The sequence below is a fragment of the Jaculus jaculus genome, chromosome 5 (assembly GCF_020740685.1).
Source record: "Jaculus jaculus isolate mJacJac1 chromosome 5, mJacJac1.mat.Y.cur, whole genome shotgun sequence".
Classification (NCBI taxonomy): Eukaryota; Metazoa; Chordata; class Mammalia; order Rodentia; family Dipodidae; genus Jaculus; species Jaculus jaculus.
Window position 1 is genome coordinate 56,164,227 of NC_059106.1, and position 71,107 is coordinate 56,235,333.

A 71,107-nucleotide genomic window follows, 5' to 3' on the forward strand; every position below is an offset into this window, starting at 1 on the left:
GTTTTACATAAGTACTGGGGAATCAAACCTGAGCCGGCATGTATTGCAAGGAAATGCCTTTAAGCACTAAACCATCTGCTCAGCCCCTGCTGGTTAACCTTGGTCTTCAACCTGACCAGATTTAGAATCATGTAATAGACAGATCTCTGGGTGTGTCTGTGAGGACATTCATTTCCAGAGAGGTTTAACTGACTAGAGAAGACCCACCCTGAATGTGGGTGGCACCACTCAATAGCCTGGTAAGTCCCAGGCTGAACAAACAGGAGAAAGTTAACTGAGCAACCACATTTGTCTCTCTCTGCTGCCTGACTATGGATGCAAAGAGACCAGCTGCCTCATGCTCCTAACATCGGCATGCCCTCCCGTCATGACAGACTGTACCCTCAAACTGTGAGCCAGAATAAGCCCTTCCGGGAGTTACTGTTGCTAGGTATTTTGTCACATCAATAGAAATAACTAATGCACTGGGCCAAATCACTCTGGGCAGGGTTGCCCTCCCTCTGGCTTGGTGTGGTGGCTCCTGCCTGTAGTCCCAGCAGTTGACAGCCTGCGATAGGACGGGTGTGAATTTGACATCAGCCTGGGTTACAGAGTGAGTCAGTTTCTGGGGAGATGACTCATTGTGTAAAATGCTAGCTGAGCAGCCATGAGTATGTGGATTCAGAACCCATGTTAAAAAGGGAGGGGGGAGTTGGGAAGGGAAAACAGCAAAACAAAACAGGACAGTGGCAGGCATTTGTCGTGCCAGCCCTCCCCCATGGCAAGAAGAGAGGCAGAGGCAGAAGAATCCTCCAGCAGCTCAGGGCCTGGCTCTCCTGGAAAATGCAGAAGTGAATCAAGTGAGATCCTGCCTCAAAGGTCAAGTGGAAGGCAAGACCCACACCTGAAAAGTTTTTCTCTAATCTAACCTCTGCACAAACAAATACATGCAAATACACGTCCCACTCTCACAAATGAACACACACACACCACATAACACACTAAAAGAAAAAAATTCATGGAGCTGAGCCAGGCATGGTGGCGCATGCCTTTAGTCTCAAAACTAGGGAGTTGAGTTCGAGGCCAGCCTGGGGCTGCAGAACAAATTCCAGGTCAGCCTGGGCTAGAATGAGTTCCTGACTAGAAAACAACAAGAAGAACAACAAAAAATGTCATGAAGCTCCCTACCTCTGTAACGTCCCTCTCACTGTATTGTTCCTGCCTAGTAACTGCTCAATAAAAATGTATGGATTGCCATTATGGGAAACTATTGACCTGGATCCTGAAGAAAAGAGCTGGCAAAATGCACAGAGGCAAAACAGCCAAGCTGGGTGTGGTGCAGCCACAGGCACGTTAATTACCTTTGCACCGGAGCATTTTCCTTAGACACCGCTGACCAGTGCAGTATCAAGCACGTGCGTGCATCGCCACATGGGACAACAGGTCAACTAAACCGCAAGCTCACTGTGATTCATCCGACAAACACTTCTCTAGGGCTTCCAAGGAGACTGCTGGTTGCTGACTGCCAAGGTTACAGAGCAGAGAATTATGGTCCTGAAAGGGCCAGACCTTGAGGAAGAGTGTGAACACAGTGAAGTCATGGGACCAGTCTAGCCCAGGAGTGCAGCTCTCTATGCGGGGGAAGACCTCTTGTGGCTTTTTTTTTTTTTTTATTTTAACCTGGAATTCACTATGTAGTGTCAGGGTGGCCTCGAACTCACGGCAATCCTCCTACCTCTGCCTTCTGAGTGCTGGGATTAGAGGCGTGCGTCACCATGCCCAGCCTTTTTAATATTTGAAAAAATTTATTTGCAAGCAGAGTTGCCTAAGCAACTGAGTTCGATTCCCCAGGACCCATGTAAAGCTAAATCCACAAAGTGGCACATGTTTCTGGTGTTCCTTTGCAGTGGCTAGTGGCCCTGGTGCGCCTATGCTCTCTCTCTCTCTATCTGCCTCTTTCTGGCTCACTCTCACAGGAACAAACAAACAAAACCTGATCCTTAACAAGAGCTCCAAAAAACACAGCTTTTTCTCATTTCTGCATTTGGCAGAGGCCAGCAGAGGGCAGTAGTGCCCACCTTGGGAGAATGCCTTCACCGAGATCCAGCCAGGGCCAACCAGACAAGCCCTCAAGGTTGATTCCTGTATGGGTAGGAGTGGATTTATTTTTCTCTCTCCCCTCCCTCCTCTGTCCCCTTCCCTTTCCCACTGGATTCCTCCCCTAGTAGCCTCACTGTGCAGTCCAGGCTGGCCTCTTCACCGCTCCTTTCCTGCCCCAGCCTCTGGGTGCTGGAACTGTGGGCACCACACTCAACCCCTGATGGTCCCTGTCAGGCCATGTTGCTGTTGGCTCTGAATTGAATTGAAACATCCCTCCTAGAGGCAAGCTCACTCTGACTCAAGAAATGAATGAAACTTTCAGGGCTTAGGAAGCTTCTGGAATAAGACTCACAGCCCTGGTCTCAAGGTTATGTAAGCAATTGGCCAAGCTTCCTACAAGTCTTGCTGGTAGGTCCAGGGATGCAGCCTTCCTGAGTGGTCAGCCATGTTGGGAAGGGGCTTGTTTTTTTTTCTTTTTTAACAACTTCCATGATTATAAACAATATTCCATGGTAATGGCCACCCTCCCCTCACCTTCCCCTTTGAAATTCCATTCTCCATCATATCCCCTCCCCCTTTCAATCAGTCTCTCTTTTATTTTGATGTCATGATCTTTTCCTCCTATTATGATGGTCTTGTGTAGGCAGCGTCAGGCACTGTGAGGTCATGGATACCCAGGCCATTTTGTGTCTGGAGGAGCACTTTGTAAGGAGTCCTACCCTTCCTCTGGCTCTTACATTCTTTCCACCACCTCTTCTGCAATAGACCCTGAGCCTTGGAAGGTTTGCTAGAGATATTGCAGTGCTGAGCACTCCTGTCACTTCTTTCCAGCACCATGATGCCTTCTGAGTCATCCCAAGGTCACTGCCATCTGAAAAGAAAAGGTTCTCTACCAAAAGTGAGAGTAGCATTAATATTTGGGTATGAACATTAAGAGAAGTTTGATAAGCATAGTATATACATTTAGCCAGACAGCAGCAGACGTTACACCCCTAGGGCTCATGACTACCCCTGTTGTAGGTTTTCAGTATCCGGGATGTATTCCCCCCACGGAGCAGACCTCCAGTCCAATTAGAGGGCAGTTGGTTTCCACCATGACAGACGTGCCACTATTGCACTGTTGGCTCATTGGGCCTGGCTGGCCAAATATAAGGCTTGCAGTGTCCACTGTTGAGTATCTTCACTGGCGATTTCTCTTTCTCCCATTGAGCTGCATGTAGAATGGCTTCTTCCAGCTTTCTGTCAGCTGGTCTACATGGAGGAGGTTATCAGCTCAGCTCCAGCAGGATTTCTCAGTGTCCTTGCAGCCCAAGCATGTGGAGTCTTCAGCGATAGGGTCTTGGGGATGGGCTTTTTGATGACAGAGGCTGACTGAGTCTCAGCACCCCTGTGGACACTCCCTACCCATCTTCTGAAGTACACCCAGGGTGGACTTTGGTCAGTTGTTGGGGTGAATAAACATTTGTCTGTATCTCAGGAAAAGCCACACAACAGAACACACACTCCAGAAAGGAGATGTGGCCTTGAGTAGATTAACAAAGCCAACAGCCGATGGAGCCACTGAGCAGCACCTGCCACATTCTACCTGGGTCACTGGAACACTGGCGTGAGCCTGGGAGCCGGGAAACTGGGGTTCACTGGGGTGCTTTACTCTGCTTCAGCCATGGGACCAAACAGCCTTCGTCCAAAATGGCCCTTATGTCCTCTGTGCAGTCTTCCTTTCCCAAAAGGCAAAAGTCTCCTTCAGATCCCGCCCACAATGCCCTCCCTGACTTAATACTATCCACAAGGAAGTGCCTGTCAGAACTCACTCCAGTGTCCCCTGGCCTTCCCTGATGGTAGCATCTGTAACACTTCATTAGATGACTTTCCCAAGCTTTGCCAGAACATTATGAGTAGGGAGCCTTGGGGACCCACAGCCTGGATTCCATCTCCTTCTGTGTGACCTGCATATTCCCCAACTTTCTGCTTCCTCTTGGGAAACATGAGCCCAATATCGACATCCACAAAAAACCAGCTCTTTAAGTTTTCCTGAAATTAAAGGGCATTACACATGCCAGGCCCTAGTTTGTCGGCCAATCCTGTTGAGCCATACCCGCCTCAATAAGAGGGAATGTTTCTTTTGTCTTTCTGCTTTCCTTCCCTCCCTCCTTTTTCTTATCTTCGTAACTGAACCATGACGTTGCTACAAGAGAGAAAACGTTGCACAGTAAAAACATTACAGGTCATAGTGTGTGACAGTCTTGAATCAGAGCTGAGGTGTTTGTCACCTCCGCATGTCGTGGCAGCGTGTGCCGCGCAAAGTGTGCACGCCGTGTGTCCTGAAGTCTCTGATGCAACTCAGGCGAGCGCTGCTGGGAACACCTGGATGGTCGGGTGTGGTGGCTCAGTGATCCCAGACTCAGGAGGCTGAGGTAGGAGGATCACTGCGAGTTCAAGGACAGCCTGGCTTAGAATGAGACCCTACCTGAAATAACTATATTAATTTAAAAATATTTATTTGCAAGCAGAGAGTGAGAGAGAATGGGAAAGAGAGAAAGGGCACACCAGGTCCTCCGGCCACTGCAAATGAACTCCAAATGTATGTGCTACCTTGTGCATCTGGCTTTACGTGGGTCCTAGGGAACTGAACACAAGTTGAATATTAGGCTTTGCAGGCAAACACCTTCATCCCTGAGCCATCTCTCCAGTCCCTGTTTTTGTTTTTTGGCAAGCAGAGAGTGTGAGAGAGAAAGGCAGATAGAGAGAGAATGGGTGCACCAGGACCCCAACCATTGCAAACGAACGTTAGATGCATATGCCGCTTTGTGCATCTGGCTTTACATGGGTGCTAGGAAATTGAACACAGGTTGAATATTAGGCATTGCAGGCAAGCACCTTGACCCCTGAGCCATCTCTCCAGTCCTCCCCTGTTTTTGGGGAATCAAACCTGGGTCCTTTGCCTTTTCAGGGAAGCAACTTAATTGCTGAGCCATCTCTCCAGCCCAATAAAAGTAGTTTTAAAAATTAAAAAAGCAAAAAGAAGACAGGCATGGTGGCACATGCCTTTAATCCCAGCACTCAGGAGGCAGAGGTAGGAGGATCGCCGGGAGTTCGAGGCCACCTTGGGACTACATAGTGAATTCCAGGTTAGCCTGGGATAGAGTGAGACCCTACCTTGAAAAAAAACAAAACAAAACAAAAAAACCCAACCAAAAAACAACAACAACAAACCCCTCATTTCTGGTCTTTAGTCCTGTGACATTCACCCTCTCCCACCAGCTTCAGGCACCCCGTGGATTCTGCTGCCAACACATGCCTGCCAGGCTTTGGCCACCTATAGAAAGAGGAAGCAAATTCTCAAAGCAAGTGCACAGCCTCTACAAGGAAGGAGCAGGGTTATGACCCCACCCTGGCATAGGGTAGATGCTCATGACTGTCAGATAAATACTGACCCTTGCTCAACAGAGCAAAGTAGCTCCATTCACTTTGGGCAAGCAGGCGGCGGCTTGTTGTCCTTATCTGCTTTTGTGAGGGACGTGAGCTGGTGATAAAACCCAAGGTCCCATATGTGCACATCCTATCACTAAGCGACACCCCAGCCCTAAGTCACTCACTCACTCACTCATTCATTCATCACATGAGCACCTGTCTGTGGTTTTCTTTCTTCTTGCAAGGCTCTGTTCAGTCTGTGGGTTTTTGTTTTTTTTTCAGATTTGTTCCTCTATTTTTTGTTGTTGTTAGTTTTTCAAGGTAGGGTCTCACTCTAGCCCAGGCTGACCTGGAATTCACTATGTAGTCTCAGGGTGGCCTCTGGCTCACGGTAATCCTCCTACTTCTGCCTCCCGAGTGCTGGGATTGAAGGTGTGCACCACGATGCCTAGCTGTTTCTGTATTTTTAAAAAATATTTTATATTTATTTATTTATTTGACAGAGAAAGAGTGTGTGTGAGAGAGAGAATGGGCACACCAGGGCTTCCAGCCACTGCAAATAAACTCCAGACGTGTGCGCCCTCTTGTGTCCCTGGCTAACGCGGGTCCTGGGGAATCGAGTCAGGGTCCTTTGGTTTTGCAAGCAAATGCCTTAACTAAGCCATCCCTCCAGCCCTTTTTTTTTAAAAAAAAATTTTTATTTCTATTTATTTATTTGGCAGAGTGTGTGTGTGTGTGTTCCTCTATTTTTAAAATAACCTGTAACTCTTTAATTTTTTAAATTATTAAGTTATTATATTTATTGAGGGAAGTAGAGCCAAGGAAAGGCACCTATGTGACTAGAGATCCCACGTGGAGGGCCTAGAGAAAAAAGCATGGAAAGAAAAAAGAAAGTTCAAGGTGCTTCTGCCATATGGGGAGCTCTAGGGGGATAAAGAACCCATGTGGAGAGTAAGGGCTAGGGGCCCTCCTGGCTGGGCCTGGGCCTGGCCTGAGCCAGCTCATGCCCAGCTGAGGGAAAAACGCCCCCACAGCTGGAAGTTCCCAAGTGACCACAGGGCTCTTAAATTTTTTTTTTTTGTTTGCTTATTTTTATTTATTTATTTGAGAGCAACAGAGAAAGAGAGAGAGAGAGAGAATGGGCGCACCAGTTCCTCCAGCCACTGCAAACAAACTCCAGATGCGTGCGCCCTCTTGTGCATCTGGCTAACATGGGTCCTGGTGAATGGAGACTCAAACCGGAGTCCTTAGGATTCACAGGCATGCGCTTAACCACTAAGCCATCTCTCCAGGCCAGCTCTTTAATTTTTTTAAAGTTTTATTTATTTGAGAGAGAAAAAAGCAGTTAGAGAGAGAACGGGTGCTCCAGGGACTTCAGCCCTGCAAACAAACTCCAGTTGTATGCACTGCCTTGTGCATCTGGCTTACATGGGTCCTGGGGAATGGAACCTGACTCCTTTGGCTTTGTAGGCAAGCACCTTAACCACTAAGCCATCTCTCCAGCCCAACCTGTAACTTTCTTGTGTTGTCCATTATGGGTTGTACATCTTGTTCTTAAGATACTTAAGGTGAACAATTCAGTGGTTTTTCTTTAAATATTTTATTTATTTGAGAGAGAAAGAGGCAGACAGAGAGAGAATGGGTGTGTCAGGGCCTCCAGCCACTGCAAACGAATTCCAGAAGCATGCGCCCCCTTGTGCATCTGGCTTACATGGGTCCTGAGGAATTGAACCAGGGTCCTTAGGCTTTGCAGGCAAACGCCTTAATTGCTAAGCCATTCCCCCAGGACCTAATTTAGAATAGTTTTAGAGCCATCCCAATAAGTCCCTGTACCCATTAGCACTTACTCTCCTTTCTATTCCCCACAGACTTAAACAACCACTAATCTACTTTGGTTTTTTTTATATTTTATGTATTATTCATTTATTTATTTATCTATATAAACAAACTCCAGACACATGCACCACTTTGTGTGTCTGGCTTGACATGGGTACTGGGGAATTGAATTTGGACCATTAAACTTTGCAAGCAAGCCCCTTTAATCACTCCCCAGCCTTCTACTTTGTCTTTATAGGTTTGTGCACTTGGGATATGTCATATAAATGAGATCATGAAATTTATGTCTGATTTTCACTTAGCATGCTAAAATTCATACACGCTATATGTATCAGTACTTCTTGTACTTTTTCCTTACTCAATAACACTTCACTGCGTGGGTATATTTTATCCTTTCTTTCTTTTTTAATATATATTTATTTATTTATTTAGGAGGGAGAGGCAGACAGAATGAATGGGCATGCCAGGACCTCCAGCCACTGCAAACGGACTCCAGATGCATGCCCTACCTCATGCATCTGGCTTACATGGGTCCTGGGGAATCAAACCTGGGTTCTTTGACTTTGCAGGCAAGTACATTAACTGATAAGCCATCACTCCAACCCCCCTTTTTTTGAGGTAGATTTGTGTACTTTTGTACATTAACGTACTTTTCTGTGTAAACATATGTTTCTAATTCTTTTGCATCTATATCCAACTATTTGGTTGCGTGGAGATTCTGTTTGACTTTTTTAAAAATTTTATTTAATTATTTATAGAGAGACAGAGAGAAAGAGACACCCAGAGAGAGTGAGTATGGGCATACCAGAGCTTCCTGCCACTACCAACGAACTCCAGACACATGTACCACTTTATGCATCTGGCTTTATGTGGGCACTGGGGAATTGAACTCATGCCATCAAGCCTTTAACTGCTGAGCCATCCCTCCAGCCCGTTTGACTTTTTTTTTTTTTTTTTTGAGGTACGGTCTCTCACCCTAGCCCCTGTTTGACTTTTTGAGAAACTGCTAAACTTATAAAAATAAAAATAAAAATTATTTAGGCCGGCTTAGTGGTTAAGTGCTTGTCTGTGAAGCCTAAGGACGTTGGTTGGAGGCTTGATTCCCCAGGACCCACGTAAGCCAGATGCACAAGAGGGTGCATGCGTCAGGAGTTCGTTTGCAGTGGCTGGAAGCCTTGGTGTGCCCATTCTCTCTCTACCAACCTATGTCTTTCTTTCTCTGTCTGTCCCTCTCAAATAAATAAATAAAAATTAAAAAAATTATTTATTGTGAGTGTGTATGCATGTGTGTATGGATGCCAGAGAATAACTTTTTACTTTGGGGTGTCCGTGTTCCACACTTTTGGAGACTGGGTTGCTTGCCACTGCAAATGAACTGCAAACAGTCTTCCTTTGGAAGTCTCCTGGCTCCATCTCCCATTGTGGTTGGCACAATGGGATCGCACTTTGCATCTGGCTGCTTGTGTGTAGCTGGGAATTGAACCATAACCATCAGGCTTTGCAAGCAAGCACCTTTAACCACTGAGCCATCTCTCCAGGCCCCTGCCTTTTTTTTTTTTTTTTTTTTTTTTGGTGAAACAGTGTCTTTAGCCCAGGCTGGCCTCAAATGTAGGTAATCCTCCTATCTCAGCCTCCTGGGTGCTAGAATTAAACGCATAAACTGCCATTCCTGGCTTAATTTCATTTTTCATTAGTTGGGAGATGTTTGGGTTATTTCTGTTTCTTGGCTATTAGGAATCATGCTTGATGTTTTTTCTTTTAATTTTTATTTATTTATTTATTTACAAGCAGAGAGAGAATTATGGGTGCCCTAGGGCCTCTAGCCGTCACATACAAACTCCAGATGCATGTAGCACTTTGTGCATCTGGTTTTATGTGAGTACTGGGAAATCGAACTTGGGTCATTAGACTTTGCAGGCAAGCACCTTGACCACTAAGCCATCTCTCCAGCCCTTGCTCTGTTTTTGTGTGGACATATGTCTTCCTTTGGGTATATATCTAGAGCACAATTGTTTGGTCATATAGTAACTGTGTAACTAAAATGTTTTGAGGAAGTGCTGTCAAAGTTCCCCAATGTCTGTGCTAGTTTTCATTCCCAGTAGCACAGTTTGAGGGTTCTGAACTTTTTTTTACAGTGTCTACAGTTTTATAATTCCACTGGTAGTGTTGGCTGTGTGTGGGGGTGGCCAGTTTCTCCATAACTTTGACTTATTTCTTTTTTTTTTTTATTTGATTTTTATTTTCGAGGTAGGGACTTGCTGTAGCCCAGGCTGACCTGAAATTCACTATGTAGTCTCAGGGTGGCCTTGAACTCACAACAGTCCTCCTACCTCTGCCTCCCAAGTGCTGGGATTAAAGGTACGTGCCACCACGCCCGGCTTCAAATTAGACTTTTATGTATTTGCATGTGTGAGTATATGGGTGCACATGCCACAGCCTGCGTGTGGAGGTCAGAGGTCAACTTCAAGGTGTCTGTGCTCCACCTTCTTTGAGACAGGGTCTCTCGCCCCTGCAAACAACCTGCCAGACTGGAACACGGTGCACGTTGCAAAGCAGTAACGAATCCTGTCAGCCGATAAGAAAAAGTAGCAAAGGCAGAAGGAAATCAGGCCAGAATGATGGAAACCTGGTTCTGGTTCTCAACTTGTTAGTTTACTTATTTATTTTTGAGAGGGGGAGGGGCCAGGGCCTTTCAGCCACTGTGAACGAACTCCAGAAGCGTGGGCCCCCTTGTGGGCATGTGTGGCATTGCACACTTGCGTCACTGTTGCGTTTGGCTATACTTGGGATCTGGTGGACACAAACCAGAGTTCTTAGGCTTTGCAGGCAAACACCTTAGCCGCTAAGCCATCTCTCCAGCCCTTCTTTTGTTTTTATGAGGTAGCATCTCACTCTAGCCCAGGCTAACCTGGTATTCACTCTGGTTTTTAAAAAAAATTTTTTTATTCATTTGAGAGAGGAAACAGTCATGCCTGGGCCTCTTGCCACTGCAAAGGAACTTCTGAAGTATGTGTCCACCATTTTGGGTATCTGGCTTTACATGGGAACCTGAGCCATCAGGATTTCCAAGCAAATGCATTAACCACTTAGCTATCTCCTCAGCCCTAGACTTGTTATTTTTATATGCTTTTTTCCCTTTAATATTTCATGAGAGAAAATGGGTGCACCAATACCTCTTGCCACTGCAAATGAACTTCACATGCATATGCCAATGTTGTTTATCTGGCTTTTTATGGGTACTGAGGAATTGAAGCTGAGCTATCAGGCTTTGTAAGCAAGTACCTTTAACCACTGAGTCATCCCCCAACCCTCATAGATGTTCTCATAAGGACTGAGAAAGTTCTTTCTCATTCCTAGATCATTTTTTATTTTTAAAATATTTTAAAATTTTTATTTATTTGAGAGCGATAGAATGGGCACGCCAGGGCCTTCAGCCACTGCAAATGAACTCCAGATGCATGTGCCCCCTTGTGCATCTGGCTAACGTGGGTCCTGGGGAATCGAGCCTTGAACCGAGGTCCTTAGGCTTCACAGGCAAGCACTTAACCACTAAGCCATCTCTCCAGCCCTGTATTTTTAAAAATATTTTATTATTTATTTATTTGAGAGACAGAAAGACACACACAGGGAGAGAAAGAGAGAGAGAATGGGCGCGCCAGGTCCTTCAGCCACTGCAAAGGAGCTCCAGACGCTTGCGCCCCCTTGTACATCTGGCTTACGTGGATCCTGGGTCCTTTGGCTTTGCAGGCAAGTGCCTTAACTGCTAAGCCACCTCTCCAGCCCCATACTTTCAGGAACTCGTAAAGAAGGGCTGGAGACAAGGTGACGCACGCATCTGTAGTTCGACTGTAGTAGCTGAGGCCCTGGCATGCCAATTCTCTCTTTCCTCTCTCTGTTGTTCTCTCTCTCATAAAGACATGTGCCATCACAAGCAGCAGGAAAAAAAAGAAAGAAGGAAAGAAAAAGAAAAGGAAACTCATAAAGAAGCTGGTCATGGAAACACGCTTGTAAACCCAGCTATTTGGGAGGCTCAAATACAACCACCACATGAGCTCAGAAACTGAAGACATCCTGGCCAACATAGCAAGAATTACTCTCAAAACAAATAATAATAATCATGAACCTTGTCAAATGTTTTCTCTGCATTTACTGTGATATGACCTTTGTCCTTTATTTTTTATTTGTAAGTGGGTATGTGTGTGTGGACATGCAAGGACCTCTTGCTACTACAAATGAATACCTGTCTGGCGGATGTGGGTGGCTGGGGAATTGGGTCTCAACCAGCAAGATTTGCAAGCAAGTGCCTTTAACTGCTGAACTATCTCTCAGAGCCCCTTTATTCTTTCGATATGGTATTTACATCAGTTGGTTTTTGGGATGTTAAAACAACTCTGCTTTCCTGGGATATATTATATGGTATAATGGTTTGAATCAGATGTCCCCCATAATCTCAGGTGTTCTGAATGCTTGGTTCCCAGTTGATGGTGATTTGGGAGGTGGAGTTTTGCTGGAGGAGGCGTGTTGTTGGGGGCAGGCTTAGAGGCGTTACAGCCAGCTCCCCTTTGCTACAGTGTGGCTCACTATCCTGCTGCTGTAGCAGGAATGATGCCCAGCTTCTGCTCTTGCCACGTTTACCCTGCCACTATGAAGCCTACAGACTATAAGCCAAAATAAAACCTTCCCTTCCATCAGCTGCTTTGGGTTGGGTGTTTTATCCCAACAAGAAGGTAACTTGCTATATATGGTGACTAATCCCTTTGATTTATGTTGCCAAATTTAGCTTCCTGGCATTTTGTTGGGGATTTTTGCATCTCTGCTCATAAGAACCTTCACCTCACTTAGTTAATCCTATCTTAGACAGTGCTGGGTCCATACACAATGTAAGGTTTAAGGAATGCAATCTGGGCTGGAGGGATGGCTTAGTGGTTAAGGTATTTGACTATAAAGCCAAAGGACCCAAGTTCGATTCCCCAGGACCCACATTAGCCAGAAGCACAAGGGGGCGCACGTATCTGGAGTTCATCTGCAGTGGCTGGAGGCCCTGGTATGCCCATTCTCTCTCTCCCTCACCCTCTTTCTCTGTTAAATTAATTAATTAATTAAAAAAAAAAAAAAGAAATGCAATCCATTTTGGGTCTTGTTCTAGCCCAGGCTAACCTGGAATGCACTATGTAATCTCAGAGAGACCTTGAACTCACAGGGATCCTCCTACCTCTACCTCCCAAGTGCTGGGATTAAAAACATGTGCCACCATGCCCAGTGAGAACTATGCTTTCGAAAACTCTGATTTCCTGGAGGACACATGCTCCTGAGCTTCACTCTGAAGGTGGGGAGGAATCAGGGAGGGCGTCCCGCCCAGGAAGATGAGGACTATACTTGTTTGGGGTGGGGAGGTTTCAAGGTAGGGTCTCACTCTAGTTCAGACTGCCTGGAATTCACTGCGTTGTCTCAGGGTGGCCTCAAACTCAGAGATCCTCCTACCTCTGCCTCCCAAAGGCTGGGATTAAAGGCGTGCGCCACCACGCCTGGATGAGAACTCTACTTTCAAAAGCTCTCTGATTTCATGGGAGACACATGCTCCTCACTTCAGCCATGTTTGAATCTGGACTCATTAGGACTCAGAATTCTGGGTCCCACCTCATTAAGACTCCACCCCCTCGGCAGGCCTGGGTATGGCCTGAACCTGCATCTCGCACATGTCCCCAGGGGATGCTGAAGCTACGTGGTCTGGGAGAGCCACGTGGAGGAGTTAACAAGAGAACGCTGAGAGGAGTCCTGTGGGCGGAGTGGGTCACACTTCAGGAAAAGGAAGAGTTTCTAGGGAAAGATCAGCTGGGCAAGCCTGTTTCTCGTTGACAGCCTCTGGTCCCCAGCCAGGGGAAACCGGACCCTTGGTTGGTAATGAGTGTCATTCAAAGGCACACCGGGGCTGGGGGTGGAGCTCAGTGGTAAGGCACTGCAAAACGAAGAGGAAAAAAAAAGAAAAACCAAAAACAAGGTGTTCACAGCTGCCGTTGTTTAATGCCCGGTATCACAACACAAGGAAATTCAACTGGTACTCAAGGCAGGGCTTGGGGTGAAACTAGACTGGAGGTAGGGAACCCTTCATGGAGCCCCAGCATAGGAACCCCCTCCGCCCCCGACAGTCTCTATTCTCAGAACGACACCTGCAAGGCTTCTTTCTTCACCTCTCTAGGAGCTACTGGTCTGGCTAGCCCTGTGGCTGCCATGGTCCCTGAGGGGCCTCGTGGGACAGTGGGGTGCTCTGATGAGGTGGGACCTCCAGACACAACAACAAAAAGCTGTTTCCCAAACGACCTCAAAGGCTTCACACGTGCTGAGGCACAAAACACTCCGGCATCACTAACCTGAGCAGAAGGGCGGCTGAGAACACGCACAGAGCAAACCAAGCCAAACCACCCAAAAGCCAGTTTACAAGCTGCCCAGGTCACCCCGGAGAAGAGCTCCATCCTGGCACCTTCAGCGGGGTCAAGAAAGCTCTCTGCATTCCCAACTCTAACAAATGAACGCTACTCACTTCCCCGGAGTCCCCGGACCTTTGGTGTCCCTGGGGACATGAGGGACTCGGGGACTCCTAGTGGGGCTGAGAAACATCCTGGCAGAAGTCATTCCCCTCAGAAACCGGCATCCCTCCTGCCCTAGCTAAAGTTTCCATGGCACCTAAAGGAAATACCACTCAAAGTGGTGAGAACAGGGTGTGCCCCACACTCTTCAAGCATTCTAAGGAATCTGGAAGGCTCCAAGTGTTGCTGGCAAGGAAGAGGCATAAGCTTGTTCCCCACACTGGCCAGGGAGCTCGACCCGGGAGGTTTGGTCCCTTGGCTGGGCAGGGGTTGGAGGAATCAGGCCAGAAGAGGGAAAGGCTCTCCCCAGCCGGCACTGCTTCTCCAAGGAATAAGCTTGAATTCTAAACTTGCATTAAACTCACTCTAACAGGTGCTACGGCGACCTTTCCCCTTTTCTCCAACCTAGACAGATCTCCAGGCAGCGTCCCAGGCACGGAGGCCAAGCACCTCTGTCCTCAGAGTTGGCATGTGGTTAAGTGGGCAGCCCAGGAGGGGCTTTAGAATACAGCAACACCACCTCAGTACCACCTGCACCAAGCCAGATCGCATGCAGCAACCCCCACTCCCTGCCCAAGGACCACCTTGGTCTAAGGTATGCTGGGATTCCAGATGGGCTAGTAAGACCCTCTGTTTGGGGGATATCAAAGACATTTCTATAAAGCATACAAAATTAGAATGGGGATGTCTGTGAGCTACTGGCCACTTCCGGGAGGGAACTAACTTGGGGATCCAGAAAGTTGAGTCAATGACAAGACAAACTGTCCCAAACTAGGCATTAACTCACATCAAGCCCCACATCCAAACTACAAATACCAGCCAGTCAGCTCAAGAGCAACCCAACACAGACAATTTCATATTTTGTTTTGTTTTTGTTTTTTCGAGGTAGGGTCTCGCTATAGCCCAGAGTGATCTGGAATTCACGATGGAGTCTCAAGGTGCCCTCGAACTCACAACAATCCTTCTACCTCTGCCTCCCCAGTGCTGGAATTAAAGGCGTGCACCACCATGCCAGGTTCAATTTCATATTTTAAATCAACTTAATGCTACAATTATTTTTTTATAAAAGTGCTGCCCTGCTGAGCCCCGGAGGAACCCTAGCTCCCTGAGGGTGGGTGGAAGGCCTCTCAGACCCCCCACCCTTGGGTGCCCCTCTCCAGAAGGAGTGCCCAGAGCACTCCCTGTCCCAGGAGGGGCTGGAGAGAAAAGCTGCCTATACGGCCCTCACCTGGACCATAGGACTCTGGATGGTCAGCTGAAGGCCTTTCCCAGAGCCCCACACCCCAAGAGGTGACACCAAAGCCCATCTCCTCACCAACTGCGGGAGCTGGTCTGCAGCAATGACTCTTCCCCCTGTCACCTCAGCATTCCAGTGTGAAAGAGCCAACATGTCACCAAGCCCATCACCTCTCACCTTGGGGGCCTGTGTGAGAGCTTGGAGAGGAGCTCCTTAAACATCCCCTCTAACAACCGTAGCAAAGAAAGAAAGGAAAAACTCTTAGCACAAAAGCAAGAGCCACTCTTAAGAGTGCTTCCTGTGTTCATGTCGCTCTTACCCCTGCCTCCACCTCCCTGGTCTCTGAGCAGGACCTGGCGGAAGCACGGAGAAGGAAAGGCGCCCCCGCAGCCATGATGGCTGCCTCTACATTCCTGTTTCCCTCAGGAGCCGATTGCTGGAGGGTCGCTTTTACGTTCTGAGGTGACAGAGAGATAAGTCATCCCACAGGAAGAGGACTTCCTTGAATACTAGCTGCTCCAGTTTTCAGGGGAACCTCAATGCTAGCTCCCCCCCAGTATAGCTACCAGAACCTTCTCTAAGATGGAGGAGACTGGGAACCCAGGCCGCTGCCTGAGCTGCAGAGGTCAGGCTGAGAGGTCAAAGGGCCTGGCAGTTACTAGAACGAAGAGGCCTGAGTGCAATCAGCATTATTCCAGCAAAGTAGATGGCACCCCGGGAGACCCCAGCCCACTGCTGTGAGGAATCCAGGAGGTTGGCCTGGACCCCTGAAAGCCAGGTCTGCCCTTAGACAGCGGGGCAGGGACAGGCCTGTCTGAGGAGATCTTGCTAGAAACTAGAACAGCCTCCCTGCTAAAATTCAGGGAGGGCACACAAAACTCAACCTGCAATAAATACAAAGGCATTAAGTGCTTCTTGAAAAATCAAGGGACCAACTTACTAACCCCTCAGAAGGAGGGGGCAGGGCCTTTCCCTGTACTTGGTCACCTGCACCTGTGGTCCTCAGGTAAGGAGGGAGAACAGGACCCGGCCCCTGGTAGGCTCCTCACCCACTTCTTCCTCATCTCCCCAGCTGGCTTCCCACCAGCAGGAAGGCTGGGAAGAAAAGGCGCTCCCCTCCTAGTGAAGGTGGCATCTCGTGTTCCCTGACTCCACCCAGGCAGAGGGCCATTGTCAGTCTACAAGAGGAGGTAGAGAGAGAGAGGGGCAGAGCTGCTGGGCAGGCTGGGCCACTCAATTAATCAACAGGTCTCCGAGGTCGTAGGAGTCGAAGAGGTCACTGATGCCCTCGCCCTCATCCATGCCCCACAGGTAATCGTCCTGGTCCAAGGGTGGGGTGAAGCTGATCAGAGGAGAGCTGCAGGCCAGACTCGGCGACAGGAACTGGTCTTCGGTCTGCTGCAGAAGTGGGTGTGATAGCTCCAGCATGTTGTCAGTGGCTTCCAAGGGGACAAGGGGTGGCGCTGGTGGAGGCAGGTCTGGTGCAGGTGCTAGAGACAAACAGACAAGGATCGTGCCTGGCCCTCGGCCCACAAGGAGAGCCTTCATGCCCCTTGGGCAACTGTGAGCCCTCTTCTGTCTTCCCCCACATTTAATGGCATGGGCGTACTCTCCCTCCCCCAGCACCAATCTCCTTATTCTCAAACTCTCTCCTTTTCCCCTCCACTGCGCACAGTGTCTCTCAACATCCACCCAAGGCTTCTCCTTCTATTTGTATTTTTAAAAATATTTTAATTTTTTCAGACACACACATAGAGAGAATTGGCATGCCAGGGCCCCAGCCACTGCAATCAAATGCCAGATGCTTGCGCCACCTAGTGGACATGTGCAACCTTGCCTTGCCTGGCTTTCGTGGGTCGGGCTAACATAGTTTGGAGAGAGATCAAAAACGGGTCCTTAGGCTTTTCATGCAAGCACCTTAACCACTGAGCCATCCCTCCAGCCCCCAGGCTTCTTCTATCTTCAAGCCCTGAGACCATTTCATCTTTTCTGAATCATTAGTTTCCCTCACTTTACTCCATTATTCTATCAGCACACAGACACCCTGCTAACTCCTAATTTTCCAAAGTATCCTCCCCTAGGAGACAATCCTTTCCACAAATGGTGCTCAGAAAACAAGATGTCTGTGTGCAAAAGAATGAAGTTACACTCTTATCACACCACGACAAAACAGCTCAAAATGGAGCAAAGACCCAAATGCAAGGTCTCAATCTACTGAACTTTTGTTTTTTTAGGTAGGGTCTCACTGTAGCTCAAGCTGACCTGAAATTCACTATGGAGTCTCAGGGTGGCTTCGAACTCACAGTGATCCTCCTACCTCTGCCTCCCGAGTGCTGTGATTAAAGGCGTGCGCCACCACGCCCGGCTCAAACTATCTACTAAACTCTTACAGGAAAACCTAAATAAAAATTTCATGCCAGGTGTGGTGGTGTACTCCTGCAGTTCCAGCACTCAGGACACGGGAAGACCCCGAGTTTGGGGCCAGCCTGGACTACAGAGCACCCCAGGACAAGACTCGGTGTCAGAAGAACAGAGCTGGGAAGATGGCTCAGTGGGTAAAGTGCTTGCCATCCAAGCATGAGGACCTGAGTTCGGGCCCCCAGGTTCCACATAAAAGTGCTGGGCATGGCGTCGCCTGTGTCTGTAACCCCAGTGCTGGGAAGATGGAGACAGGGCATTCCTAGGGCTCACTGGCTAGCTAGACTAGCTGAAGTGGTGAGCTCTTAGTTCAGCAAGAGACCTAGTCTCAAGGGCAGAAGGGATGACTCAGTGGTTAAGTGCGCTTCCTGCATAAGCACAAGGGCCTGAGGGGGCCTAAGAATGCCAGAGTTCAAGTCTCCAGATCCCACATAAAACAGCTGGGTGTGGGGGTACACACGCCTGTAACCCCAGTCCTGTAGGGGAGCAGAGACCTGAGAATCAAAATCCCCCAAGTTCCAGAATTAGTAAAAGAAAGCTGGGCTTGCCTTTAAACCCAGCAGAGATAAGATCACCGTGAGTTCGAGGCCACCCTGACACTATATACTGAATTCCAGGTCAGACTGTGCTAGAGTGAGGCCCTACCTTGAAAAAAAGAAAACAAAAACCACAGAACAGAATTAGTAAAAGGAGGCTGAGGCTTAAGACAAGACTTGGAAGAAAAGAACGGAGCAAGACACCAGCCATTCCACTCCAGCCACTTCAGGTGAGCATCCCCAACTAGAATCGCCCTTTACACCACAACACACACACACACACACACAGTAGAGAGAAAGAAAAAAAGAAAGATCTTGCCTTAAAGAATAAGGATGAGGTAAGGTCAGGTGTGACCAGGCATGGTGGCCTTTAATCCTAGACAGAGGTGGGAGGATCACTGTGAGGCCTGTGAAGTCAAGGCCACCCTGAGACTACAAAGTGCATTCCAGGTCAGCCTGGGCTAGAGCAAGACCTTACTTTGGGGAGCTGGGGAAGAATGAGATAAGAAGAATGATTGAGGAAGGCATCCATCACCCGGGCTCCGCCCCCCAAACACCACTGTTGCTCCAGAGACAGCTCAGCTCAGCAAGAGCACTTGCCTCGCGTGCACAGGTCCTGGGTTCAATCCTCACCCTGACACACAATCTTAGCACACTGCTGGCATTACAGTAAGAAGCCTCAGGACACCCTGCTGCTCCTTAACTGAGCTCCCACTCTGTTTTCTCAGGATAAACAAGGTCCAGAGCTGCTGGAAGCGGGAGCTGCGGTCAAGTGTGTGGACTCTGGTCTTTCCTGCCGCCGGTCAGGGCCCCAGTGAGCCCCCTTGGTCACGCCTATCTCTCCACCACACTTCCAACGGCCCTCACTGATTTTTCTCCCCACAAAGCACACCAGGTCTAGACAGTTAACTCTCAGCTCACATCCCGTTGCTATTCAAAAAATGCACTCATGGGGCTGGAGTGATGGCTTAGCAGTTAAGGCGCTTGCCTGAAAAGACAAAGGATGCAGGTTCGATTCCCCAGGACCCACATAAGCCAGATGCACAAGGTGGCGCATGCGTCTGGAGTTTGTTTGCAGTGGCTACAGGCCCTGGCACACCCATTCTTTGTCTCTCTCTCTCAAATAAATAAATAAAAATATGCTTTAAAAAATGCTGCTGGGCGTGGTAGCACACGCCTTTAATCCCAGCACTCAGGAGGCAGAGAGGTAGGATTGCCGTGAGTTCGAGGCCACCCTGAGACTCCATAGTGAATTCCAGGTCAGCCTGGGCTACAGTGAGACCCTACCTCAAAAAACAAAAACAAACAAACAAACAAACAAACAAAAAAACTGCACTCATGAAGCATGATGACTCCTTTAATCCCAGCACTCAGAAAGGTAGGAGGATCACTGTGAGTTTGAGGCCAGCCTGAGACTACATAGTGAATTTGAATTCCAGGTCAGCCTGGACTAGAGGGAGACCCTACTTCGAAAACCAAAGAGAAAAAAAAACAAAAACCAAAAAAACCAACACCACACACACACATACATTCATGCTGTGTCAACCTCTATGAATGGATTCCTCAATATTCAGTAGGGAATTTTTTTTGTTTATTTTTATTTACTTATTTATTTGAGAGAGACAGACAATGAGAAAGAAGTAGATACAGAGAGAGAGAGAATGGGCGTACCAGAGCCTCCAGCTACTGTAAACAAACTCCAGATGCATGTGCCCCCTTGTGCATCTGGCTATCATGGGTCCTACGGGAATTGAGCCTCGAACCGGGGTCCTTAGGCTTCACAGGCAAGCGCTTAACTGCTAAGCTGTCTCTCCAGCCCGGGAATTATTTTCTCTTTTTGGCAGCACTAGGAATAGAGCCCAGAGCCTGGTACCACTGCTGAGCCCACCCCAAGTCCTCTTGGCTACTTGTTATTGTTGCGTGTGTAGTCCGTGTAGTCTGGTGTTTGTATGCATGTGTGTGTACAGATATGCACAACTGTGTGCACAGGGTCTTCTTCAGGCGGAGTCTCTCTCTGAATGCAGAGCTGCAGGAGTTTTTGGTTGTTTTTAGAGGCAGGGTCTCCACCCTAGACCAGGCTGGCCTGGAACTCACTCCAGCTCCAGCCTGGCCTCAAACACACAGCATTCTTTCTAACTTGGCTCACCGAGTGCTGAGACTAAAGGCCACCGTGCCCAGCTTGTAAGCTGCTGTTTCCACAAGTCCCAGCGGTTCTCGGTGTGTCTTTGGTCTCCACAACTAGGGTCACAGCCCCGTGTGGCAATGCCCAACTGCTTTGGTGGATCCTGTAGAACAGAACTCGGGCAGCCTCAGGTGCTATGCCGATACTCTTACACACTAAGCCATCTCCCTAGCCTCCTTCTCTTTTTCACTGTTTTCTTTTTCTGTCTTTTTTTTTCAAGGTAGGGTCTCACTCTAGCCCAGGCTGACCTAGAATCACTATGTAGTCTCAAACTCACAGACATCCTCCTACCTCAGCCCCCACCTCTCAAGTGCCGGGATTAAAGATGGGTACTACCACACCTGGCTCTGTTTACTTTTTTGTTTGTTTGTTTTGGTTTTTCGAAGTAAGGTTTCACTCTAGCCCAGGCTGACCTGGAATTCACTATGGAGTTTCAGTGTGACCTTGAACTCATGGTGATCCACCTACCTCTGCCTCCCATGTGCTGGGATTAAAGGCAAGCGCCACCACACCTGGCTGCATGCATCATTTTTTGCTTCTGGCTTTAAGTGGGCAATGGGGAATTGAACCCAGGCTGGTAGGCTTTGCAAGCAAGTGCCTTTACCACTAAGCCATTTCCTATCCCTCTTTTTTTTTTTTTTTTTTGAGGTAGGATCTCACTCTAGCCCAGGCTGATTTGGAATTTACTATGTAGTCTCAAGGTGACCTCAAACTCACAGTAATCCTCCTACCTCTACTTCCCCAGTGCTGGCGTGTGCCACCACACCTGGCCATACACACACACACACACACACACACACACACACACTTGAGGCAAGCCCAACAGACTGGCCTTTTTTATGCAAGAGAGAGAGAATTGGAACACCAGGGCCTCCAGCCACTACAATCAAACTCCAGACACGTGTGCCACCCAATGCACACGTGTGACCTTGTGTGCTTACATCACCTTTGTGTATCTGGATTACGTGGGACCTGGAGAGTCGAACATGAGTCCTTATGCTTAGCCGGCAAGCACTTTAACCGCTATGGCATCTCTCCTATTTATTTATTTATTTATTTATTTGAGAGAGAGAGCAAAATGGACACACCAGGGCCTCTGGCCACTTCTACAAATGAACTCCAGATGTATGCGCTAACTTGTGCATTTGGCTTACCTGGGTTCTTTGGCTTTGCAGGCAAGCACCTTATCCACTAAACCATCTCTCCAGCACCCCCTTTTTTTTGTTTTTCCTTTTGTGAACCTGGGTTTCATTATGCTGCCAGGAATGTCCTGGGACTCCAGCAATCCTCCTGCCTCGGCCTCCCAGGGAGGGGGTACTACAAGCATGTGCCAACGTGCCATACTGTAAGTGCATCCCTCTTAAAGAACTGGAAACTGAGGCTCAGAAGAGTCATCAAGTCACTAAGAGATGAGCTCCAATCCAAGTCTCCCAGGTTCAAATACCATACTGTCTGTCATCTATGTTTAATTTTCCTCTGAATGTCAGAACCTAGACAGGAGTAAAGACATGTGTTGTTCAAACTTCTTCTATCATAGGGAAACTGAGGCCACAAAGAACACTTTGACCCTGATCCCTAGTGCTCAAAGCTCAAAGCAACCCTTCTCCAGGGCTGGGAAAATGGCTCACTGGTTAAAAGCACTTACTTGCAAAGCCTGACAGCCCAGGCTTGCATCCCAGTACCATGCAAAGCTGCATGAGCTGAGTTCCTTTGTAGCATCAAGAAACCCTGGCGTGCCCACACTTTCTCTCTCTTGGAAACAAATACCGATTTTTAAGTGACTATTTGAACGTGGACTGTGTGTGTCTGTATATCTCTGAGTGTGCACACCTTCTAGACAACTTCCTCCTCCCTTTGGGAAGAATGCGCCAAGAGTGGAGAGGTGGTGTAGTCGCCTCCAGCCCGGCTCTGGAAGCATCTATTCCTCTGGGGCCTCAGGGGTTTGTTGTTGGTGGTTGTGGAGATGGAGCCCCGGGCTTCACAGGTTAGGCAGTGTGCTTTACCACTGAGCTTCGCCGCAGCCCCTGGGCTGCAGGTCTTAATGCGTAAAGGTGAGGTAAAACGACGTCCTTGATCTTACCAGGGGGTCCACCATCTCTACTCAAGGTCTCAGAGACCAACTAAAGTTCAGGTGCTTCTGGCTTTGGAGAGCTGTGTACACGTGTTGACAGCTGAGCAAGAGGGCAGAGCAGCAGAAGCAGGGATGGTGGGGTGGGGCACAGGTCTGGAGTAGGAGATAGGCACTGAGGAGGTGCCCAGAGGGACAGATGGCTGGCATCTGAGCCCCGATTTGTGAACAACAAACACAGGGAAGGTCGCTGGTGAAGAGGCAGGAGTCTGGGCTCTTGTCCTAGCTCTGCTGTCCACTTGCCATGGGAATGCAAGGGAAGCCACCTGTCTCCTCGGGGCAGTACTTGATTCATGTAGGAAATGAAGGGTGGATTTAAGATCAGGGGCAGCAAGGGTCTGTAAAGGGCTGGACCGCATTTCGGGCTTTGTGGGATACATGTGGTCTCTGTAACACAGCTGTACCCTACCTAACTCCTTAAAAATGTTAAAATAAAGCTAGGCATGGTGGTGTACGTCTTTAACCCCAGCACTTGGGAGGCAGAGGTAGGAAGATCGCTGTGAGTTCGAAGACACCCCCAGGAGACTACATAGTGAATTCCAGGTCAGCCTGGGCTACATCACGACTCTACCTTGAAAAACCAAAAAAAAAAAATAAATAAATAAATAAAATATAAAACCAGGCTAAGGTTTAGGTCAATGGCAGAGTGCTTGCCTAGCATATGCAAGGCCCTGGGTTCTATCCCCAGCACTGCCACTAAATAGAGAAGCAAAAAGTCCAAGTCAGGGCTGGAGAGATGGCTTAGCGGTTAAGCGCTTGTCTGTGAAGACTAAGGACCCCGGTTCGAGGCTTGGTTCCCCAGGTCCAACGTTAGCCTGATGCACAAGGGGGCGCACGCGTCTGGAGTTCGCTTGCAGAGGCTGGAAGCCCTGGCGCGCCCATTCTCTCTCTCTCCCTCTATCTGTCTTTCTCTCTGTGTCTGTCGCTCTCAAATAAATAAATAAATAAAAATTAAAAAAAAATACCTGAATGTATAAAAAAAAAATAGTCCAAGTCACTGCTATAGAGATGGTTCAGTGGTTAGGTGCACTTCCTTTAAAACAATTTTTTTTAAATCTATTTGAGGGAAAGACAGGAAGAGCCTCCATCTCCTGTCCAAAAAAAAGAAAAAAAACTCCAGATGCATGTGTCACTTTATGTATCTGGCTTTATGTGGGTACTGGGAAACTGAATATGGACCATCAGGCTTTGCAGGCAAGTACCTTTAAACTCTGAGCCATTTCTCTAGCCCTTTAAAAATTATCTTATCGATTTGAGAGAAAGAGAGAATAAGTGTGCTTCCTGTTCAAGCATGAGGGCCTAAAACTGCCTGAGTTTGAATTGCCAAATCTCACTTAAACAGCTCGGCATGGCCACGCCCAGCCCTGCAAAGAGGAATAGAGACCAGGAAACTGGGCTCAAGAAAAATAGCAAGCTCTTGGCTCAGTAAGAAAATTGGCTCAAGGGCTGGAGAGATGGCTTAGCAGTTAAGGCACTTGCCTATGAAGCCTAAGGATCCAGGTTCGATTTTCCAGATCCCACGTAAGTCAGATGCACATGGTGCTGCGTGCATCTGGAGTTCGTGTGCAGTGCCTAGAGACCCTGGTGCACCCATTCTCTCTCTCTCTCTTTCTCTCTGTTTCCTTGCAAATAAAATAAACAAGAGAATGGGCAGAAAGTGATGAAGCAAGACAGCCAACGTTCTGTTCTGGCCACTCCAGGGAAGCTCCCTGCACCACACTGCAGGGGAGTTCACGGGGTACTACAAAGACACACACACACACACACACACACACACACACACACACGCCAAAAATAAAAAATAAAGTCAAAGCAGCCTGAGCCCAGGGACCAGATATAAATAAACCAGTTGACCTGCAGGCAATTCTCTCTCTCTTTTAAATATTTTATTTATTTACTTGAGAGAGAGAGAGTGAGGCAGATAGAGAATGGGTGTACCAGGGCTTCCAGCCACTGCAAATGAACTCCAGACGCATGCGCCACCTTGTGCATCTAGCTGATGTAGGTCCTGGGGAACTGAACCTGGGGCCTTTGGCTTTGCAGGCAAGCGTCTTAATTGCTAAGCCATCTCTCCACCCCCAGTTGCCTCTTTTGAGTTTAAGAAATAGAAGCCAATCTGGATTCTGCAGAACACTGTACAGGGCCTCTGCCATTGGCCACTTCTAGTTCTAGCTCTGCCTTTTGTTTCAACACTAGGGTTCTAGTCATGGGAAAAGTGAAATGCTGGCCTGCAGGGCCCCGAAGAACCTGCCCATGTGACCTGGCACAGGATCCTAACGAAGGACCGGACCAAGCCATTCCGCAGAAGTGCCTCCCGGCTTCCCTTCCCACTCCTCTGACTTCTGCCCTCCTTGGGAGCTCAAAGAGCACTTCCCCTGCGCTGTACCACTAATGACTTTTCAGCCAGGGTGGGGGCCCTCCAGCCAGGAGCACTTCCCAGGGTGTCCTGGGCCTGTAGGGACACCGTTGAGCTGCAGTAGACCAAGGGTTAAGACAGCACGCTGCCTCCCAGCTACAGGACCTTGGGCAAATTGCGTCACCTCTCCACTTTGGTTATTCATCTCTAAACTGGGAATAAGCCTTCCATCAAGACATACCACAAGGACAGTGGGAGTTCCTAGAACTGACAGAGTCCTGGTACCAAAACCCTCAAGTTAGAGCCAGGCATGATGGCACACACGCCTTTAATCCCTTGGGAGGCAGAGGTAGGAGGATCACCGTGAATTCGAGGCCACCCTGAGACTACATCGTGAATTCCAGGTCAGTCTGGACCAGAGTGAGACCCTACCTCGAAAAACAAAAACAAAACAAAAACTTTCAAGTTACTATCTCCTGAGAAAATTATGATTCCTCCTCTGACTACTGAGGCAGAGGACTGAGAGCTCCAGGCCAGCCTGGGCATCAAAGACTTTGTCTCAAAAAAAAAAAAACAAGGAGTGGGGCTGGAGAGATGGCTTAGTGGTTAAGCACTTGCCTGTGAAGCCTAAAGACCCCGGTTCAAGGCTCGATTCCCCAGGACCCACGTTAGCCAGATGCACAAGGGGGTGCATGCATCTGGAATTCGTCTGCAGTGGCTGGAAGTCCTGGCGCACCCATCCTCTCTCTCTCTCTGCCTCTTTCTCTGTCTGTCACTCTCAAATAAATAAATAAAAATAAACCAAAAAAAACAAGGAGCGGGCTGGAGGGATGGCTTAGCGGTTAAGGTGCTCGCCTGCAAATCAAAGGACCCAGGTTTGATTCCTCAGAACCCACGTAAGCCAGATGCACAAGGTTGCACATGTATCTGGAGTTTGTCTGCAGTGGCAGAAGGCCCTGGCATGCCCATCCTCTCTCTCTCCCTCAAATAAGTAAAAACTAAAAATAAATTAAACAAAACAAAACAACAACAACAAAAAAAGCAAGGAGTACTCAGGTATGCTGGCTCACGGCTACCCCAACATTCAGGTGGCTGAGACCAGAGGATCCACAGAGCAGCACTAGTGATGCGAGCTTTACCAAGCCTGAAGCCCACACATTATGGGAGAGAGATGCTGGGTATCCAACAACACAGGTATGAAAGAGTTCAGGGCAGCTGTTCTGCCCATCTTCTGCCCTAGGGGACAGAGGACCTACCTGAAGAGGCCATGGTCTCCGTGACCTCAGAGTCGGCGCTGCTACTGGGCTGGACACAGTCAGTAGTGAGGGTAGAGGTGGAGGGGAGGGGCTCCTTAGCAGGACTATCTGGTTCCTGCACCTCCTCAGGGCACAGGTAGACTTCGATGGGCCCTTGGGTGCTCTTCAGATATATCTGCAGGTTCTCCTGCAAGAGGAAGAAGAGAAGCTAGCGCATGGCCCTGAACACCTGGGTGTTGACCCACAGGTCAGCAGCTGTGGATACACGTAACAGCCACCACCCAGGGCGCAAGCTCAGACCTGCAGCTGGACACAAAAGCCAGCCCCACCTCTGGATGGCTGTGGTTATTCTGTCGTCCTCCGAGCTCCCAAGTCCCCTTCTTGTAGAAAGGACACTTTGATTTTCCTTGGGGAAATCACTGTCCCTACTTTCTGGCCATTTAGTTTGAGGACTCCAGTAGCTAGTTTGTGATGCATTTGGGAAAGCCACAGTGACATGGTTGGTTCAGAGTGGCACATAGTCGACCCAACCAGCAGTCAGTGCAGGGGTCTGGCTGGACTTGCGAGAAATGGGGGGTCCTTCCTGCTGGGGTGGCTGAGCTGGAATCCACACCAGCTCTCTGCCACAGGAAGGGAGCCCGTCTGGAAACAGCACAGAGACAGGTGGGGACAGACAACAGGAGACAGATGTCAGCCATAGTTTAAGTCTGCGCATGCAGCCTTGTCTCCAATCTCTGAATCTCTTCCAGGACTTGGTGTCCCCCCTCGCTGCACACTGAAGCCAGGTGGACTTGGTTTCTCCACCTTGGGCCCTCCCTCCTACGTCCCCATATAAGACACAGTTGGTCAACTGTGTCACATGTGCCACTCAGGCACAAGGCTGTTTCCCTATGCAAATATCCTACCCGGTCTTTGAGACCCAGTTTCCCCACCACCCCAGGATGTGTCCTTTATCCTTTATGTTTTCAAAGCACACACTGAGCTTAGAAATGACAACGCCGCTGTTTGTCTGGGTCTTTTCCCCCACGATGTCCTGAGCTCTACAAAGGGAGGAATGTGACCTTTACACTCAGCAACTCTAATTCTTCCTTCACACAAAGTATATCTCCAGCCCTTGTCCTGAGCTACATCCTGGGCTGGGGAATACGAGGCAAGCAGAACATTCTCTTGTAAAGCCTAACACCGTGGGCTGGAGGGATGGCTTAGTGGGTAAGGCGCTTGCCTGCAGAGCCAAAGGACCCAGGTTCAATTCCCCAAGACCCACGTAGGCCAGATGCACAAGGTGGCGCATGTGTCTGGAGTTTGTTTGCAGTGGCTGAAGGCTCTGTCACACCCATTCTCTTCCTCTCTCTGCCTCTTTCTCTCTCTCTCTCAAATAAATAAAACAAATTAATTTTTTTTTTAAAAAAAAGCCTAAAACCCTGGCAGATGAGCTAGAAAGTAATATGGAAGCATGCCCAAGATGTCTCAGCCAATGGACATTTAGTTAGTATATAGAAAAAGCATGGAAAGAGGTGAAGTCTGGCAGCGATCAGGGAAGACTTCCTAGCAGGAAGTGACTCCTCTCACCCCCTCACTATCAGTCAAGAAGGCAAGGAAAGGAAAAGTATTTCATCATACACGAAGGTCTCCCACTAAGCCTGTGCCCAGTATGGCAAAGCAAAAGCAGATGCGGATGGCACGGGAGAAGTAGGATGAGAGAGTCACTAAGGGCTTCACAGGGAATATTAAGAATTTTAAGGAGGCCAGGCAGGGTGGTGCACGCCTTTAATCCCAGCACTCGGGAGGCAGAGGTAGGAGGATCGCTCTGACTTCAAGGCCATCCTGAGACTACATAGTGAATTCCAGGTCAGCCTGGGCTAGAGTGAGACCCTACCTCGGGGAAAAAAAAAAAAAAAAAAGGATTTTAACGAGATGGCTTAGCTGTTAAGAGCACTTGCTTCCAAAGTCTACAGGCCAGTATTCAGTTCCCCAGTACCCATGTAAAGCCAGATGCACAAAGTGGTACATGGTCTGGAGTTCAGTTGCAGTGACTAGAGGCCCTGGTGTGTGCATACTCACTCTGTCTCTCTCTCAAATAAGTAAGAATAATTTTTATTTATTTTATTTATTTATTTTATTTATTTATTTTTTGAGGCAAGCCCAACAGACTGGACTTTTGAACATGGGTCCTTAGGCTTGTAGACAAGCACCTTAATCACTTTTAAAAAGTATTTTAAGCCAGGTGGGTGGTGCACACCTTTGATCTCAGCACTCTGGGAGGCAGAGATAGGAGGATCATCGTGACTTCAAGGCCATCCTGAGACAATATAGTGAATTCCAGGACAGCCTGAGCTAGTGCAAGACCATACCTTGAAAAACCAAAAGAAAAAGAAAAGTTTTTTCAGCTAAGTGTGATGGGTCATGCCTTTAATCCCAGCATTTGGGAGCCTGAGATAGGAGGATCAGTAGGAGTTTGAGGCCAGCCTGGGCTACAGAGTGAGTTCCAGGTTACCTTGGATTAGAATGAGACCCTGCTTCAAAACACACACATACACACACACACACACACACACAGCCAGGCATGTGGTGCTGCACACCTTTAATTCCAACACTTGGGAGGCTGAAGTAGAAGGATCACTGTGAGTTCAAGGCCAGCCTGAGACTAATTCTAGGTCAGCTGAGCTAGAGTAAGACTCTACCTCAAAAAAACCAACAACAAAGTTAGTCAGAAGGATCAGTGGGGCTCCCTGGCTAGCCAGTTTGGTCTAATTGTTAGCTCCAGGCCAATGAAGGCCTATCTCAAAAAAAAAAAAAAAAAAAGTAAACGGTATATGAGGAATGACTGGCCTGCAAGGTTACCCTCTGGCCTCCATGTGCATACACACAAATAAAAAGAATTTTGGTCTTGTTCTAGATGTTGTGATCCATGCCTTTATTTACCTTTATTATTATTATTTTTTTAGGTAAGCCCAACACACTGTCCTTTTTTTTATGCGAGCGAGCAAGCAAGCGAGTGAGAGAGAGAGAGAGAAAGAGAGAGAGAAAGGACACATGCTAGAGAGAATTGGTGCATCAGGGCCTCCAGGCTCCAAAATCGAACTCGACATGTGTGTCCCCTTGTGTGCATGTGAGACCTTGCGCACTTGCATCACTTTGTGTGTCTGGTTTATGTGGGACCTGAAGAGTCGAACATGAGTCCTTAGGCTTCCCAGGCAAGTGCCTTAACTGCTAAGCTATCAGTCCAGCCCTTTATTTACTGTTTAACATTTTATTTATGTATTTGTAGGACAGAGACAGAAAGAATGGGCAAACCAGGGCCTCTTGCTGCTGCAAATGAGCTCCAGACATCTGTGCCACTCTGTGCATCTGGCTTTATGAGGGTTTGGGGAATTGAACCTGGGTGGGCTGGATTTTCAAGCACGTGCCTTTAAGCACTGGGCCATCTCCCTAACCCAATCCATGTCTTTAATACCAGCACTTGTAAGGCATAATGAAAGAGGACCACTACTTGAGGCCAGCCTGACCTACACAGGGAAACCCTGGCTGAGGAGATACTCAGTGCAAAAAGCGCTGCTGCACAGCTGAGTATCTGAGTTTGAATCCTTAGACCTCATGTAGAAGCTAGAAGCCGTGGTGAGCTCCTATAATCCCAGAGCACCTATGGGGGAAAGGAAGGCAGAAACAGAATGTTCTAGAAGTTCGCAAACAAAATGGTGAGCAACAATGACGAGACCCTGCCTTCAATGAGGAGGAAAGTGAGGACAGACCCAAAAGTTGTGCTCAGAGTATCCCACACGCACTGTGGCATGTTTCTGGGGCTGTTCTCTGTAGGCCTTGTAGATATTACAAGGCTCTTCAGACAGTGCTATACCAGTGGTCCCCAAACTACAGGGTCCTGGGAGCAGTTCAGTGCTTCACAAGTGGCTCATTACACAAAGTACGTAGAACATAATGGAAAAATGCTTCAAAAGCAGTGTTTGGAAGTATCAGTTCACGGGGCTTGAGTATTAGATACATATATTGGGGCTGGAGAGATAGACCAGTAGTTAAGGCTCATGCCTGCAAAGCCTAACGACCCAAGTTTGATTTTCCAGTACCACATAAAAGCAAATGTACAAAGTGGCACGTGCATCTGGAGTTTGGATGCAGCGGCTGGAGGCCCTGGCACACTCATTCTCTCTCTCTTTCTTTGTCTGGTGTGGTAACACATGTGTTTAATCCCAGCACTTAGAAGGCTGAGGCAGGAGGATCGCTGAGAGTTTGAGGCCAGCCTGAGACTCCATAGTGAATTCCAGCTCAGCCTGGGCAAGAGTGAGACACTACCTCAAAAAACCAAAACACAAAAACAAAAAAACAAAACATAAGCTGGCAAGTGCTGATTCTCAATGAACAATGCATTACTTACTATCCATCAAGATCCAGAGTTACAAAGCATTGTCCTAGTGAGTCTAGAGGACTCAACAGACCTTATTTATTATTTTTATTTGCATGTGTATTTGGGTGTGTCAGAGTATCTTGTCCCTACAAACACATGCCACATGAATGTGCTATTTTCTGTGTCTGGTTTTACATGGGTGGCTAGAGAACTGAATACAGGCCAGCTGGCTGTGTAAGCAAGCACCTTTGACTGCTGAGCCATTTCCCTACCCCTGCCTGATGCTTTGTTTTGTTTTTAGTCTTGGACCCAGGAGAGCATGATTGGGAGAGGATTTCTGCCAAGTGCTAATGTGGTTCTATGGACACGTGCATAGATATGGATATGTGCAGAACACCCGGCAGGAGGGATTAAGAAAGAACAGAATCTCTGGCCAGGAAGGGAACAGAGATTTCCTCAGGCCCATACTCAGTCATCACTTCCTTTTTTTTTTAGCTTACACAATTTCTGACCCAAATTAGAGGCCACCAATATTACCAGGGCCACCAAAACAGACCAGTGGAGCCTAGGGCCAGGCAGCGCCTGGGTACCTCTCCAGAACTGTCCAGCAACTTCCCACCCACCTACCGTCACCGGCTTCCCCTCTCACCTCAGCCCCATCAGGCACTTCCAGTCTTGTCTGTGGAGGGGCCTTGACCACGATCACCGTCTGCTCCTTAAAGTTGCCCACAGCACGGATGTCTTGGTAGGTCACATAGGCTAGTGTAGGGTCAGGAGTCAAGAAAAGTATGTTGGGCATGGTAGCCCATGCTTTTTTTTTTGAGATAGGGTCTCACTTTAGCCCAGGCTGACCTGGAATTCACTATGAAGTCTCAGGGTGGCTTCGAACTCATGGCAATCCTCCTACCTCTGCCTCCTGAGTGCTGGGATTAAAGGCATGCGCCACCATGTCTGGCGTAATTTCTTTTATTATTTATTTTGGGGAGGGGAAGAGAAAGAGGCAGAGAGAATGGGTGCACCAGGACTTTCAGCCACTGTGAATAAACTCCAGACACGTGCACCCCCTTACGCCTATGTGTGACATTGCACACTTGCATCACTGTGTCTGGCTACCTGGGACCTGGAGATTCAAACATGAGTTCTTAGGCTTTGCAGGCAAGAGCCTTAACTGCTAAGCCATCTCTCCAGCCCTCAGCCCAACATTTCTATGGGTCCTGAGGAGCAAAGTCAGATCCTCACCTTTCAAGGCAAGCATCAATTGAGCTATATCCTGAGGTATCATATATATTAATTATTTATTTGCAAACAGAGAGAGAGAATGGGTGCACCATGGCCTCCAGCCACTCCAAAAGAACTCCAGATGCATGCATCACTTTGTGCATCTGGCTTTACATGGGTACTGGGGGACCAAACCCGGGTCATTAGGCTTTGCAGGCAAGTGCCTTAAACAACTTAACCATCTCTCCAGGCCTCTTTATATTTCCTTCTTTCTTTCTTTTTCTTTCTTTTTTTTTTTTGGTTTTTCGAGGTAGGGTTTCACTCTATCTCAGGCTGACCTGGCATTCACTATGTAGTCTCAGGGTGGCCTCAAACTCACAGTGATCCTCCTACCTCTGCCTCCCAAGTGCTGGGATTAAAGGCGTGTGCCACCACACCCGGCTTCTTTATATTTCTTATAATGCCTAGTATCCCTCCAGTAATACAAGGTCAGATCCAAAACTCAATTAGGCAAGCTCATTTGGAAAAGTATATGAAAGAACCTCCACATGGTCCATGCTCTTCAACCTTATCATTTCTATCTTGAGAACATGACCTAAGGGGGAAGATATGGGAAAGTGGGGGCTGAGAAGATGGCTTCATGGCTAAAGGCTCTTGCTTGCAAAGTCTGCAGGTCTGGGTTCAATTCCCAAGCAACCCATGTAGGCCAAACCAAAAAAAAAAAGTGGTACATCGGGCATTCATTTGCAGAGGCAAGAGGTCCTGGAACTCCCATATACATTCACATGTGCAACTAAAACAGTATCTTTTAAAAATATGGAGAAATGTTCTCTATACATGAAGTTCTTCACTAAGTTGCTTATGAAAAATGGAAGCCTTGGGCTGGAGAGATGGCTTAGGGGTTAAGGTGCCTGCCTGCAAAGCTTTCTGGCCCAGGTTTCAGTTCCCCAGGACCTCTATCAAGCCGGATGCACAAAATGGCACATTCACCTGGGATTTGTTTGCAATGGCGAAAGGCTCTCACACACTAGTTTCTCTTTCTTTTTCTGCTTGCGAATAAATAAATAAAAATATTAAAGGAAAGCCAGGCGTGGTGGTGCATGCCTTTAGTCCCAGCATTTGGGAGGCAGAGGTAGGAGGACCGCCATAAATCCGAGGCCACTCTGAGACTACATAGTGAATTCCAAGTCAGCCTGGGCTAGAATGAGATCCTACCTCAAAAAATCAAAAGAAAAAAGAAAGAAATCTAGACTGAATCCAAACATCAATTCTAAGCCTTATTAACATATTAGAGCAGATAACCAGCCATGGCGGTACAAGCCTGTATGTAACCCTAAAACTTGGAAGGTGGAGTCTCAAAAAAGAAAAAAAAAAAGTGATTTTAATAGGCTGGAGAGGAAAAAGACACTAGGGAAGACAGAAACAGATGTGTCTGTCCCCTTAGGAGAGCCAGTCTCTGCAGGGAGGCATTGAAGATAGATTTGAACCGGCCCCGACCCCGAGAGAGGATATTTCTTGTTGCCTTTATCCTCTGTCAGGTGCTTGAAGCTTGCTGTACAGCTCTGGAGAAGCTGGTCCAAGGCCTGCTCCGTGCTGGTCAGCTCCTTCAGCTCCCGCTCCAGCTGCTGCTGCTTCGTAGCCCGGCTGGGCTCTTCAAATATCCCCCTGCCGCTGGGAACAGAGCGGCCCCGATGTCAATATCAGTCCCTATCGGTGCCCCCCCCACCCCATCCCATAGCTGCTGCACACAGCTGCACCATGGGAACAGGTGGACTCCAGCCCTCAGTTAGTCACATGGTCTATATCGGTGCCCCCTGGGCAGTGCCAGCAAGTGGTGATGCCCAGCTCCCAGGGGATTGTTGTGGATTGGAACTCCTAGGGGTCTTTCCTAAGCCAAGAGAGGATCTCAGGACCCCTTACACAAGAGAAAGGAATGGGGGTCCTCTCAGTCCTTTACACTGTTAAGCATCTCCATTCTGCTTCACCCCTTCCGGCTCTCGTGCTATTATTTCAACCTTCTCTTCTTCCTCACTCTAAACGCACTGGCTCTGTTCCCACCCATAAACCTACTGCATGGTCTTAGCTGGCCCCTAGCACTTGTGCCTGGTACAATGTTGCCACCAGCGTGACAGTCACCCGCTGGCCCTCACAGGCCCTGGCACAGCACATGCACCCGCTGGACGGTGCCATAGCCCCGGCACAGGCACTCACACCCACTGGATGTTGTTCTTGGACTTCTTGCGGATGAGCTGGATGCCCTCCAAGACGTTGGTGATGTCGTAGATACGCCGCTTCTGCACGTCCAGCACCTCGGCCGCCCAGTTCAGGTCCAGGACTCCATCCTCCGACTCGCTCAGGAGGTAAATGAACTTCTTGGTGAGCAACCCCAGTGACGTGTCATACCGGGTCTTCTCCCCAGGCGACTTGGGGGCTGAGGAAGGAAAAAGTCCACTTAGTTCAAGGACAGCCCACCTGGGGTCTCTTCATGGGTCTAGAGCTGTTAAGCATGTTTTGTTTGTTTGTTTGTTTGTTTTTCAAGGTAGGGTCTCACTCTGGCCCAGGCTAACCTGGAATTCACTATGTAGGCTCAGGGTGGCCTTGAACTCATGGTGATAAACTTCTGCTTCCTGAGTGCTGGGACTAAAGGCAGGCACCACCATGCCCAGCTTGTTTTTGTTGTTTAAATTAACACCAAACTTCTTTTATTTGGAAGTACTTTTGTGGGCTATATAAACTCTAATACAAGAATAAATGTTCTATAAGTAACCATAGTACTACTTCTAAAAACTGCAGCTGTAACTGTAATGATTACAGGATTTTTACTAGCCACAGGACTAAACCGTGCAACCCTCAACGTCACATCTCAAATTCTCATCTAGTCATCAGTTCTGTTCTCTACTAGAATTCTTCCCATCCGTTGTTCATCATAGCCTAACAATTAAAAACCAGGCATGATGGCACACTCCTTTAATCCCAGAACTTGGGAAGCAGACGTAGGAAGACTGCTGTGAGTTCAAGGCTAGCCTGGGCCTAGAGTGAATTTCAGGTCAGCCTGAGTGAAACCCTACCTTGAAAAACCAAACAAAAGAACTTATGCTACTTGGTTTAATTTGATTAGAAACTCAACTCCCCAAATGTATTGCTAATTCACAAATGTTAGCATCTCTCATTACCTCAAATCAAAGAGGTCTCGTCCAACTACATTTTCTATCATTCCTCCTAAACCTGCAAATCTCTATCCTATTTGTTATAAGTAGTTTCTTTTTTCAAAAAAAAAATTTTTTTTTGAGGTAGGGTCTCACTGTAGTCCAGGCTGACCTGGAACCCACTCTGTATTCCCAGGCTGACCTTGAACTCACATTGATCCTCCTACCTGTCTCCCGAGTGCTAGAATTAAAGGCGTGTACTGCCATGCCCGGCTCTTAAAAATGATTTTCGGCAGGAGCTTTAATATATTAATATACTGTAAACTAGTTGTATGCCACCAAGCCATGCTCTTTTGTCCCCTCTTCCCTGCCCCTACTTCACTAAGGGCCCTCCTCAGTGGGATTATCAATGATCACTGTGGGGTCATGAATGTCCCAGTTCCTGGGGGGAGAAAATGCCTTGACACCACCCCTTCCCACCCGGTGGCTCTTAGTCCTTCTGCCCCCTCTTCTGCAATGTTCCCTGAGCCTTGGAGGGTACATTAGACGTCCCCTTTAGTGTTGAGCTCTCGGCAGCCTCTGATGTTATTCTTGGATGAGTTTTGAGTCTCCTCAGTGCCTTCTCAGAGAAGGTTCTTTGGCTAGCAAGTGAGAGCAACACTCACATTTGAAGGCCCGCCTTCTCCCACCAACCAGGTGGTGACGTGCTTGCCCACCTGCAGAGCTCCGTGAGGCAGGAGGCTGAAGCCTAAGGGGAAAGTGACTTACTCCAGGTGTTACCGCCAGAGGACCCTGTCAGGACGGGAATCCTGGTGTTCTGATTCCTGGTTCATATCCTCCAAAGCTCAGGGCAACAGCTCCAACAACAGCTTACTGTGTGAAGGTCACTGTTCTGAGCCCTTCCCTTATGTGAGGGCATTTAATCCCTAGAGCACCCCATAGGCTTGGTGTACGGAATACAGACAGAACTTGTTCAATTTATCAGTGCTGGTAAAAGGTGGGATTCAAGTCCACACGGTTTGCTGAGCATGGTGGCACACACCTTTAATTCCAGCACTCAGGAGGCAGAGGAAGGAGGATCGCCATGAGTTTGATGCCACCTGAGACTACATAGTGAATTCCAGGTCAGCCTGGGCTACAGTGAGACCCTACCTCAAAACAACAACAACAACAACAAAAATTATATATATATACATGGCTGGAGAGATGGCTTAGCAGTTAAGGAGCATGCCTGCGAAGCCTAAGGATCCAGGTTCAATTCTTCAGGTCCCATGTAAACCAGATGCACATGGTGGCGCATGCTTCTGGAGTTGGTTTGCAGTGGCTAGAGGCCCTGGCATGCCCATTCTCTCCCTTCCCACACCCGTGTCTCTAATAGATAAATAAATAAAAATAAATCTTTTAAAAATATAACAACCACCAAAAAAATTCCACACAGTTTGGTATCAGAATCTTACTTCTTACCTATTATTCTACCCCATCAGTTATGCCAAGAATCGGGGCTTAGGGAGGGAGGGAACAAGCCTGGATTTGAGAACAATTTTTATAGATGCATGCTTGCTGTTTCCTTCCCTGTGCAGCCCAATAATTATCCAGCAGAATCGGTCACATAACACCAAGTGGGCGGCCTCATGAACAAGGTCTCTTTCTCAATGACGTTGATGAGGCAAGACCACATTCACCTCTCAGCTGCAGCATCTTAAGCCACAGGGGACTTGTGCAATCAAGTGACTTAAAAGTCACATAGAAGTTAGTGACCAAACTGGTTTGGATTCCTGAGTTTTAGTCTCAGGAAGGGAACTTTAGGATTCCTTACCACACGGATGGCAAGTGTTTGGCGCGTGCGCACGTGCACACACACACACACACACACACACACTCTGCTTCGTCAAGCTTTGTGATCATGGCAGACATGACTAGCCAATCATAGTCCTGTGGAGTTTCAGAATTGTTTAATCCAGCGCTCTGGATAGCCTCTAGCAATCAATTGGAGAGTAAGCTTTCTCATCACGTCTGACCCTCCTGTACCTTGGTTTACAGAAGACACAACTTGGGTTCACAGAAAATGAGGGGACCAGTCAAGTCAGGTGAGAACCCTCCACAGATCCCCAATTCCTGGCTCTCATGCTTCCCACCTGATTTCATACTTTCTTCATAAGGTCTCTAGAACCTAAACTAGCATCTTTCCCAAACACATTTGCTTAAAATTCCAGTCTAACCAGAGTATTGACTGCAAGCCCTCCAGCTTAGATTGAAGGCTCCAGCTAGGAGCCCTAGAATCTTAAGGACTTCCGGGGTGGCCTACATGAGATTAATCCAAGTTTCACTTCCTTACCAATCACTTAGCACTGTCTGCTTGTTGGAGACAGTTTCTATTTACCCCTCGGTCCTCTCGGAGCTGGAGTCTCTCTTAGAAGAGATTAGATTGAACTTAATATGAAAACTTAAAAAGATGAGAAGGCTCCCAAATAAACCCTGGTGGTCATGCTCAGCCCCTGAAAGTGGGCGCAAGTCTCAAGTACAAGGGACCCAACCCTATCTACCTGGCAAAATCAAGTGTGAGAACAGAGGTGACCTTGGCAAAGTGGAAAGTTCAATACAAGATTAAGCCTGGTGATTTGGGCAGAGCTGTTGCCCTCTGCCCCACCTCACCCTGCCCCACCCCAGGTGCCCCATCAGAAGCTCTTACTTTTGGGACTGGGCAGGCCATCGAGGATGCACTTCCCCTTGGGAGTCCGGAACTCAGGGACCACAGGCCTCCCGATGCCCTCCAGGTCCAGCTTCCTTTTAGCCTTGGATAGAGGTGAAAGGAGAGGCAGAGTTTGAGGATCAGGCCTTCTGTTAGTCTTTCCCTGACCTGGAGCAGGACGTGGAGGCCACCAGCAGCCACCTCCCGTGTTTGTTGGCCACCAGTCCTGCTGCAGCATGGCCTCACCTGGTAAGGATACGTCAGTGCCCGCCCCCCAAGTGAGTGCTCAGAGTACAAAGCCGATTTCAGGGGGATAATGAAACACCCATCTTTGCAGCTCAGACCCTGGATGGAGGTGCTACCCAATCCTACGTGGCTGAGGGCTCAAGGCTCCTTTAAGCACAGTCGTTGCCCACCCCCATACAGGGAGGAAAAAGTGGGTTGGGCCTAAACCACATCAGGCTGGGGACCAGCCCCTCTGCAGAAGCAGCTGGCTCAGGCAAACTGGGTGCCCATCACAGCCCCACAGCTGGTCCTTATCAGGGTGGAGACGGCATCCTCCCAGACCCAAAGGACTTCCTGGCTCAGTGCCACACCCAGGGAGGTGCCCACATTGGGAAGCAGTGCAAACATCTCCCCCACCCCAGGTTTGGGGCTCCAGCTCGAGGGCCCGCAGCCTCCTGAATAGACTGCTCGCCGTTCGTTCTTTGCTGAGTAACAGTGAGACTTTCCACAGTGTCTTAAGGACAAGCAGCTGAGGCCCTGCTACCCCTCCCCGTTCCCGCCAAGCTTGGGAAACACCTGCTGGGGAAACCAAACCACAGCCCATCTGCTCCTCTCACCCAGGCACCACCCACCACCCCCGCCACCCCTGCCACCAGAGGGCCGCTATGAGGCCAGAGCCACACTGCCCAGAAAGGGCCTCCCTTCTGGTTAGGGCTGGGCAGGGGAGGGGCAGGGGCAGGGGAGGGACACTGGGGCACTGGGGCACAGGGCAAAGGGCCAACTGGAGTCTCCAGCATCCTCACAATCTTACTAAACGACTCCAGGGAAATGCTCCGTGGCTCAGAACCTCAGTTTCCTGTTCTGTGAAAAGAAGCAGAACTTCTGACATCAAGGGCTATGGAAAGGACTCAGGAGTAGCTTCTGCAACATCCTCAGCATGTGGCTCAATACACAGTAGGGACTCAGGAAATTAACACTACGTTCCCCAAATCTGATTTCGGCATCTTCCTGGACACACTCTCTGAGGCGCTTTCCGTCTTCCTCTGTCCCGCGGACACCCCCTCCCTGGCTGAGTGGTCTATTTTAACACTTGGTGGTGAGGTCATGCTCTGCAGGGCCGAGCCTTCTAACTGCTGCAGAGCACAGCTGGGCAGACAGGTGTCAACTCCCCCCTTACTCCTCCCTCCTCTAAGAAGTCTCCCTGGATGAATGGAGCTCTGCTCTTCTCCCTGACCCCCTAACTAGTCACAGACAGACTCCAGATCCAGCTCTTGAAGTCTCTCCTGCGTGTTCAACTGGTCAAGAGTTCCAGCGTGGCCCTGCCCTGACGCTAGAGCCAGGCCCAGTCACCCACTGAGACCTCCCACTCCCTGAGCCGATGCAGCATCCAGCCCCTGGCTGAGCCTCCCCAGACCCAGCAGTCCCCATCTTTACAGCGAATGTAATTGAGACTAATGGGTGCCAACGCCGTAGTCTGTTTTGACCAAGGTGGTTCACCCTAGGACCCTTCATCCATTCAAAGGCAAGGCGAGTAAAGGACAAAACGGGCCAACTGGCCCCTTTCTCCTCTCTGTCCAGAACCTCACTCACTACTGCAGAACAGGGTAGGATGCGTGGCTCTGCGGCACACTGGAGCTCTAGACAGAACAGGGTAGGAGGAGACCCCGACCAGCCCCATCTTGGCCCATCACATGCTCCCACCATTTTGAAGTATTATGGCTCTCTCTCTCTCTTCACAGACAAGTGAACTTGGAGAGGTTTATTTAGGTGTATGCTCAAGGTCATAGACAGACAGTGTTGGAATCTAGGGCTGTCTAACTCGAAGACCATATACCAGGCTGCTTCAGCTCATCCACACACACGTCCCCAGGATTTGCCGGAACGTGGGCCAACGCCGGGCTATGTTAGCCACCCCTGCCGTCATCAGCGCACACACTCACATCCCGCCCTTCTCGTTCTTTCCATCACCACATCCCGCACGCTAGAGGTCTTTGAGCAGCAAAGCAGCCCCCACTGAAAGACACCTGCCTAACACCTTTGTGCACTGCCCAGAAAAGAAATTAGTACTGGCTGGGCTAAGCCAAGAGTGGCAGAGAATAAACCCCAGGGGAGGAAGAACCCAGGCCTTGGGGTCAGAGCGATCTGGCTCAAAGCTAGGCCTCCCCTTTCTTTGCTAAGTGAGCAGAGAAGACAGGTGACCCTGGCTCACCTACAGAGTTGGGCTAATCTGCTCCACTTCTGCCAAGGAGTTAGTAAGGAGGCAGTGCCAGGGAGCACTCTGCCCAGAGGCCAGTGCCCATACAGGGGCTGCCAGCGCTCAGGCGCAGGCCACCAGCAAGGATGGAGCTGGAAGAAGACAGCAGAACTCAAAGACAGAAAAGATCTGTGACCACAACCAGAGGCCAATACGGCTCTAACCTGGACCCTCTAAGGAAGCCTGGCTAGGGTTCAAGTCCACTTGCAAGACCACTGAGGGTACAACATGCCCCAGCAGAGCAGAGGTCCTGAGGCAGAGCCCCCTTTCCAGGCAGTAAGGTGAAGAAAGCAGCCTGCAGAGGCTAAGTGTCTTACCCAAGGTCACAAAGGGTGAGAGCAATCTTAGAAATCACCTTGCACTCAGCTCCTGGCTTTGCCTGTGGTCACTGGGACAGCCTGGGACTTACCACCTTCCCCCTAAGACTGCACTTTCTCTTTTGACTTGGCTCACAGAGGTCAGAAAATACTTACAGATGCTCAGCCTACTCATTCAGCTCCCCAGGGAGGCCAAGGAAGGATCTTTTTGGTTTGCCTGCTTACTTTGAGATAGGCCCGGGCTGGCCTTGAACTTTCAGCAGTCAACCTGTGACAACCTCCTGAATGTAGGGATTATAGGTTAGCAAGACTGTTTGAACCCAGGAGTTCAAAGCCAACCTGGGTTGGAGAGATGGCTCAGCAGTTAAGGCACTTGCCTGAAATGCCTAACGACCCAGGTTCAATTCCCCAGTACCCATGTAAAGCCAGCTGCACAAAGTGGTGCATGCATCTGGAGTTCATTTTCAGTGGCTAGAGTCCCTGGCACATGCACCCATTCTTTCTCTCTCATTGCAAATAAATAAATTTTTTAAAAAAACTTTATAAAATTTCTCAAACGAAATTTGGACATATACGCAAACACCGTTAATTCCAGCACTAGAAAGGCCAAGTTGGGAGGATCACTGTGAATTCAAGGCCAGTCTGGAGCTATAGAGTGAGCATGAACTCCAGGTCAGTCTGGGTTAGAGTGAGACCCTGCCTCAGAAAAAAAAAAAAAAAAAAGGAGAAACATTACAGAACTCCATTGTCCTCACAGAGCCCTCCAGGAATGACAAAGAATAAGGCCATCTGCCTGGCCAGAGGTGGGATTCCATGAAGGAGTGTCCTGTGGCAACGAGAGTACTGGACAGGGAGCAAGCAGACCCGGGTTCTGGCCATCCTGCCATTCGGTTTGTTGCCATGTCTTTAATGGACAGCCTTCCACCAAATCCTGCCCACCTTGCACTTTGCAACCTGCCCACAAACAGGAGACCACACCCAGGGCTGAGTCTGGAGAGGCTCCAGGTCACACCCTTGTAAAATGAGTAAGCAGGGGCAGGCCTGCCCTCAGGGCTGAGGGGCCCTGGCATCTGGAGATGGACCAAAGATGAGTTCTAGGCCTGGCAGGTCTTTAAGGAGTCTGGTGCAAGGAGACGCCCCCACTTCTTGGCTTGTGACTTAGGCAAATGACTTCACCTCTCTGCTCAGTTTCTTCACTGGCAAGGGGCCTCATCCTGAGCATCTTAACCAAGATGAAGTGGGCCCAGCAGTGCCTGGCATACAAGAACCATTCTTGCTAAGATCTCAAGCTCCTCTGGGAGGAAGGAACAGACGGATGCACTCAGTTCTGGGAGGGTCCTAATGCAGTTCAAAACCTCAGCTGTTATTGAAACCCCACATCTAGAAGCAGATGGCCAGAGGAGAGACTAGCTCACCACTGTGCCCGCTCTCCTGGGGGCACCCAGTTCCAGGGACAGTCGACCCTGCATCAAGACTGCCTGGCTTAGCATGGTGGTGCACGCTTTTCACCCCAGCGCTTGGGAGACAGGAGGATCGCTGTGAGTTTGAGGCCATACATAGTGAATTCCAGGTCAGCCTGGGCTGGAGCGAAACCCTACCTTGAAATTTAAAATAAAATAAAAAAGAAGAATGCCTTGTGGGTAGGGTCAACTCTACTCAGTCTCCCTGTATGACCTAGGACAGGTCACATCCCCTTTCTGACCTTCACTCCTCCCCCACCATAGCACAGAGCTTCTTGATCTACTTCAGAAGCTACACAAATTAGGCTATAAAATGCTGAACATCAGACAAAGCAAGATAATCGTTTTCCTCAGTTGCTTGACCTGTAAAATGAGTCTACCTCCTGCCCTCTTCGGAAAGGAGTCCTGGAAGCAAAGCCTGATTCCAAAGGCAGGACTCGGGGCTCTGCTTGTGACCAGCTGTCTCTGGGGCCATAGGTCTTATCCCAGTATCCCAGCAACTTAATACATCCTCAACTAAGCAAATCTACAACACAACCCCATCCTTCCTGCTTCCGAAACCCAGGCCCTGGAGGAGTAACAGATGAACCAGCAGCGCAGCTGCCCCTGTGCACACGTGCATTGTCAAGAAGAAGAAACTGAGGCCCAGGCTTGTCAAAGAACACACAGTCAATTAGTGGCAACCAGGCTGCCCCACCTTAAATCCCCCCCCAGGCTTTTTCCCACTCCACTCCCACAGCACACACCCTGAGCTACAGTCTAGCGCTCCCACACTGGGCTCTCCCTGACAGCGGGCCAGGAGGACTGACGGAGACAGTCTATTGGAACAGGATCTCCAAGAGACCAAAATTTTATTTGCATTCTGACTGTTTTGGAAAAGAAATCCAGGCTTGGTTGGGGTAGGAAGGGCCTGGGAACACTTGGAAAGGAATTAGCTGGACAAGTTTGTCTAAGCCAAGCTGGACCTCAGAGGTCTATACCACTGTCTCAAAGTCCCCAAGAATCCACGGACCAAGCCCCGGGGCTCGGATGATAGATAATAGTTTCTGAGACGCACAATGAAGGAATGAATGAACTATGGCAATGTCCGTGCTTTGTGGACTTTTCCAAGGTCACAAAGACAGGAGAGACATTGGGTCGTGTCTCCAGACTCCCAGTCAAGCGTTCATTGCACTCCAAAACAGCGGAAGATATTACAACATGCAATCCAAAAATCAAAGGTCAAATCCTCAGATATTGGGGGCAATGGCTAGGTCTGAAAACTCCAGTTTCCACCTCCCCAGTTGGACCAGCTTCATTCACACTGAGCCTTAGGCGCCCCTCCCTCTGGTCCACCCGGAAAAGCATAGGGGAAGCAGTGGAGGGTCCCCCAGCATTACCGGCAGCCGGCCCGCGGGTACGCATCGCACAACTTGGCCCTCGGGTCCGTGGGGAGTGGCGTCCAGGCAGGTGCCCAACGCCGCACCGGGAAGTACGGTCTGCGGGTAAAGCGAGGTGTAGTAGGTGGTGGTGGTGGTCGGGCAGAGCTGGGGGCTGCTGAGACCCGGAGGCCACAACTGCGTGGGGCTCAAAGCTGACACCCCTTGTGTGGGCTGCGCAGTGGCCTGAGCCAGGGTCCGCGGCCCGCGCAGCATGATGAGCGCGGCGCCCCTTTGCCCACCCGGGGCCGTGGCACACCCGCGGGCACCTGCGGGCTCGGCAGCGGGCGAGCAGCTCACACGGCCCGCGGCTGCATGGCGCGGCGCGGACGCCGGGGGAAGCCGCCAATGGACGCCTGCTGGGCAAAAAGCAGGACCCTCCCCTCCTGGCCCGCGGCCCAGCCTGGCTGCGCTTGGAGATCACCCGGTGCGGGTGGCACTGCCAGGGGCTGTCCCGCCCTGGCCTGCGCCGCTGAGACCGCTCTGGGGTCCGGCTCGTGCGGGGAGCAGGGCTCGAGTGAGTGGCCGTGGACTCCGCAGGACACGCGTGCGCTCGGACGGGGACCGGAGCCCGGACGGCTCCGCTTCGCTCTCTGCTCGCTCGGCTCCCCAAGTATGTTTTCTTTCTTTCTTTTCTTTTTTTTTTTTTTTCTGTGTTTCTTTTCTTCTTCTTTTTTTTTTTTTAGCGCCAAACTACGTGCCGCGAAATTCAGATCTCCCGCGGAAAATGCCGTGCTCCCATTGGCTGCTGCAACAAGGACCGGCTCCACCCCCCTCCCCGGAAAGGTGCGGTCTCCCGAGCCCAGATTGCAATTGGAGCGTCCCTCGGCTTAAAGGGGCCGCGACACCTGCTGGCCTCGATTCCCTGAGAGTAGAGGAGGGGAAAAACATTCGGGAGCGGAGTCTGAACTTGAACCCCAACTCTGCAGGGCCTCAGGATCAGGGCCCTAGGATCTATTGTTAGTTTGCATGGTTGCTTAGTTAGGTTGTAAACATTTACATTCTCCTTCCCATTTAAAATGAAAGCCAGAGACGTGTTTCTTTTTCACTTGGTGGGGCTAGGGTCGCGGGCGATGGCTAGCATCTATTGAGCGTCTACTGTGCTCCCAAGCACATGCTAAGTCATAACGTGGGTCGTTTGAATTAATTGACAACAACAATCCTGGGACGTGGGATGATGATCCCCGTGGTAAACTTGGAGAGCCAGAGTAATTTGCCCAAGGTCATACCGAGAGATTTGCTGATCTGAGAACTAACTGGCTGTTAAATCTGGGACACTCCAGCTCCCAGACCCTTGTTTGTTCCAATAGAGTTCCTCTTTGCCTCCATTTAGCTCTGTCCTGCCCTTTGCAGGCACAGCAGGAGCAGGGATCCATAGCGCAGAGATCTGCCTTGTTCCCAGGGTCCCAGGACCCAACACTCAGTAAATAGTTAAGCATCCCCAAGTTTCTTCTAAACAGCCACAACAGGCTCCCTCCCTCATTCAAAAACCTGGTTTGATGGCACAAGCCTTTAATCCCAGCATTTGGAAGGCTGAGGTAGGAGAATTGCTGTGAGTTCAAGGCCAGCCTGATACTACATATTGAAGTCCAGGTCAGTTTGGACTAGAGTGAGACACTACCTCAAAAAAAAACAAAATAAATAAATACATACCTCGTGTGGTGAGTGTTCATTTACTTTCTCTGTCTCTTCGGTTTAGAGGCTAGGAAAAGTGAGTGATGGGTGACAGAGCTACAAAAGCTGCCTGCCTGTGCCAGGTCTCTGAGGGCTTTTTTAATTTTATTTTTTTATTGGTTGTTTGAGGTAGGGTTTCGCCCTAGTCCAGGCTGACCTGAAATTCACTATGTAGTCTCAGGGTGGCCTCGAACTCATGGCGATCCTCCCAAATGCTGGGATTAAAAGCGTGTGCCACCATGCCTGGCACTGTGGTTTGTTTGTTTGTTTTACATTTTTATTTATTTATTTTTGGTTTTTTGAGGTAGGGTCTCCCTGTAACCCAGGCAGACCTGGAATTCACTATGTAGTGTCAGTCTAGCCTTGAACTCATGAAAATTTTCCTCCTTTAAAAATTTTATTTATTTATTATTTATTTGAGAGATCAAGAGAGAAAGAGGCAAAGAGAGAGAGGAAGAGAGAATGGGCCACTGCAAATGAACTTCAGATGTATGTGCCACCTTGTGAATCTGGCTTATGTGGGACCTGGAGAATTGAACCTGGATCCTTAGGCTTCTTCGTAGGCAAATGCCTTAACCACTAAGCAATCTCTCCAGCCCATGTGTGTGTGTGTGTGTGTGTGTGGGCGGGGGGGGGGGATAATTGAAGTTTAAGGCTTGGCATTCAAAGCCTGTCAGAGTCAGTCCCCAGCTTAAGACCTCATCAGGTTATGGAGGATGAGGTAGCTCAGGCTTTGTCACCTGCATTCCTGGATTCAAATCTATCCCTGTACTAAGCTATATGACAAGATTTTTAAATTCTCTGCAGGGGGCTGGAAAGATGTCTCAATGGTTAAGGCCCTTGCCTGCAAGGACCCAGATTTGATTCCTCACTACCTATGAAAGGCCAGATACACAAAGTGGTGCATACATCTGGAATTTGATTGCAGTGGCTAGAGAACCTAGTGTACCCACCCATATTTTCTCTCTCTCTCTGTTTAAAAATTAATAAAACTTTTTTTTTTTTTTTTTTTGGTTTTTCGAGGTAGGGTCTCACTCTGGTCCAGGCTGACCTGGAATTAACTCTGTAGTCTCAGGGTGGCCTCGAACTATGACGATCCTCCTATCTCTGCCTCCCGAGTGCTGGGATTAAAGGTGTGTGCCACCATGCCCGGCTAAAACATTTTATTTATTTATTTTGAATTTTGCGGTAGGGTCTTGCTCTACCCCAGGCTGACCTAGAATTCACTCTGTAGTCTCAGGCTGGCCTCAAACTCACAGCAATCCTCCTACCTCTGCCTCCCAAATACTGCACCATCACACCAGGTGAATATGTTTATTTTTATTTATTTATTTGAGAGAGAGAGGGAGAAAGAAGCAAAGATAGGGAGGCAGATAGAGAATGGGCATGCCAGGGCCTCCAGCCACTGCAAACAAACTTGAGACACATATGTTACATTGCATCTCTGGCTTATGTGGGTCCTGGGGAATTGAACCCAGGTCCTTTGGCTCTGCAGGTAATCACCTTAACTTCTAAGCCATCTCTCTAACCTAAAAATAAATAAAATATATTTTTTAATTCTCTGAGCCTGGCCGGGCATGGTGGCGCACGCCTTTAATCCCAGCACTTGGGAGGCAGAGGTAGGAGAATTGCCATGAGTTTGAGGTCACCCTAAGACTACATAGTTAATTCCAGGTCTCCCTGGGCCAGAGTGAGACCCTACCTCAAAAAACAAAAACAGGGCTGGAGAGATGGCTTAGCGGTTAAGCGCTTGCCTGTGAAGCCTAAGGACCCCGGTTCGAGGCTCAGTTCCCCAGGTCCCATGTTAGCCAGATGCACAAGGGGGCGCATGCGTCTGGAGTTCGTTTGCAGAGGCTGGAAGCCCTGGCGCACCCATTCTCTCTCTCTCCCTCTATCAGTCTTTCTCTCTGTGTCTGTCGCTCTCAAATAAATAAATAAATTTTAAAAAATCAAAAAAAAAATAACACCTCACAGGATCGTAGAGGAATCTCAAGAGACAGTATACGTGAGCCTCAAGGATTGACAGCTTTGGCTGCGATTCTTCCTTCATCTCCTGGACACAGACCTCTTTAGCCTGAGTATCTCATTGGATCCTTTAGGGCCCAACTTAAACCTCCTTTCCTCTGGGAAGCCTTCCCTACCCGCTTCTCCGCTCATCCAAAATGTCTCTTGGGGCTGGCCTAGTATGGTGGCGCATGCTTTAATCCCAGCACTCAGGAAGCAGAAGTAGTAGGATTGCTGTGAGTTCAAGGTTGGGCTAGAGTGAGAATAAGATCTGAGCTCCAAAGAGCAAAAATAAATAAATAAATAATAACAAAGTAAATAAATAAAAGGGCCTCTTGCCCCCTTTGAACCTTAGTGTATCCTGCCTCATCAAACGAGGCTCCCCTGTCATGTCTTATGGACCAGTTGAGTTCTCAGCTCCCGCTGCATGGGTCTCTGTCAGATCTCTTTGACTACCCTTCAGCATCTAGGACCTACCTGGCTAGGCATGCAGAAAATAGCTAATAAATATTGATTACGGCTTGGTCATCTGCCCATCTAAGGGGAGCAGTAGTTCATGAGATCTGAAACCCCGATGAAATCCTGTTCTCCGCTTCCTAGCTGAACAACCCTGGGCAGCTGTTGCTCACTTCCCTGCCTGCACTCCCCTCTCCTCAGCCACCCAACACAGATAAAGCTCCCACCTGGCCTGAATCACGGGTCTTCAGAGACATCGATTTTTTTTTGTTGTTGTTGTTTTTAAGGTAAGGTCTCACTCTAGCCCAGGCTGACCTGGAATTCACTAGGTAGTCTCGGGCTGACCTGGAACTCACAGCGATCCTCCTCTCTTGAGTGCTGGGATTAAAGGCACGTGCTACCCTGCTGGCTTCAGAGACGTCAGTAAGCTGACGATGGACATGGTGGCTGGCATGCATTGAGAACCTAAGAACCTACCACATGTGCTTTCCCTTGGGTTTCTGCTCACACACACTGCACAACACGCCTCTGAAATGGAGGCGCTGTTATTATCCCCATTTTACAGATGAGGGATCCTGGAAGGAATTGTGGCAGAGCAGGTTTGTGGAAGAAGCAGGGCCCCAGGGCCAGGGAGGGAAATGGGGGTGGCAGGGTGGGGCTGGGAGGAAAGGAGGGAGCCAGCAGTGAGGGGGCTGAGAGCCAGTTCTCTGTGGTTGAGTTTCGGGCAGCTGGGGCTGGCTTTGGAGTTTCACTGCCTGGGAACTGATGAATTCCTGTAAGAGGTGTGAGTACAGAGCTGAAGTCAGTCTCCCTGGGCTTGAATTCTTGCCCTATCTCTGCATGACTGGTGGTGTGATCTCAAGCCGGTTACTGGACTTCTCTGAGCCTCAACTTCCACATCTTTGAAAGGGGAATGGCAGAAGTCACCTTCATTCACTGGAACCACCCAGTTGGATATGGAGAGGCCTTAAAAGGATGCAGGTTAAAAGTAGGTACTTGGTGACGCATTATTTCGATAAGGGCTCCCAACTACAGTGTCTCACACGTACAGTCAGGAAAAACGAGGAAACTGAGGCTGAACTGTGTACAGAGCAGACTAGAGGCTGCTGAGGGATGGAACTATGCATCTGAACTAAGGTCTCTCTCTTTCTCTCTACAAAGGCACAGAGATCTTTTGAACAAAGCCCCAGTCTCCAAAGCCCTTGTTCTGCCAATGAGCCGGGGGTTCTGGGGCTGCAGACATTGTCAGAGGTAGAAAGAGTGTGTCCAGGCCAGGTGTAGTGTTGCACACCTGTAACTTCAGCATTTGGGGCGTAGACATAGGAGGATGAGGAGTTTAGGGTCATTGTGAGTTTGAGGCCATGAGACACTGTTTCAAAAAGCAAAAGCGTAAATGGATAAATGGGTGAGTTAGGGAATCCTTAGGACTATTTTCCAGATGATGCAAGGAAGATATGGGCATTAAGTGACTTGCCTGAGGCCCAGAGCTAGTGAGTCACCAAGTCTTTGGCCCAGCCAGGAACAAAGAGCCTTGGAAAAGGCCCCATCTGGACACAAGCTTCCATGCTTGTTGGTTGCATCTTGTCCCTGGCCTGTCTTCTATAAAACACCTCTGTTCAAAGTTCAAAACACTTGCTACAGGCTTCCTGAAGAACAATATGGTGGCATCTGCCTGAAATCCCCAGCACTTAGAAAACTGAGACAGGGGGCTGGAGAGATGGCTTAGCGGTTAAGCACTTGCCTGTGAAGCCTAAGGACCCCAGTTCGAGGCTCTATTCCCCAGGACCCATGTAAGCCAGATGCACAAGATGGCGCATGCATCTGGTGTTTGTTTGCAGTGGCTGGAGGCCCTGGCACACCCGTCTCTCTCTATATCTGCCTCTTCCTCTGTCTGTCTGTTGCCCTCAAATAAATAAATAAAAATAACGTGAAAACGTGTTTTTTACAAAAGTATGGTCAAGCACCAAAATAAAACAGAAAAAAATGTAAAAAAAAAAAACTGAGATAGGAGGACTTCCTCTAATCAAGGCCACCTCCCACCAAGGCTACAGAACAAGACTATCAGAAATGAAAAAAATAAAATCTGAAGAAAACAGCTGAGTGTGGTGGCACACGCCTTTAATCCCACCACTCGGGAGGTAGAGGTAGGAGTAATGCCATGAGTTCAAGGCCATCCTGAGACTACATAGTGAATTACAGGACGGCCTGAGCTAGAGTGAGACCCTACCTCAAATGAAAAACCAAAAAGAAGAAAAAGAACAAGGAAACGGACTAGAGAGATTGCTTAGCAGTTAAAGACACTTGTGTTGGTTCAATTCCACAATGCATGTAAAGTCAGGTGCACAAGGAGTGCATGTATCTGGAGTTTGTTTGCAGTGGCAAGAGGCCCTGGGGCGTCCATTCTCTCCTCTGCCCCCCACAAACATGTGTGTGTGTGTGTGTGTGTGTGTATTGGTTTTTCTTTCAAGGTAGGGTCTCATTCTAGTCCAGGCTGACCTGAAATTTACTATGTAGTCTCAGAGTGTGGCCTCAAACTCATGGCAATCCTCCTACCTTGGCCTCTTAGTGCTGGGATTAAAAGTGTGCACCACCATGCATGGCTAATAAAAATGTTTTTAGTGTTTTAAAAATATTTTATTTCAGGTGGGAGAGATAGCTAAACAGTTAAGGCACTCACCTGCAAAGCCTAAGTATGCATGTTGGAGTCTCCAGGTCCCATATAGCCAGACGCACAGTGATGCAAACGTGCAGTGTTACACGTGTGCACAAGGGGGCGCACGCATCTGGAGTTCATTCACAGCGGCTGAAAGGCCCTGGAGCGCCCATTGTCTCTCTCTTTATAGGTAAGGTCTTGCTCTAATACAGACTGATCTGAAATTTGCTATGTAGACCTCAAACTCATAGTGATCCTCCTTCCTCTGCCTCTTGAGCGCTGGGATTGAAGGTGTGCACCAACATACCCCTAGGTAATATATATAATTTTATTTAGTAGAAACTTTGTATGGACACATAATATGTTGGTACCATCATTTCCCTCCTCCCTGTCCCCACTCCATTGTGGGCCCTCCTTACTGGGATTGCTGGTATTCACCATGGGGTTGTGGGTTATGAATTGTGAGAGCAGCTGTCAGTCATTGTGGGGTGGGGGCAGTGTCCCCGATATTCCCTCTCACCCTGTTGCTCTTACGTTCTTTCTGCTCCCTCTTCCACAGAATTCCCTGAGCTGTGGTGGGTGTGCTTTAAGTCTGAACTGGTGTTGAGCTCTCTGCAGCCTCTGGACTTCTGCTTTGGTGCATTTTGAGTCTCCTCAGTGTCTGTCTCCCTCACCCTGGCCCAGGTGGTCAGGCTCACCATGGAAGCAGCACGCTCACTCATGTCGCCAGTTCCTCTGTGGTTTCCCCAGGGCCCTGGCTGATGTGCGAGGGGTGGTTCATCTCCTGCCAGGGATTCAGCTGTCTTTGTTTTACTGATAGATTTTGGTTGTCCTCGGTTCTTGCTGCTTTAACGGCATGTGGTGCAGCCCTCTAAGATATATAAAAGATGCTCAGGGACTGGAGAGATTGCTTAGTGGTTAAGGTGTTTGCCTGCAAAGCCAAAGGACCCAGGTTTGACTCTCCAGGACCCATGTAAGCCAGATGCACAAGGGGGCGCATGCATCTAGAGTTTGTTTGCAGTGGCTGGAGGCCTTAGCACACCCATTATCTCTCTCTCTCTCTCTCTCAACCTGCCTATTTCTGTATCTCTCTCTCTCAAATTAATAAATAAAAATAAAATATTTTTTTAAAAAGATGCTCAAAGCTGGGCGTGGTGGTGCACGCCTTTAATTCCAGCACACAGGAGGCAGAGGTAGGAGAATCACCAAGAGTTCAAGGCCACCCTAAGACTATATAGTGAATTCCAGGTCTGCCTGAGCTAGAGTGAGAACTTACCTAAAAAAATAAATAAATAAAATAAAATAAAAGATGCTCAGAGCTGGAGAGACGGCCGAGTGGTTCAGCAGTTAAGGCACTTGCTTGCAAAGCCAAAGAACCTCAGTTCGAATCCCCAGGATCCACGTAAACCAGATGCATAAGGTGACGTATGCATCTGGAGTTCGTTTGCAGGGGCTGTAGGCCCTGGCATGCCCATTCTCCCTCTTTCTGTCTGTCTGTTTCTCTCTGTCTCTCTTTCTGCCATTCTCTCTTTAGTTAATAAATAAGTGAAGATGTTCAGCATCATTGGTCATAGGGAAATGATAAAACCACAACGAGAGTCTGCTCTCCATTCTCTGGCATAACTATCCTGTATGAGATGGACAGTGCAAGTGTTGCCAGGATGGAAAGAAACTGGGACATTGCTGGCAGGAAGGCAGGTTGCTGCAGCTGCTTCAGAGAACAATTTGGAGGTTTCTTAAAGTCACACACAGAGGGTGCAGGCCTGTTATGTCGGAGCTTGAGAGACTGAGGCAAAAGCATCTCAAGCTCAAGGCCAGACCAGGCTATATGGTGAGATCCTGTCTCAACATAACCTCTACACTTGCTGCCCCAAACAAAAGACACTCAGGCACCATAAGACAGAGTGAATCCACTCCCAAGTTTATCCCCAAGATTTGAAAAACCTATGTCCACATGACAGCGAATATACAAGCATTCATAGCAGTACTATTTATTCATAACCTCAAAGTAGAAATAACCCAACTGTCCATTGACTGATAATTGGATAAACAAAATGAATTGTAGCCATACAATGGAATATTACTTAACCATGAAAAGAAGACAGGCTGTGAGAGATGGCTCAGGGGTTAAAGGCATTTTCTTGCAAAGCTTAATGGCCTGGGTTCTATTTCCCAGTACTCACATAAAAGTCAGATACACAAAGTAGTGCATGCATCTGGAGTTCATTTGCAGCAACTAGAGGCCCTGGTGTGCCCACGCTCACTTTCTCTGTCTCTGTCTCTCAAATATATATATTTGGTTTTTCAAGGTAGGGTTTCACTCTAGCCCAGGCTGACCTGGAATTCACTATGTAGTCTTGAACTCACAGCAATCCTCCTACCTCTGCCTCCCAAGTGCTGAGATTAAAGGCATGCACCACCATGCCCAACCTATAAAAAATGTTTTGTTTTGTTTTGTTTTAAAGAAAATAATGTGCTGGAGAGATGGCTTAATGGCTAAGGCACTTGCCTACAAAGCCAAAGGACCCAGGTTCAATTTCCCAGGACCCACATAAGCCAGATGCACAAGGGGGCACACACATCTGGAGTTCATTTGCAGCGGCTGGAGGCCCTGGCATGCCCATTCTCCCCTTCCCCCACTCCTCGCTGCCCCGCCTATTTCTCTCACAAATAAAGAAAAAAAATTTTTTTTTGAAAAAGAAGAACTAACACATCTGTGGGTCAATGTTGCAAACAAAAGGAACTGAATACCAAAGGTCACATATTATAGAATGCCATTTATATAAAATACCCAGACAGGTCTACAGACACGGGGGGGGGGGGGGAGGGAAGGAGGGAGAGAGAGAGAAATGGACTAGTGCTGAGCATGGTGGCGCCCGCCTTTCATCCCAACACTCGGGAGGTCGAGGATCACTGTGAGTTCAAGGCACCCTCCACCCTGAGTGTACACAGGGAATTCCAGGTCAGCCTGGGCTAAAGCATTACCCTGCCTAAAAGAAAGAAAGAAAGAAAGAGAGAGAGAGAGAGAGAGAGAGAGAGAGGAAGGAAGGAAGGAAGGAAGGAAGGAAGGAAGGAAGGAAGGAAGGAAGGAAAGAAAGAAAGAAAGAAAGAAAGAAAGAAAGAAAGAAAGAAAGAAAGAAAGAAAGAAAGAAAGAAAGAAAGAAAGAAAGAAAGAAGGAAGGAAAGAAAGATAGAATACTTGGGAAAAGGACTAGCGTTTGGTGGGGCTGGGTCAGTCTCCCTTTCAGATGAGGAAAAGTGGAGCCCAGAGGGGTGAAGTGAGACCCTGTGCCCACCTCTCTGTGTGACTATGGGATGTAGCAATGTCTCCTCTCTGAGCTTCCTTTCTCCAAGATGAAGGGGAGAGGAGTGCACAGGCTGCTTAGTGGGCTAGCTCTCTTCTGGGGGCCTTTGGGTGGAGGCTGCCAGGGTGTAAAGGGGAAGACTGCCATCTAGCGGTGAGCTGTGGCACATGCCAAAGCCGCAGCCGCTGGCTTTTTCATCATCTATTACCCCCTACCCCCCCCCACCTTCTCCCCTCACCCCACGAAAGGATGCAGCCCTGGTGGGAAGACCAGGGCTACCAGTATGGCCAGATTCTTCCCAGATGTTCCCAGATCCTGGAGATGGTTTTCACAGATGTTGAATCCTGTGGAGGTGACGCCACACGAAAGGAGGCCATGGGTTGCTGATGCAGCTCAGTGGTAGAGTACGCGCAGAGGCGGTGAAGTCAGTGCCCTTGTACTGGGGGAAACAAAACACCAAGGGCTTGGGCAGATGGCTCAGTGTTGGTAAAGCCCTTGTCTTAAAAAGCGCGAGGACCTGCCCGAGTTAAGATCCCCGCACCCCACGTGAAGCCGGAGGTGGTAGCCCATCTCCGCAATCCCTGCGTGCCCACGGCGAGGGAGCAAAGACACGCGGAGTCTCCCGAAGCTCACAGGCCCTTTAGCTTGATGTATGCGCCAAGAAACCGCAATCCAAAGACAAGGTGGCGGGGGAGAGGCGGCAGCAGTTAAAGGCACTCCCTTGTGTTCGATTCCCCAGTGCCCAAATAAAGCCAAACCAGATGCACAAAATGGCCCACGTGTTCTTTTGCAGTGGCAAAAGGCCCTTGCACTTCTCTCTCTCTCTTGTTTGTCAAGGTAGGGTCTTGCAATACCCTAAGCAAACCTGAAATTAGTCCCAGACTCGCCTCGAACTCATGGCAATTCTCTACTTCTGCTTCCTGAGGTCTGGGATTAAAGCATGTGCCACCACACCCGACCCCCCTCTCCCCTATGCCGTAAGTAAATAAAATTAAAAACAATGTGGAGGGCTGGAGAGATAGCTCAGCTGATAAAGGCACTTGCTAACGCAGCATGTCCGACCCGACCCAGGTTTCAGTTCTCCAGCAGCCACATAAAAGCGGTTCACACATCTGGTGTTTGTTTATAGTGGTAAGGGACCCCTGGTGTGCCCATACACACACAAGCATGAGATTCCCCCCCCCCCCCCCCCCCCCGAGGTAGGATCTCACTCTAGCCCAGGCTGACCTGGAATTCACTATGGAGTCTCAGGGTGGCCTTGAACTCACGGCGATCCTCCTACCTCTGTCTCCCGAGTGCTGGGATTAAAGGCGTGCACCACCACACCTGGCTGAAAATATTTTTTTTAATTTTAATGTAAATAAATAAAATTGTTTAAAAAGTGGAAGGTGAGAAGCAACCCCTAAAGTTGATTCCTGATCTCCATACACATGCTGGCCGTGGCACGTGTGCCCGTGCTCACACGTATGAGCACACACACTCACACACACAACCATAATAAATTAATCACAGGAACCAGGAGCTGTGGCTCTCACATTCTAGCACTTGGGAGAAGGCTGTCTCGCCAGGAGCTGTAGGCCAGCCTAGTCTACTGAATGAGACCTTATCTTGGGAAGAAGGGAGGGAGGAAGGAAGACAGGGAGGGAAGAAGAAAGGGAGGAACCAAAGGAAAGAAGGAAAGCAAGGGAAGGAGGACCCAGGAAGGTGTCTCGAGCAGCTTGGGAGATCACTACCTACAGTTCATGGAATTTTCAGTCTATTCCTTCCTGTTCCTTACCACTGACCTTGTCACTCTCTAGCTCAAGGCCTGGCAAGTAGCTTCTCACCATGGCCTGTCCATGTCCTGTCCATGCCCAGGCCACAGCACCTCTGGTCTTCAGTCTTTTCACACATGGACCTTGAGTTCTGATCAACATGCCCCTTCCATGTTTGCTTCAGACCTATCATATTCCCCTTGGGATGCCTCTGTTTATCTCTTTCCCCAGAGAAACCTAATTGGTTTTTTAAAATAATTTATTTTTATTTACTTATTTGACAGAGAGAGAATGGGTGCACCAGGTCTCCAGCCACTGCAAATGAACTCCACATGCATGCACCCCCTTGTGCATCCCGCTAAAGTGGGTCCTGGGAAATCAAACTGGGGTCCTCTGGCTTTGCAGGCAAATGCCTTACCCACTAAGCAATCCCTCCAGCCCCCAAGAAACTTAATTCTTGCCATCAAATCTCTTTCTTTCTCTCTCTCTCTCTTTCTCTCTTTCTTCCTCAGACAAGGTCTCACATAGCTCAGTCTGGCTTCCAACTTGCTACATAGCCCAGGCTGGCCCTGAACTCAAAACCCTCCTGCCTCAGGTTCAAGGGTGTTGGGGTTACAGGTTTGTAGCACTACACCCCTTTCCTTTCTTTGAACTAGATAAACAGGCCATTGAGAATGCCCTGTACCCTGTGTTTATGCCTGATACAAACACCATTCAATAAAAATAAGTGTGTGTTGCCAGGCGTGGTGGCGCACACCTTTAATTCCAGCACTCAGGAGGCAGAGGTAGGAGGATCACTGTGAATTCGAGGCCATCCTGAGAATACATAGTGAGTTCCAGGTCCGCTTGGGCTAGAGTGAGACCTTACCCTAAAAAAAAAAAAAAAAGTGTGTGTTAACACTTCAGACCAAGAGAATTGAAACCCAGGATACTGAAATTGAGAATACAAATCAATGGTTATAGAGATAGCTTAGCAGTTAAGGCACTTGCCTGCAAAGCCAAAGGACCTAGATTCAATTCCCCAGGACCCACGTAAGCCAGATGCACAAGGTGCATGCATCTGGAAGTTGTTTGCAGTGTCTGTCTGCCTGTCTGTCTCTCTCTTGCACTCTCTCAAATAAATAAATATTATTAAAGAGAGAGAGAGAGAACCCAAATCAAGTTCACTGGTAGCATGATCATGAACAAAGCTCTAGGTCTGATCTTCAATACTAGGAGGAAGAAGAGGTGGAGGAGAATCCCTGGCCTGTAGATGTAGCTCAGTGGTAGATCACTTGTCTAGTCTGAGCAGGGCCTTGGGTTCACTTCCCAGCATAAAAACAAAATAAAATCCAGATCAATTGATCTTAGCCAAAATGCCAAGGGTGGGAAGTAATCAGATCAATTGCTAAAAGTGGAAAATAAGCCTGGTGTGGAAGGTCGTGCCTATAATCCCAGCAATTGGGAGGCTGAGGCAGGAGGATCACCATGAGTTTGAATTTGAATTTGAGGCCAGCCCTGGTCTCAAAAAAAAAAAAAAAAAAAAAGGTTGGAGGATGGTTTAGCAGTTGAGGCACTTGTCTGCAAAGCCAAAAGACCCAGGTTCAATTCCCCAAGACCCATGTAAGGCCAGATGCCGATGCACAGGTGGCCCATGTATCTGGAGTTCATCTGAGGTGGCTGGAGGCTGTGGCACACCCATTCTTTGTCTCTCTCTCTCTCTCCTCTCTCTCATTCAAATAAATAAATAAGTAAAAATATATTTGAATAAAAATCTACATCCCATGTAAACATCTGGGTATAACCCTAGTCTCAAAGGGGTGCAGAGACCTAAGAGAATCATCATACTCCCCCTAAACTCTGGAATTAGTGAGTGAGAGAGAGAGAGAGAAATGAGAGGCTCCAGCTCAAAACAAGAGCAGGCAGAAGAGCCATAGAGAGGTTCACCTAATGTTCTACTGCAGCCTGGGCAGGTGAGCATCTGGGGTGCCCCAAAGGCACATACATGGGCATACACTACACACACACACACACACACACACACACACACACACACACACATTATTTGTTTATTTGTGGGTGGTATGTTATGTGTCTGGGAGTGTGTGGACACATATACAAGCCTTCCATGGTGTGAGTATGGAGATCAGTCAGAAATTAACCCAGGGGGCTGGAGAGAGGGCTCAGCGGATGAAGTGCTTGCCTGCAAAGTCTGATGACCCAGGTTCAACTCCCCAGTACCCATGTAAAGTCAGGTGCACAAAGTGGTGCGTGTGTCCAAACTTTGTTTGCAGCAGCTAGAGGCTCTGGCATACCTATTCCTCTCTCTCTCCCTCCCCACCCCTCGACTTGCAAATATATATATAAAAATACCTTTTTTAAAAAAGAAATTAACCTGGGTGTCTCTCCTCTCCTTCTACCTTCCTTAGAGACAGGACGTCTTGTCTTGCCACTGTTGCCCAGATTCTCCTGGCTCTGCCTCCCGCTGCCATAGATCTCTGGGATCACAGACATGTTTGTCACTTTGTCTTTGGGTTTTTGTGGGCACTAAGGAGGATTGAACTTGGGTCATAAGGTTTGCAAGAAAACACTTTTAACCACTGAGCCATCTCCTGAGCTTCCAGAGCTCTTTATTTTTTGGAGGGGCCAGGATAGGGACTCACTCTAGCCCAGGCTGACTTGGAATTCACTATATAGTCTCAAATTCAAGTTGATCCTCCTACCTCTAGCTCCCTGAGTGCTGGGATTAAAGGCGTGCACCACCATACCTGGCTTTTTTTAATTTAAAAAAAAAAAAAGTTATTTATCAGGTGTGGTAGTGCGTATCATTAGTCCCAGCATTCAGGAAGCAGAGGTAAGAGAATCACTGAGTTTAAGGCCAGCCTGAGACTACATAGTAAATTCTAGGTCAGCCTGGGCTAGAGCAAGATCCTACCCTGAAAAAAAACAAAACAAACAAAAATTTATTTATTTGCCTCTGTGTGTATATGTGTGTGACAGAGAGAAAGAGAGAGAAAGAAGGAAGGAAGGAAGGAAGGAAGGACAGGACAGGCAAGGCAAGGCATGGTGGTGCATGCCTTTAATCCTTGCACTTGGGAGGCAGAGGTAGGAGGATCATAGTGAGTTCAAAGCCACGCTGAGACTACATGGTGAATTCCAGGATTCCAGGTCAGGCTGGGCTAGAGTGAAACCCTACCTTGAAAGGCAAAAAAAAAAAAAAAAAAAAAAAAAGAAAAGAAAAGAAGAAAAAGAAAGAAAATGTCCACATGCTCCAAGGTCTCTTGCTGCTGCAATGGAAGGTCCATTCAGCTTTATATGGGTGGCTGGGGAATTAAACTGGTCTGGTATACTTGGCAAGCAAACTGCTGATCCATCTCCTTAGCCTCATTTTGTTTGTTTTTATATTTTTTAAAAATTTTTATTTATTTATGTGAGAGCGACAGACACAGAGAAAGACAGATAGAGGGAGAGAGAGAGAATGGGCACGCCAGGGCTTCCAGCCTCTGCAAACGAACTCCAGACGCGTGCGCCCCCTTGTGCATCTGGCTAACGTGGGACCTGGGGAACCGAGCCTCGAACCGGGGTCCTTAGGCTTCACAGGCAAGCGCTTAACCGCTAAGCCATCTCTCCAGCCCAAAGCCTCATATTTTTAAAAAATAACTTTATTTATTTGTAAGCAGAGAGAGAAGAGAGACAGACAGACAGAATGGGCATGCCAGAGACTTCAGCCATGGCACATGAACTCCACTGCTCTGTGGGTACTGGGGAATCAAACCTGGGTGGTCACAGCCTCTTTATATTTATTTATTTATTTAATAGAGAGAAAGAGGCAGACAGAGGGAGAGAGAGTGGGTATGGATGTACCAGGACCTCTAGCCATTGCAAACAAACTCCACATGTATGCATCACCTTGTGCATCTGGCTTTATGTAGGTACTGGGGAATCAGACCCCAGGCTGTCAGGATTTAAAGCAAGTACCTTTAACTTTTAAGCCATCTCCCCAGGCCCTCATATTTTAAAAAAATTATTTATTGGGCTGGGGAGATTGCTTAATGGTTAAGGCACTTGCCTACAAAGCCAAAGGACCCAGGTTCGATTCCCCAGGAGCCACATAAGCCAGTTGCACAAGGTGGTGCATGTGTCTGGAGTTTGTTTGCCACAGCTGGAGGCCCTGGAGTACCCATTCTCTCTCCCTCTTTCTATCTGCCTCTCTCTTTCTCTCAAATAAATAAATTAAACCAAATTACTTACTTACAATTTTTGTACATGTATATAGTGTCTTTTGATAATATTCACCTCCCATTACCTTCTCTTGCTCCCACCCCTTCCACTGAACCCCTTCTTTCAACTTGTCCAACTTCTTTGATGTCTTTTTTGCGTGTGTAACCCACTGAGTTTAATTAGGGCTGCTTGCACAAGCTTGGGGCGGGACAATGCTATTAACTGGCTCATGGACACCTTACCAGTGACTGGAATCCCACTGGTATTGGATGGTGAGGGTTGATCTCCATCCTCAGAAGTTGGATGTGACCCCTTCCTCCATGTCCTTTGAGGAATCTGTTTGTCTCCAATCCCATGGGGATCATGGCTGTTTCATGCTCTGCCTGCCCCATCAGATTAAAGGAGCACTTTGCCTCAAGTCTCAGGTCAAGCGTGGTGCCCGCTGAGAGGGAAATGTGCAGAACCACTTGTTAGACTAATCTCCATGAGAGGTTTGTGAAAGTCGTTGAAAGATCACTTACAGTTCCTTCCTGGGAACATTGACTCATCTCCTTCCAGAGCTTTGTGTTGCAGAAGATGCTGAGCAGGGTTCTTGGAGGCCAAAGAGGCCATCCTAGGGGGTGAAATCCTCATGTATCCCCTTGTCAAAACGCTTGGAGAAAAGCCCACCTTCCATTTCATCCTACTTCCCACCCCCACTATCCCAGGCAGAGATTGTTGAGCATCCAAAATCCAAAATACTTCAAAATCCAAAGTTCATGTTTTCAACCAGTGTGAGGAATAGAAACTCAGGATCTTACACATACTGGGCAAGGGCTCTACCACTGGTAAAGACCACCAGGAAAAATACAAAACCTTTTGCGCCCTGACATAATATCATAGGTAGAAAAGTTTACACCTGATCCCATGTGACCAGTCAAAATGCAAGTCCAAAGTAGCTCAGATGGTAAAGGACTTACCTAGCATGTGACAAGCCCTGGGTTCAACTTCCAGCATTCCAAAGAAGAACACAGATAAACTAAAAAGTTACCTTTGGGATATATACATGCATAGTCCACATATAATGTATATAAACACAAATGTGTTTTATGTTTAGATTTGGGTCCCTTCGTTAATTTGCATATGCAAATATGCCCAAATTTACAACCTAAGACATATTCAATCTCAAGCATTGTGGATAAGAGTGCTCTTTCCCTGTGGGAATAGAACAATTGCATTCACACCCTGGACACACTTAAGTTATCACAGCAACCTATGAAGATGCAAGAACTGAGGTCATGGGCTGGAGAGATGGCTTAGCAGTTAAGGCATTTGCCTACAGAGCCTAAGGACCCAGGTTTGATTCCCCAGGACCCACATAAACTACATGCACAAGGTGGCACTTGCATCTGGGGTTTGTTGGCAGTGGCTGAAGGCCTTGGCATGCCCATTCTCTCTTATCTGATTCCTTTTTTCCTCTCTCTCTCAAATAAATAAGGGAAAAAAATTTTTAAAAAAAGAGAACTGAGGTGAGGAGAAGTTCAGTGATGAGCCCCACATTACATTTACTTGCTGTGTGACCATCACCTTTCAGAAGACTCACAAAGCTTGGGGCTGGGGAGATGGTTCATTGGTAAAAGCACTTACCAGACAAGCATAGAGACCTGAATTCAGACCCCCCAGTGCCTACATAAATGCTGGGTATGGGAGTGTGCACCTGTACACCCAGTGCTTTGGAAGTGGAAACAGCTGGATTCCAGGGCAAACTGTCTAACTAGACTAGCTTCCTCTGCAAGTTCTAGGTTCAGTGAGAAGCTTTCTTGGCAAATAAGCATCTGCACACACCTGCGCTGCACATACACGTACCACTTACACGTGAAATAAGAAAGATAGATCAAAGCTGGGCGTGGTGGCGCACGCCTTTAATCCCAGCATTTGGGAGGCAGAGGTAAGAGGATCACCATGAGTTTGAGGCCAGCCTGAGAGTACATAGTGAATTTCAGGTTAGCCTGGACTAAAGTGAAACCTTACCCCTAATAATAAAAAAAGAAAAAAAAAATAGATCAAGCCAGGCATGGTGGCACATGCCTTTAATCCCAGCACTCGGGTGGCAGAGGTAGGAGGATTGCCGTGAGTTCAATGCCACCCTGAGTCTACATAATGAATTCCAGGTCAGCCTGAGCTAGAGTGAGACCCTACCTTGAAAAACCAAAATAATAATAACAATAAGGATAGATCAGGGCTGGAGAGATGGCTTCGTGGTTAAGACACTTGCCTGCAAAGCCAAAGGACTCAGGTTTGATTCTCTGACTCACATAAGCCAGATGCACATTGTGGCACATGCATCTGGAGATCGCTTGCAGAAGCTGAAGGCTCCGGCGCACCCGTTCTCTCTATCTGACTCTCTCTAACTAACTAACTAACTAAATAAATAAATAAAGTTTTAAAAAAGAAATCTTAGCCAGGTGTGGTGGCGCACGCCTTTAATCCCAGCACTCGGGAGGCAGAGGTAGGAGGATCACCGTGAGTTGGAGGCCACCCTGAGACTACAGTGAATTCCAGGTCAGCCTAGGCTAGAGCGAGACCCTACCTCAGAAAACAAAACAGAAACAAACAAACAAAAAAAGAAATCTCTTTAAAGAAAAAAGAAATCACACCTATGACTTCCATAGCCTCGGTAAAGGTATACTTTGTCGTCACTCCCCTTTTGTAGCCGAAGCAACCAAGACTCCGAGTGTTGGGTCAGTTTTCCGCAGGCCATAGGGCAGGTGACCGTAGAGACAGCTTTAGACTTAGTTATCACGCTTTTGATCACCTGCTGCCATGCCTCGGAATGTTCTCTCACAGCCTGGACTTCAGGAAGTGTAAGTAGGATAAAAATTTCCCGCCTGGCAGAGTGGGTGCGATGATTAGCTCTCACTGCGTGGGCTTCTGGGGCGTGGGAGAAGGAAGGGGAAAAAAAAGAGGTTTTCTCTTTCTCTGTCCAGAGCGGCCACTGACAATTACAGCAGCTGGACGCCAGAGGGCAGTCGCGCGCCGAAGACCTGAGCTCTGGCCAGGCGCGTGGTGGTTTCAAGGTTAAGAACTCCGGGGCGTCTTGGGGTCTAGGGCATTTCTCACCCGCGCGGCCCCTCAGGCTGACCCGTAAGGTCTAATTAAGCCTTAACCCTACCCCAGGCTTTTTTTTTTTTTTTTTTTTTTACCAAAACCACACTTCTGAGATGGATGGAGGAGGGGTGCATGTTGAGGGGGATCCAGCTGTGTCCCATTTGGAGGTGGCAGTGGTGGGGGGGCGGCAATTAACAACAGTTTTCTCCTGCTGGAGGCTGGGTTCCTGGAGCCGCCACAGCTGCAGCATGTTCGGTGGGGGGGGGGGGGTAGACTGGCAGGGACGAGCTTTGGAATTGTCTCCCTCGGGGTTTCCATGGCTACAGATTGATGCCAGTAGCCTACTAGGCTGAGAGTCCTTTATCGGTATTGTCTCCTGGAGAGACAATGGGCTTTGGGTTGGGGGGAGGTTCTGTCTAGAACACTGCTACAGCTGGGGCCTGTTCTGTGAGTCCCTTGACCCCAGCTGCTGGAGCTGAGGAAGGTGGGTGAGGGGGGTCAGCTTTGGGGTACCACGCTACTGCTCCAGAGGGCCGGGAGCAAGTCAGAGGTTCCCAAACAGCAAAGTCGCAGAGGCCTCCAGGCACTAAAGGAAAGACAGCGCTGCTCGCTTTGGAGCTGGCTGGCCTTGATGGAATCATGATTCCACCCTCGTTGACTGTGTGACTTGGACAAATTACCTTTTTGAGTTTCCTGGACATGCGGGGACCACACCTGCTTCACGGAATTGCTGTGAGCAGTTGCAGGTCAAAAGCTCACAGAGAAGCATGACTCAACCAGAGAACCGGCTCTTCGGTCTAGGCCTGGGGTGTCCCATCTTCAATTTGGGCACTTGGGGAAGATTTAAAATATGAAATGAAATGAAACCACTTGCAAGGTTGAACGTATATCTCAGTAGAGCACTTGCCTAGCACAGACGTCATTGTAATCATCATCATTTATTTTTCAAGTGCTTAATGGTGGCACATGCCTTTAGTCCCAGCACTCTGGAGGCAAGGTAGGAGGAGCTCCATGAATTTGAGGCTAGCAGGGGCCTACAGAGTGAGTTCCAGATCAGCCTGGAAAAAGAAAAAGAGAGAGAGGAAGCTGGAGAGATTGTTAAGGAACTTGCCTGCAAAGCCAAAGGTCCCAGGTTTGATTGCCCAGACCCATGTAAAGTCAGATGCACAAGGTGGCCCATGTGTCTGGAGTTCATTTGCAGTGGCCTGAGACCCTGACATGCCCATTCTCTCCCTATCTCAATCCCCGTGCCTCTTTCTTTAAAAAAAGAAAAGAAAAGAAAAAGAAAGAAAGAAGGAAGGAAAGAAAGAAGGAAGAAAAGTGCTTGGATAAATAGAGATCAAGCAACTAATTATGAGCCTGTAGTTGAGTTGGGATATCCAACATATGATCTCAGGGTACCTGTGGAGGTGGAATCTTTGGTGCTATGGAAGTTAAGGGAAGTTTTTCTGCAGGAGGCAGGACTTCAGTGGACCATGGTGGGTCTAAGAATCGGGGGATGATTCCAGACAGATCTGCCATGCTGTGTCAAGAAAAAAAGGAAGTCCAGAGGGACAAGGAACTTGGCATCTGCCACACAGTTTAAGATCTTCCCTGGTCACTGCTGCCTTCTGCAAGGAAGGGTTTGCATAGGTGAGAAGAAAAGGAAGACAGTACGGGAAGCTGTTATCACTTATGTGCTATTCCCGAGACATCTTTATACGGGGCAAGTTGAGCATTTGCTCCATTTTATAGATAAGGCTGTAACAATATGTAGATGTGTGGTAGAGGGGAGCAAGGCTGGTGTTTGAGTCCAGGGCCTCATGCATGCTAGGCAAGCAACGTCCCTGACGCAGGACTGTGACTGTTCTGAAGTGATCCAAATGCATAGACTCAGGAATACAATTATTATTTTTTTTTTCTAAAGTATGGAACATAGAACTTGTTTGACAGGAAAGGCAAACAGTTTCTTTGTATCTAAAAAATCAGGGGCTGGGTCGGAGAGATGGCTCAGTGGTTAAGGCGCTTGCCTGCAATGTCAAAGGACCCAGGTTCAATTCCTCAGGACCCACGTAAGCCATATGCACAAGAGGGTGCATGCGTCGGCAGTTTGTCTGTAGTGGCCGGAGGCCCTGGTGCACCCATTCTCTCCCCGCCAGCACCCCACTGCTTTATTTCTTTCACTCTCTCAAATAAATAAATAAAAATAAAATGATATTTTTATTAAAAAATCAGGGGCTAGGGAAATGGTTTAGTGGTTAAGGCACTTGCCTATGAATTCTAAGACCTAGGTTCCATTACCCAGTACACACGCAAACCAGATGCACAAGGTGCTGCCTGCGTCTGGAATGCGTCTGGAGTTCCTTTGCATGGTCGCTGGTAGCCCTGACGTGCCCATTCTCTCTCTATCTGCTTCTTCCCCTCTGTCTCTCCCTCCCAATCTCAAATAACTAATTTTTTGTTTGTATGTTTGTTTTTCAAGGTAGGGTTTTACTCTAGTCCAGGCTGACGTGGAATTCACTATGTAGTCTCAGGGTGGCCTCGAACTCACGGCGATTTTCCTACCTCTGCCTCCTGAGTGCTGGGATTAAAGGCGTGCCTCTTTCTCTCTCTAAAAAAAAAAACAAAAACAAATAAAAAAACACTGGAAAAGGCCAGGCATGGTGGTATATGCCTTTAATCCCAGCACTCTGGAGATAGGAGGGTGAGACCCTGGCACGCCCATTCTTCTCTGTCTCTTCCTCTCATAAATATTTTTAAAATTCTTTAAAAAAATAAAATAAAATGGGGCTGGAGAGATGGCTTAGCGATTAAGCACTTGCCTGTGAAGCCTAAGGACCCTGGTTCGTGGCTCGGTTCCCTAGGACCCGTATTAGCCAGATGTATAAGAGGGTGCACGTGTCTGGAGTTCATTTGCAGTGGCTGGAGGCCCTGGCGCACCCATTCTCTCTCTCTCTCTCTCTCTCTCTCTCTCCCTGCCTCTTCCTCTCTCTGTCTGTTGCTCTCAAATAAATAAATAAAAATAAACAAACAAAAATAAAATAAAATGCCCAACAGCTTCATGTAGGCAGTTATGGAAGATTTTGCCATCTTCCTAGCCCCTTGGTTCTTTTGTGTGTTTTATTTATTTGGTTGTAAACAGAGAGAGAAGAGAGAAAGAGAGAGAGAGAATGACATGCCAGGGCCTCCAGCCACTGCAAACAAACTCCAGATACATGTGACACTTTGTGCATCTGATTTTATGTGGGTACTGAGGAGTCAAACCTGGGTAATTAGGCTTTACCGGCAAGTATCTTGACCACTAAGCCATCTCTCCAGCTCCTGTTTTATTTTTTTTGAAATATGGTTTTGCTAGGTAGCCCAGGCTGGCCTAGAACTTATAATCTTTCTGCCTCTGCTTCTTGAATGCTGAAACCTGTGTCACCATGACTGGCTTCAAAATAATTTTGAGCTCTCTCTCTCTCAAATAAGTAAATAAATAACTTTTTTTTAAGGACTGGAGAGATGGCTAAGTGGTTAAGGCACGTGCCTGAAAAGCCTAGGGACTCAGGTTTGATTCTCCAGTACCCATGAAAGACAGATACACAAGGTAGTGCATGCATCCGGAGTTTGTTTGCAGTGGCTAGAGGCTCTGGAACACCCATTCTCTCTTCCCTCTCTCTCTCTCTTTCAAATAATAAATAAAACATTTAAAAAATTTTGAGGTGTGGGGGGAGGGGAAGGGCTGGGAGCATAGTTTAGTGATAAAGTGCTTGCCTAGCATGCCAAAAAACCTGAGTTAAGCACCAGTACCACATAAAACAAAACAAACAGTGAACTAAATCTTACTTTAAAAAATAACCTTGAGCCAGGCATGATGGGGCACATCTTTAATCCCAGCACTCGGGAGGCAGAAGTAGGAGGATTGCCATGAGTTTGAGGCCACCCTGAGACTACACAGTGAATTCCAGGACAGCCTGGACTAGGGCAAGAGCCTATCTCGAAAAACAAAAATAAAATGAAATAAACTTGGGAGGAAAGGTTTTCCTCCCATTTCAGAGAGGAACAAACTGAGGCTCACTGGTCTTCTCTGGCTGCCCATACTTTGTAAAATGTAAATGAAATAATTGAGGAGGCTAGGGAGATGGCTCAACAGTTAAAGGTGTTTGCTTGCAAAGCCTGCTGGCCCCAGGTTCAATTCTCTAGCACCCACATAAAGCTGACCTTACATGTGTGCCATGTCATGCACACTCACACACACAAACATAAATAAACAAGTAAATAAATTTAAAAAATAAAATAAAGCCAGGCATGGTGGTGCATACCTTTAATCCCAGCACTCAGGAGGCAAAAGTAGGAGCATTACTGTGAGTTTGAGGATAGCCTAGAACTACAGAGCAAGTTTTAGCCTGGGCTAGAGTGAGACCTATATAAAAAAAAAAAAAAAGAAGAAGAGAAAAAAAAAAGAAAGAAAGAAAAAGGAGGAGGGCTGGAAAGATGATGGATCAGTGACTAAGGCATTTGCCTGCAAAGCCTAATGACCTGGGTTCAATTCCTCAGTACCCATGTAAAGCCAGATGCACAGAGTGGTGCATGTATCTAGAGTTCATTTGCAGTGGCTAGAGGCCCTGGCATGCCCACTCTCTCTCTGTGTCTGTCTCTCTCTGCTTGCAAATAAATGGGTTTTATTTTATTTTATTTTCATTTATTTATTTGAGATAGAGAAAGGCAGAAGAGAGAAAGAAAGAGAGAATATGGGTGTGCCAGGGCCTCTAGCCACTGCAAAGGAATTCCAGATACATGTGCCACCTTATGCATCTGGCTTATGTGGGTCCTGGGGAATCAAACTGAGGTTCTTTGGCTTTGCAGGCAAGTGCCTTAACCATTAAGCCATATATATATATATATATATATATATATATATATATATATATGTACATATATATATATATAAAATAGCTGAGGCAATAAAAATTGATAATGTATTAAAATCATAAAGCAAGCTGGGCATAGTGGCACATGCCTTTAATTCCAACTATGTGAGTTTGAGGCCACCCTGATATTATATAGTGAATTCTAGGTCAGCCTGGGCTAGCGCGAGACCCTACCTCAAAATAAAAAAATTATAACGCATATACTATTTATGTAAGGCATATAGATCTTAGCCTCATTTTATTTTTAATTAATTAACTTTTTGGCCTGTGTGTGTGTACAGTAAGTGTGGTATGGGCTGGTGTGGTGTGATGCGACGTGTGTGGTGTGTGCCTGTGTGTATAGATGCATGGACCCTGTGTCCTCCATGAGGAGGCAGAGTAGAATGTCTGGTGTCCTTTCACTCACCCTCTTGAGATGAAGTCTCTCACTCAACCCAGAGCTGCCATTTTTGCAGTCCCCCTGTACCCCCCCACACTCCCCAGTCAGTAAGCTCCAGTGATGCTCTGGTCTCATCCACCACCCCCCACCACCCCACCCCATAGGACTGGGGTTACAGACGTGCCTGGCCGTGCCCAGCTGTTCACCTGGGTGCTGGGTCGTCAAATTCAGTGGTCTCAGGCCCTCATGCTTGCGCAAAAAGCACTGTGGGTTTTGTTTTTTGTTTTTTGTTTTGGAGGTAGGGTCTCACTCTAGCTCAGGCTGACTGGGAATTCACTATGTAGTCTCGGAGGGCCTTGAACTCATGGTGATCTTCCTACCTCAGAGTGCTGGGATTAAAGGAGTGTGCCACCACGCCCAGCCTCACAGCAAGCACTCTTAACCATTGAGATAATTCTCTAGTTCCCCCGCCCTCCATTTTTTGAAAGAGAATGATTTGGGTCTGGGGATACAGCTCTGTTGGTAGAGCGCCTACCTAGCATACACAGGCTCTGTGTTCCATGCCAAGCATTACATCACACCAGGTGCGGTGGATGCACGCCTGTAATCCCAGCACTGGGGAGATACAAGCAAGAGGATCAGAAGTTCAAGGTCATTCTTTGCTACACAGTGAGGCCAGCCTGGGTTACATAAGACCCCATTTCAAAAACAAAACAAGGGCTGCAGAGATGGTTCAGTGGTCAGAGGTGCTTGCTTGTAAAGCTTGATGGCCTTGGTTAGATTCCCCAATAGCCATGTAAAGCCAGATGGACAAAGTGGCACGTGTCTGGAGTTCATTTCTAGTGACAAGAAGCCCTAACTTGCCCATTTTCTCTTAAAAACATATATTTTTAAATATTTTACGTACTTGGGAGAGCAAGACAGAGACAGAGAAAGAAGCAAGGCTGGAGCGATGGCTTAGTGATTAAGGCACTTGCAAAGGATGCAAGTTTGATTCATCAAGACCCACATAAGCCAGAAACACAAAGTGACTTATGTGTCTGGAGTTGGTTTGCAGTTGATAGAGGCCCTGGTGTGCCCATTCTCTCTCTCTCTCTCTCTCTCTCTCTCTCTCAATCTGCATCTCACTCTCTCAAATAAATAAATAAAATATTTTTAAAAAGAAAGAAAGAGCTGGTTATGGTGGTGCATGTCTTTAATCCCAGAACTTGGGAGACAGAGGTAGGAAGAGCACCATGATTTTGAGGCCACCCTGAGACTACATAGTGAATTCCAGTTCAGCCAGAGCTAGAGTGAGACTCTACCTTGAATGCCACCCCCCCCCCAAAAAAAAGTAAAAGAAACAGACAGTGAGAGAGAGAGAGACAGAGAAGGTGAATGGGCACATGAGGGCCTCCTGCCACTGCAAATGAACTCCAGACACTTGTATCACTGTGTACATCTGACTTTATGTGGGTACGAGGGAACTGAACTCAGGCTATGAGGCTATGCAAAAAAGTGCTCCAGCCCCCCCCCCCAAATATATATATATGTTTTTCAAGGTAGGGTCTCACTCTAGCTGACCTAGAACACACTATGTATTTTCAGGCTGACCTCTGCCTCCCAAGTGCTGGCAGTAAAGGCGTGTGTTACCATACCCAGCAAAAATTTAAACTATGAAGAGAGTGGGCAAGATAGAAAGTAGGGGCACACCAGGGCCTCTTGCCACTGTAAACAAACTCTAGAAGCATGCACCACAGTGTTCATCTGGTTTTACATGGGTCATGGAGAATCAAACCTGGGCCAGTTGGCTAGGCAAGCAAGTGCCTTTAATAATTGAACCATCTCCCCAGCCCCTAAAATATTTTTTATAATGTTTAATTTTAATTTATTTATTTGAGAGCAACAGACAGAGAGAGAAAGAGGCAGAGAGAGAAAAAGAGAGTGAGAGAGGATGGGTGTGCCAGGGCCTCCAGCCACTGCAAACGAACTCCAGATCCACGCACCACCTTGTGCATCTCGCTTACATGGGTCCTAGGGAATGGAGCCTTGAACCAGGGTCATTAGACTTCAAAATCATCATCTTTTTTTTTTTTTTTTTTTTTTTTGAGGTAGGGTTTTGCTTTAACCCAATCTGACCTGGAATTCACTATGTAGTCCTAGGCTGGCCTCGAATTCACAACGATCCTCCTACCCCTGCCTCCTGAGTGCTGGGATTAAAAATGTGTGCCACCGGGGCTGGAGAGATGGTTCAGCGGTTAAGGCACTTGCCTGCAAAGCCAAGGGACCTTGGTTTGAATCCCCAGTACCCACATAAGCCAGATGCACAAAGGTGCGCATACATCTGGAGTGCGTTTGTAGTGGCTGGAGGCCCTGGTGTGCCCATTCTCTCTCTCTCTCTCTCTCATTCTGCCTCTTTCCCTCTCTCAAATAGATAAATAAAAATAAAATATTTTTTTAAAAATGTGTGCCACCACACCCAGCTATTTTTTTTTTTAAAAGTCCAAAAGGTGGAAATGGCAAGTCCCTTTCACAGATGGGGAAGCCAGGTCTGAGAGGAGACGCTACCTGTACAAGATCGTGTAGCAAGGAGAGGACAGAGCCAAGTCAGGGCAGGGGCTGCCTTGCCTCACTCCACGGAGCATGATGAGTGGCTTGCAGCTCTTCATGGCTTGTTCCAGCCCACTGGGGAAGCAGCAGGGCATGGCCCGGCCCTCTCAGGGCATGTGTGACTGTGGGCCTGTGTGTTCATGCAGGCACCTGTGTGGCTGGGTGAAGTTGGTGCCGTGGCAGGTCTCACCAAGTCATGTGATAAAAATCTGCTACATCTTTCTGAAATGTCAGTTTGACGTAAATAACAAAACAGACAAGGGACACCATGATGTTTCATGAAGACACAGATGGCTATAGAGTGCAAGAAACAGAAACTCCTCATAGCACGATGGAATGACAAGCTATGACGTGGTGTGTGGGCGGGGAGACCGGAAACATGTTAGTTAGTGGCCCTGGTGCTCCCGTTCCCTCTGTCTGCCTCTTTCTCCCTCTCAAACAAATAAATAAACAGAAACTTTGTATGTAGGTATTATGTGTTGGTGCCATAATTTCCTTCTTCCCTGTCTCCCTTCCACTGAGGGCCCTCAGGGGGATTGCTGGTATTCCCCACGGGGTTGTGGGTTATGAGATGTGGCAGCAGCAGGGGTTGTGGGGGAGGGGCAATGCTGGGTAGTCCCTCCCGCCTGTGGCTCTTACACTCTTCCTGCCCCCTCTTCCGCAAAATTCCCTGAGCCCTCATAGGCGTGGTTTAAGTCTATTTATTTATTTACTTATTTTTAATTTTTAATTTACTTTTTTTGAGAGAGAGAAAGAAAGAGAGAGAGAGAGAGAGAGAGAGCAAATGGGTGCTCTAGGGCCTTCAGCCGCTGCAAATGAACTCCAGATGCATGGGCTACCATGTGCATCTGGCTTACATGGGTCCTGGAGAATCGAACAGGGGTCCTTTGGCTTTGCAGGCAAACGCCTTAACTGCTAAGTCATCTCTCCAGCCCCATTTTGGTGTTTTGAGGTAGGGTTTCACTCTAGCCCAGGCTGACCTGGAATTCACTGTGTAGTGTCAGGGT

At 48.2% G+C, this 71,107-nt stretch overlaps 1 protein-coding gene across 1 annotated transcript; it reads right to left on the bottom strand.

Annotated features, from left to right (window-relative positions):
• Positions 1–14,877: 14,877 nt before the first annotated feature.
• E2f2 (E2F transcription factor 2) lies at positions 14,878–43,335 on the bottom strand. Its single transcript, XM_045151148.1, has 7 exons — positions 43,069–43,335; positions 37,434–37,536; positions 33,810–34,029; positions 33,111–33,269; positions 31,030–31,144; positions 26,024–26,210; positions 14,878–16,637 (listed from the first exon to the last, which is right to left on the bottom strand). The coding sequence occupies exons 1-7, from the start codon at positions 43,321–43,323 to the stop codon at positions 16,381–16,383; spliced, it is 1,296 nt and encodes a 431-aa protein (XP_045007083.1). The 5' UTR covers positions 43,324–43,335; the 3' UTR covers positions 14,878–16,380.
• Between the last annotated feature and the right edge of the window lie 27,772 nt (positions 43,336–71,107).

What these genes read in the sequence shown, in the direction of transcription:
- E2f2 (XM_045151148.1), bottom strand. Translation starts at nt 43,323, where the DNA reads ATGCTGCGCGGGCCGCGGACCCTGGCTCAGGCCACTGCGCAGCCCACA. An exon ending in TACCCGCGGGCCGGCTGCCG is followed by an intron (nt 37,537 to 43,068) that starts GTAATGCTGGGG and finishes CCTCTATCCAAG; the next exon opens with GCTAAAAGGAAGCTGGACCT. An exon ending in GGAGACCATGGCCTCTTCAG is followed by an intron (nt 16,638 to 26,023) that starts GTAGGTCCTCTG and finishes GTTTGTCTCTAG; the next exon opens with CACCTGCACCAGACCTGCCT.